General features: G+C 38.4%; 1 protein-coding gene and 1 long non-coding RNA gene across 2 annotated transcripts; both read right to left on the reverse strand.

Moving 5' to 3' along the window:
• Positions 1 to 24,375: 24,375 nt before the first annotated feature.
• On the reverse strand, positions 24,376 to 25,510 carry LOC147492064 (putative monogalactosyldiacylglycerol synthase 3, chloroplastic). The gene is given in 5 exon segments (XM_086567388.1): positions 24,376 to 24,597; positions 24,686 to 24,827; positions 24,918 to 24,930; positions 24,933 to 25,078; positions 25,343 to 25,510. Coding segments are annotated over 5 exon segments (645 nt in total). The 5' UTR covers positions 25,465 to 25,510.
• A 15,044-nt stretch (positions 25,511 to 40,554) lies between these two features.
• On the reverse strand, positions 40,555 to 41,982 carry LOC147492065 (uncharacterized). The gene is made up of 2 exons (XR_015199238.1): positions 41,867 to 41,982; positions 40,555 to 40,747 (listed from the first exon to the last, which is right to left on the reverse strand). It is a non-coding gene; the product is annotated as an uncharacterized LOC147492065 (long non-coding RNA).
• Positions 41,983 to 72,089: the final 30,107 nt, after the last annotated feature.

Consider the following 72,089-nt stretch of genomic DNA (forward strand, 5'->3'; position numbering starts at 1 on the left):
CAACCCCTCATGCTAGCAAGATGAACTCAGAGATGAGTACATTTTACTAGGGATCGATACTTGACACCATTTTGGGTTTGTGTATGAGCTCGAGACGGATTAGAGATGTAGTGATAAGGGCTTTAAAAGTTTGTAACTTATATTACATGATTATGATTGACCCTCTTCCTGTATCTCTCACTATCTAGTTTACTAAGAAATTAACAGAGATGAGTACATCTTACTAGGGATTAATACTTGACACCATTTTGGGTTTGTGTATGAGCTCGAGACGGATTAGAGATGTAGTGATAAGGGCTCTAAAAGTTTGTAACTTATAGTGCATGATTATGATTGACCCTCTTCCTGTATCTCTCATTATCTAGTTTACTAAGAAATTAATATTTGTAGTTCTACGTCAACTTGCATTCCAAGTTTTAATTGAGAATATCTTTAGCAACATATCAAATAACCAAAAATCCTACTCACTAATTCCCTTGACGCTGTAAATTCCAGTTGTGAACTTTAGCCTAGTCTTAAGGTTTGGACGATCCCTTACTCATCTATGCTATCGACCAGGTAACTTGATTAGTCGGATGTTTTACGGACTTTGGACTCAAAAATAACAAACCTATAAAACGTCGGATTATCAAATGGCGTCGCTGCCCACCTAAGGACGCTGGACACTTAATATAACAATTGGAATACATCACTGGGGAACCCCCACTCTCCTACACTCTCCTCTTTTTGATTTTTCATTTATTTTACGATTCTACCATTTTCCTTACTACTGGTACTGATTTTTGTTTTTATGCTTAAAGGAACCTGTGATCCAGATAGGAATCATCACTCTTAGGACTTGTTAAGCATGATGTATTAAATTGAAGTATTGCAAGTTTCTCCAAGTCTCGGGAGAGACTTTCACGTGTTGCGAGCGAGACTGCCCTGGAGTATCAGCCCCCCATTTTTCAAGCCCAAATAACTTCTCTTCTCTGTGTTGGTTTGGACTCTCTAGACCTGTTTAGCTAACTTCCAGTACGTTCACGAGTTCAACTCATTTCAGGAGTTAATTCGGTCGCTTAATTCTAATAGGTGGAGTTGCGAGACGCTCCAGGTTTCGCATTCTTCCACTCCTCGTCAAACTTTGTCGAAGAGTTTGTTTGGTTAATTGCTATAACCTATTTTACATCGCGTATTTGTATGCTGGCATGCTCAATAAGAACTCTTTACATGTATAGAATTTTTCTTGAGTATGTGTGGTTCTTCATTGCATATTGACGTTAATACGATTAATATGATTCAAATATATTTGGATGTCTACGTGATTTCAACCCGCCTGCTTAGATTATTTATGTATGTGTATGTTACATCCATTCACATACGCGGCATCACTATGCATGAGTTCGTTCTCGATATTCCTCTACCTCGCATCTAGTTGCACGTGTACGTTGTATTTTATGTATGCGTAGCTATATATTATTGCCTGCGTAGGACGTGTTTCTATTCACATATGAGTAATATAGGGTTACATGTGTAGCCTTCCTGTGTATAACTAGCATGTGCTTATTGCATGATTAGAATATTAATTGCATGATTAGTCATCTATTTTGGCATTTCTTGTCTTTATTTGCATGTTTTGTAATCTAATCACATGTTTAGGCTACATATACGGTTGCGAGAATATATTACTTGTGTTTTTCCCCCCTTCTCCATAATACATTAATTACGTAAACTTAAAAAAAAATAATATTATAATCATATTAATAATAATCGCATAATATACCATAATCAATCATCATCCTATTCTATCAGTGTCTAGGAAACTTGAAAGATTGAGGTTCTCTAATTAAGGAACGTGCTAGCATGGATAACTTCTCTCAATTCTCTCTTGTGACCTGGCTGCTGGAATATTCACACGTTATCCTAGCTTACTGATAACCCATAAAAACTCAACTAGATTACTCTAACTTCATTCTTACGGTATCAATTATTTCATTTCCTACTCTCACATATATATTCATGCAATATATAGAGTACGGAATCGTTCCACTCTTAAACTAGCAAGACTAAATACGAATTCAACTAATCAAACACAAGGAACAATGGTGAGAGTAATGAGATGTGAAATTTCTATTCTAAATAACAACTATTCTAACAAACAATAATCCTCACATGGCTTCCTTAACCTCCTCTAATGGAGGTTTTAGCCTAATATCATTATACTATCATTCCCAACACAAGAACAATAATAACAAGTCATAATTTAATAACTAATTTAAATTTTATAAATCTAATTTTAACAATAGTCTAAGAATCAAAATGAAGACAACCTAATTTATGAATTTAAAACAACTAAAACAAAATAAGAATTTAATCAATAACTAAATTGAAATGAAAACTAATACTTTATTATAAAACTAATAGTGATTCTAAATAATAATCTACTTTGTTCTAACACTAATTAATTGAAGGTAAAAACTAGATCTAAAACAAGCTATTAGAACTAATTAATGGAGTCTAACCTAATTTTCTAATCTAGATCTCGGTTATCTTAAGAGTTAAGTTTTCTCCATACAAATGGAGGAGACCAGATCCACTTTTTCGTGCATGGGCTGAGGAGCCATGTTTTGGGCCGGAAAATCGAGCCCAAAACCCAATTTCTTCAATCCACAGAGGCCTTTTTAGCTAGATTTGACTTCCACAGACTTTTCGTCCACTTTTACTCCTCTAATTGGGTCAAGATTTGGACCATTGGAACTTTCCGAGCCGATCGTTTTGACATAAGGTACGCCCAATTCCGAGGCCTGAGTCCAAAGATACGGTCTTCGGAAGTTATGTTGACTTTTGTGTGCTATTTCTGCCCGCATTGACTTTGACTTTTCAGCTTTTGACCGGGCTTTACAAAGGCTTTTTCTCCTTGAATCTTGGCCTTTTATCATAGAACTTCTTAGCAACCAACCCTTGCTCCTTTATCTCACAAAAGGGATGCATTTCTGCACATATTCGACTCCAATGCCTGAAATACACAAAAGCACGATAACAGTACTAACTCTTACTTATTAATCACATAATTGGTCTAAAGCAATATTATTAAAGGGGTTAAAACTACAGTTTTGGGCTCTTATCAAAGCACCCCCAAACAGCATTTTGCTTGTCCTCAAGCAAATATGAGAAATTAGAATAAGTGACCAAAAATGGAGTTCTAACTAATCTCGTTTCGTCGAGTGCGATTGCATTAACCATATGCAACAAGGCCTTAAACCACAAGGAATTCCCTAGTGGACGAGTTATAGCCTCGTGAGAGTTTTCCAGTGAAGGTACTCACAAACTTCATCTATACTATAACGACTAAGAAATAAAACTATTGTTTCCTTATTTATGTCTCAATGATCTATACATCTCACTAGTATTTAAACAAGAATGATCATTCTAAAACTTAAACTAATACATGCGTAATAATCAAATCATCTTAAGACAAACAACTATACAATGAACTATGATATGAAATGCAATGGCAGGTCAGTTTCTGAAACTTTTGGGTAGCATGCCTAAGTAGGTTCTCACAAGGAATGTGTCAAGACACAAAACACTCTGATTTTTCCACTCAAGTTTCCTAACTCCAGTGTGTAGTGGGCACACGTTTCCTCACAATCTCAATGACAATCCAAGGAAGCCGAGGTCGATCAAACACATCTACCACTTACTATCACAACAACCTATTCCTAATTAAGCTAGAGGTCTTTATTAGGTGATACGGGGTGTAGGTGTTGGTTAAAGAAGGAAAGAAATGGATATTCAAAAAGACAAGTGTGAGAAAATAGGGTCTTCATATTATGTAACTAGAGAAAATCTTGTTCTTTTGCTTCTACACTTTGTTTCCATCCTTAGCCTTTTTATTTTGGCTTTTTGACTCATTTTATTCTATTTTTGGAGTTTTTATTTATTTTTTATTTTATTTTATTTTCTTTGGATGTAAACTTTTTTTTTTTTTTTTTTTTTTAAGCAACTAACTAATTTTTGTTTACACAGGTTTTTCTCTTTTCTTTTCTTCACTCATCCTATTCTTAGACTTATCTAGATAGGTAGGCTGATTTTATTTTTTATTTTGTTTTATTGAGTAAATGATTTGTGGTTTGTGAAAAGGCTAATGAAAGGCTCAATCGGGCGACTAGCAAATAATAAATTTCATATAGGTGTGAATTTTTGGCTATATCGATCCAAATAGGGCCTAAATTCTCGCTTAGGATATGGTATGGTGTTCAAGCAAGTGGATGTGTGATTTCTCTACTCGAAATTTACTTCTCCCTTGTGTCATCACTCAGATATTTCACTTTTATGAAGCTTTTAGGCTAGATGCTCACAAGATATGTATTAAGTACTCTAACCTAGGTCTCAAAAAAATACTGCCAAGTACAATCAAAGATGTTGATGCAAGATGTTCATGAAAAGATGCAATAACTATTACTTATATATTAATCTATGTTTCAAAAATTAAATCCTAATTCAAGTATTACGTGAGATTTCTAGACTAATATCATCATGGAGAAGGGAACAATACTATTATCACTAAGTGCCTAGTATAAACAATATTTATGATTTTTAATTTTTAATTTACATCATAAAAGTGCCTAATATTTGCAAATATTTCTATCCCACCCCCTAAACAATCGAATGCTTTGTCCTCAAAGTGTAAAGAGATAAGGAAAGAATTTACCATAGAAACGTGGCAAAAAATTGGCGGTGCACATGTGAAATATTATGCGGATGATATGATAACATGAAGCACAATTAAACTATTACGTACTAACTAACACAAACTCTACTGGAGTAAACATGACATGCAAAGGGTGGCAAAAAGATTTGAAATGAAATACCAAAATACGCCACCCCCAAACAAAATTGGAAAACTCTTTTTAAGTTTGAAAATTTTGTTTGGCCTATACTCCAAAAAGTTGGTATTGTACAAAAACTTGGGTCTTTTAAAGTCAGATTCCCTAGACTTAATGTGATATATATGTATTAACATGTAGTTTCCCATATATCAATAATCTAAATAATTGTGGATCTTTCCATAAATAGTTAACACGAAATGCACCATTAAACAGAATTAAGTACCAAGATTTCCTATGGCATGGCTTAGTAGAATGGGAGTGAATTCTGATGGATCTAGAACCTAATCAAGCATAAAGTTTCTTTTTTTTTCTTTGAACGAAAAGATGTCCAAGTGAATGTTCGTGAGAAAATTGATGGTTGTGGAAGATATGTAGGGTATGGATAAGTTTGAGATTGAAGGAATGGAAAAAATGAGTGCGTGGTTTTAGCATAAAACTTATTGGCGGCATGGGTTGGTATTATCACACATCTGAAAATGAAGGTATCAGGTGGCTCTTTAGGTAGTTCTTGAGAGGGTGGATCATCACATGCTCGTAGAAACTCGTCGAATTCCTCATCTAAGTTGTTCGCATTCATATAATTATGGTATTCATCTCCATCTTTGAGGAATTCATTTATCTCGTCTATTGTGAGGTTTACTCCATCTCTTGTAGGGTCGGAAGGCAGGGTGGAAAATTCTTTCGCTAGTTCAGTTATGTTCAAGGAGTCAAAATTGTGATATTTGTCTTCTTCCATAAGAGGGGTATCTACTAGTGTAGGGACGAGATCGTCGGAAGCACTAATGTGATATACAAAGCTCTCAATAGACTTAACTTCACCATCTATAGGAAAACCTAGTTGTCTCTGCTTTTGTCTAAATATGTTAACTTCCACAGAAAGATTTCCAAAAGAAAGAGTCATTGAGCCATCCCGACAATTGATTTGGGCATTGGCGGTTGCCAAGAAAAGGGAGCCCTAAGATGATGGGAATGGAATCATGAGCAACTTCTATGTCAAGAATAACAAAGTCGGCTGGATAGTAAAAATCCTGCACTTTAACGAGAATGTTTTCAACTACACCCTTGGGATACGTAATAGAACGATCAGCTAACTGCAAGGTCATTTTGGTTGGTTGAAGTTTTGTTAGACCCAGTTGTTTATATAAATAAGAAGGGAGTAGGTTAACACTCGCTCCTAGGTCTAATAAAGCAGTTGTTATGAAGGTATCACCTAAGGTGCATTGTACAGTAGGACGACCAGGGTCCTTGTACTTAACAATTCTGTTATGTTCAGATAAAGAGGGATATTATTCAGTTAAGAAGGCTTCATTGGGTATGTTAGTTTTCCTCTTCTTGGTGCACAACTCTTTTAGAAACTTAGCGTGTCAAGGTAGACTTTTTATAGCATCTAGAAAAGGTAGGTTTATAGTCAGATTTTTAAACACTTCCCTAATCTCATCAAAATTTTCGTCCTTTTTAGACACAATTAGTCTCTCGGGATACGGTGGTTTATCTCTATATTTAGTAATATTATTAGTCTTTGCTTTATCTCTAGCCGTTTTCCATCTAGGTGTCCATATTGGAACCTCTAGGAACCTCTACAAGTGTAGGGTCTTCAATTTCTATTATTGGGTCTTGTAAGGTTTTCCCTTTTGGTTGTGGTTTAACTGGTACTTCTACAGTTGTAGGGTCTTTAGTTTCTATTACAGTATTTGGTATGGTTTCATTTTCAGCTTCTATTTGCGGGTGGTCTTCAGGCATAGTTACTTTGTTATCAACTACTTTCCCTGAACGAAAGGTAGTGATTGCATGTAGGTCCCCTTGGTTTATATTACCATTATAGTGAATACTGTTTATTTTAAAGGCGGTGTTTGTTGACTTAGGATTAGGCACTGCTTGACCTGGAAACACGCTTGTTTGGTTATTATTTTGGTTAGGAGACATGTCAATAACCTTTTGGCACAAAGACTGCATCATTTGCATCATTTGTTTCATCATATTAGAGTTTTGATCATGCTCGATCTTTCATCAAGTTTGAGTTTTGTTGCATAATTTGATTTTGTTTTTCCAACAAGGTCACTACTAATTTGTATGTAGATGGTTGAACTGGAATTAAGGCTTATTGAGCTTTCATGTCTTGATGTTGATAGTTCTGGGTCATGGGAACTAAACCTCTATTCTGGTCACCTAAGTTTCCTTGTCCTTGAGGTTGAGTTAACTGGTGGAAGGTTGATGGTTGTGGTGGTGGTTGTGCATAGACAAGAGGACAATAGAAGTCGGAATGCTCAAGACTAAAACAGACATTACAACGAGTAGATTTAATGTTCATGATAGGAGTGGGTTGTTGTTTAATAGAGATGGCATCTACCTTTTTAGTGAGGGCATCGATAAGAGTTTTAAGCTCGAAATTAGGTTTAACCTCAAAAGAAGAAGGAGTGGAGCGGGAAGATTCGTTACCTCCCCAATTGTTGTTCCTCTTAGATTGATCATCGAAGAATTTATAAGCCTCCGAGGCTCCTTTACTAAGAAAACTACCCCCAGTCATGATATCTAGAACCTCCTTATGACGATGTAAAAGCCCCTTGAAAAAGGCACGAACAAGCGTGTCCTTTGCAAGATTATGATGCGGGCATTCAATGAGAAGATCAGTGAAACGATTCCAGGCCTTTGAAAAGGATTCATGAGGATTCTGGTGGAAGAAATGAATCTTTTGAAGCATTTCATCTGTCTTCAGTGGTGGGTAAAACTATTTCATGAACAATTGAACAAGATTAGCCCATGAGTCCACAGAGTTTGGCATTTAGGCAGTTAACCAAGACGCCGCCATGTCGGCTAGGGTGAATGGAAACACCCTAAGTTTAACTTGATCCGGACTTACGCTAGGATGATGGAATGTAGTGAGAACTTGGTCTATCCTACGCATATGCTGGTAAGGCTTCTCGTGGTCTAAACCATGAAAAACTGGTAATAAGTTAAATATATTAGGGGGAATTCGAGAATCCCCCACTAGGTCTACAAGAACGATGCACGACTTAGAACCATCGTTTAGAGCTTTATAAAAATCAGAGAGAGGAGTCTCTTGTTCTTTAGCCATTGATGCAGGTGTAGTGTGTGAAATTCTAGATAGGCATGTGGTATTTATGTCTACGAAAAACAAGCTTGATTATACTAGAATTAAAACTCCTCTGATAGAAGAGGCAAGGAGTGGAAGAAGGAGTACCTGAATGCCTCCTTGCTATGCGTTTGAATAACGTCTTGTATACACGATCTCAGTATTTGTATGATGTTAGAAACATTGAATAACTTGAAGAAATGAAAATTTGGACTGACCTGTGAAAATCGGGCTGCTCCAGGAAGAGGTGCTGGGTCGCTTCACTTTTAGCCTGGGTAGTATGGTGGGTGCCCCGACCTTGCTCGAGGAACAGGCACTTAGGTGTGGGTCGCGCTCGAAATTAGCCTTGGGTGGGTGAGGGTCGCGCTCAGGTCAAACTCGAGTTCCAGGTGCTTGAGCGCGGGGGGCGCTCGAACTTTGCCTTGGTTGGGCGCGGGGCATGCTCAACCTTGGATGATGTCCAGTAATTTAGGTGCGGGTCGCGCTAAAAAATAGGCTATCTAGGGAGCGGGGTGTGCTCAAAAAATTTGAAATTGTACAGTAGTTTGCTAAGACGTTTATCAAGTAGCCAGTAAAATTTCAGATCAATCGGAGCTATGAAAGTCCTTCTACTACCCTTCAAAGTTTATGAAACAGTTTTCGGACACAATACAAACAACTGAAAGGTTAACCAATCAAAATAGAGAAAAAATCTCCAAAATTTTACTGGAGACGTCTGACAGATCATGGCTATTTTTGTAAAAAATATAAAGCAATTGGAGTTCTACAAACTCTCCTTACCGGTTGTTGTTCCAGAAACTAAGTGTTTGCAAAACTGTAGAAACACATTGGAAACACTCCACTAGTTTGGTGGTCAAAACAAATAAAAAACTCGTCCAATTTTTACTGAAAACTCCTGACTTAGGATAGATACTTCTATAAAAAGTTTAGAATTTTTGGAACTTCCTAAGTAACCTTACTCATTTGTTTTTCAAGAACTTATGGTTTGAAAACTGAAATCCAGCACTGTAAAGATCGTATTAGTTCACTAAGTAAAACAACTAGGAAAAATTTGACAAAATTACAGTAAATCAATAACACCTTAAAGATTACGTCTGTAAATTTTCAGAATTTTTTGAAATTTACAAATACCTTTACTGCAGTGTTTTCCTCTGTGAATCCGTAGCCCCTATGCCTAAAACAATGAACAGTTCCAAAAATTCAAGAAATAAGAATGAAAAATTAAAAGGGTGGGTGGGTAGAGAATGGGGGATTGCCCCTTGAATTTAAGCAATTGAATTCTTGTCTTGAACGAGATTAAGATGGCAGCGACGCTATTTGATAACCCATAAAAACTCAACTAGATTACTTTAACTTCATTCTTACGGTATCAATTATTTTATTTCCTACTCTCACATATATATTCATGCAATATATAAAGTACGGAATCGTTCCACTCTTAAACTAGCAAGACTAAATACGAATTCAACTAATCAAACATAAGGAACAATGGTGAGAGTAATGAGAGGTGAAATTTCTATTCTAAATAACAACTATTCTAACAAACAATAATCCTCACACGGCTTTCTTAACCTCCTCTAATGGAGGTTTTAGCCTAATATCATTATACTATCATTCCCAACACAAGAAAAATAATAACAAGTCATAATTTAATAACTAATTTAAACTTTATAAATCTAATTTTAACAATAGTCTAAGAATCAAAATGAAGACAACCTAATTTATGAATTTAAAACAACTAAAACAAAATAAGAATTTAATCAATAACTAAATTGAAATGAAAACTAATACTTTATTATAAAACTAATAGTGATTCTAAATAATAATCTACTTTGTTCTAACACTAATTAATTGAAGGTAAAAACTAGATCTAAAATAAGCTATTAGAACTAATTAATGGAGTCTAACCTAATTTTCTAATCTAGATCTCAGTTATATTAAGAGTTAAGTTTTCTCCATACAAATGGAGGAGACCAGATCCACTTTTTCGTGCATGGGCAGAGGAGCCATGTTTTGGGCTGGAAAATCGAGCCCAAAACCCAATTTCTTCAGTCCACAGAGGCTTTTTTAGCTAGATTTGACTTCTATAGACTTTTCATTCACTTTTGCTCCTCTAATTGGGTCAAGATTTGGACAATTGGAAAGTTCTTTCCGATCCAGTCGTTTTGACATAAGGTACGCCCAATTTCGAGGTCTGAGTCCAAAGATACGGTCTTCGGAAGTTCTGCTGACTTTTGTGTGCCATTTCTGCCCGCGTTGATTTTGACTTTTCAGATTTTGACCGCGCTTTACAAAGGCTTTTTCTCCTTGAATCTTGGCATTTTATCATAGAACTTCTTAGCAACCAACCCTTGCTCCTTTATCTCGCAAAAGGGACGCATTTCTGCACATATTTGACTCCAATGCCTGAAATACACAAAAACACGATAACAGTACTAACTCTTACTTATTAATCACATAATTGGTCTAAAGCAATATTGTTAAATGGGCTAAAACTACAGTTTTGGGATCTTATCACTTACCTGCTCACGTTAGCAACAACTCAGGAAGACGTGGTTCACCTCCCTCCTTCCGTAATTACTAGTCCTCATGTCATAATCCGTTCCTTATGAGCCTAGAATTAAAATTTGTGTTTGCATGAGACTACGGTCTGGTACTAATAAGGAATTAGAACATACATATCGTCGTTCCAAATACGATAAACAACTGCATAAGTTATCCCCTAGACATAGTTCTTCCTCCGTAAACCAACCTCGTCAAGTATCTCAGTTGCCATTACCTCCAATAGTTATGGCCTAGGAAAATCCCACAGTAGAGAAACCCTTTTCGGACTTCTATACTGCCTTACAGGAAGGACTTGCTTCTTGCATTAAACTCGATGAGATTGCAGGTGATTTTCGCATTCCGCCAAATATTTTCAGATTGTTACCTGTTTAGCATGGTCTAGACCATGAAAAACCGTACAATCACCTTCATCGGATTCAGCAAGTGGCCACCACTTTCCACCATCCAACCACTACAAACGAACAAGTCTTTCTTAGGTTGTTTCGCTTCACCTTACCTGATAAAGATTCACTTTGGCTCACGGGTGAAGCGCCGTAATCCCTTGACACATGGGCCAAGCTCGTACAAGCATTCATGATAAAGTTCTATACTCAAAAGAAAACTACATAGATGCTTCAAAAGATTCAATTTTTTGCCAACATCCCAATGAATCCTTTACGGAAGCATGGAACAGATTTACTGATCTGCTTCTCGAATGTCCCCATCATCAACTCGACACCGCTGTCTTAGTCCGGTCATTCTTTAATGGTCTCTCTGACCATCAAAAGGAAACATTAGATATCATGAACGGTGGCTGTTTCATGGACAAAGGCACTATTGAAGCATACACTTTTCTCGAGAAATAGGCTTCACAAAATACCCAATGGGGTAACATTGATTCTTCTAGATCTTCTAAAGACACTCATACCAAAGTTACGTCTATGTTCGAGGTTAAACTCGATCCAAAATTAAAAACTCTAATCGAGTCCCTAACAAAAAAGGTCGATGCTCTTTCTATTCAAGTGAATGATAAAAAACCCAAACAAGTCATGGCTATCAATGCATCCTGATAAGAGCCCAAAACTGTAGTTTTAACCCCTTAACAATAATACTTTTAGACTAATTATGTGAGTAATAAATAAGAGTTAATGCTGATTACATGCTTTTATGTATTTCAGGCAGTGAAGTCAATTATGTGCAGAAATGTGCCACTTTTGCGAGATAAAGGAGCAAGGGTTGGTTGCTAAGAAGTTTTGTGATTAAAGGCCAAGATTCAAGGAGAAAAAGCCTTTGTAAAGCCCAGTCAAAAGCTGAAGAGTCAAAGTCAACGCGGGCAGAAACAACACACAAAAGTCAGTAGAACTTCCGAAAACCGTATCTTTAGACTGAGGCCTCGGAATTGGGCCTACCTTATGTCAAAATGTCCGGCTCGGGAAGAGTTTTCGAATGGTCCAAGACTTGACCCAATCAGAGGAGCAGAAGTGGACAAAAAGTCTGTTGAAGTCAAAGCCAGGTGGAAAGGGCTCTGTGGACTAAAGAAGTTGGGCTTTTGGTTCGATTTTCCGGCCCAAAACATAACCCCTCATCCCATGCACAAAAATGTGGATCTGGTATCCTCCATTTACACACACAAGACTTAACTCTTAAAAAAATAAGGAGTTTAGGTAGCAAGTAACCATTAGAGCTTAGTTCTAGATCTAGATTTTAGATTCAATTAAATTAATTAACTTTTTATTATCTTGTTTTAATTTAGATTTGAATCAATTGTTATTTATTTATTAGATCAATAAAGTAGTTTGTTCTTGATAATTTAGTTTCAATTTCATTAATCATTTTACTTTAATTCTTAGATTTAGTTATTTGTCATTATTAGTTTCCATCAATTCTTGCATGAGTAGTTTCCATTTAAATTCAATTAAGTAAAGTTAGAATCTTTATACCATGTATTGTTTAATTCCAAGTGGAAATGATAGCATAATGATTTTAGGCTAAACCTCCATTAGAGGGGGTTAAAGAAGCCTTGATGAAGCTTGATCTTTGTTAGCTTAGAAATCATCGTGATAATCTATTCAATTCTAGAAAGCAATTAGTTCACCATGAGAATGGGTTTGGTTACTTCACATGCTAGTTATTAATTGGTAGAGATTTCCATGTATAATTAGGGATTAGAATTACCATTTTGATATGTGAAAGCATTGAAATTTGGATCACGACGAATCTTTTTTAGTTGATTAAGTCGAGTTAAGATGGAATCAATCCCCCCTAATTCCTTATCATATAGTCAATTTAGAAATTTTGTAGTTTGAATTAGCGTATCTTGTTAGTATAATTTGCATCGTAGTATAAATTCCCTTCATAAAACTCTCATTAACTTTGGCTAGGACTGATGATATAAATAGAAAACGCTAATACTAAAGAACTAGGAGTGGAACAAATCTTTTACTCCACTCTATTTCGATAGATTCGAGAGTAGAAATCTTTGATAAATTAGTCTTCGTAAACTTTTAGTTTTACTTACGTTTGAATTGTATCATTTATTCGTAGGTAAGAAGTATCAATATTTAAATTTATCAAATGGCGCCGTTGCCGGTGTAGTTTTGGGCTCTTACCAATAATACTTTTAGACCAATTATGCGAGTAATAAATAAGAGTTAATGCTGATTAGATGCTTTTATGTATTTCAGGCAATGAAGTCAATTATGTGCAGAAATGTGCCACTTTGGCGAGATAAAGGAGCAAGAGTTGGTTGCTAAGAAGTTTTGTGATTAAAAGCCAAGATTCAAGGAGAAAAAGCCTTTGTAAAGCCCGGTCAAAAGCTAAAGAGTCAAAGTCAACGCGGGCAGAAACAACACACAAAAGTCAGCAGAACTTCCGAAGACCGTATCTTTGGACTCATGCCTCAAAATTAGGCCCACCTTATGTCAAAACGACCGGTTCGGGAAGAGCTTTCCAATGGTTCAAGCCTTGACCCAATCAAAGGAGAAAAAGTAGATAAAAAGTCTGTTGAAGTCAAAGCCAGCTGGAAAAGGCTATGTGGACTGAAGAAGTTGGGCTTTGGGCTCGATTTTCCAGCCCAAAACATGGCCCCTTAGCCCATGCACAAAAATGTGGATATGGTCTCCTCCATTTACACACACAAGACTTAACTCTTAAAAAAATAAGGAGTTTAGGTAGCAAGTAGCCATTAGAGCTTAGTTCTAGATCTAGATTTTAGATTCAATTAAATTAATTAGCTTTTTATTATCTTGTTTTAATTTAGATTTGAATCAATTGTTATTTATTTATTAGATCAATAAAGTAGTTTGTTCTTGATAATTTAGTTTCAATTTCATTAATCATTTTAGTTTAATTCTTAGATTTAGTTATTTGTCATTATTAGTTTCCATCAATTCTTGCATTAGTAGTTTCCATTTAAATTCAATTAAGTAAAGTTAGAATCTTTATACCATGTCTTGTTTAATTCCATGTGGAAATGATAGCATAATGATTTTAGGCTAAACCTCCATTAGAGGGGGTTGAAGAAGCCTTGATGAAGCTTTATCTTTGTTAGCTTAGAAATCGTCGTGATAATCTATTCAATTCTAGAAAGTAATTAGTTCACCATGAGAATGAGTTTGGTTGTTTCACATGCTAGTTATTAATTGGTAGAGATTGCCATGTATAATTAGGGATTAGAATTACCATTTTGATATGCGAAAGCATTGAAATTTGGATCACGACGAATCTTTGTTAGTTGATTAAGTCGAGTTAAGGTGGAATCTATCCCCCTTAATTCCTTATCATATAGTCAATTTAGAAATTCTGTAGTTTGAATTAGCGTATCTTGTTAGTATAATTTGCATCGTAGTATAAATTCCCTTCATAAAACTCTCATTAACTTTGGCTAGGATAGATAATATATAGAAAACTTTGAATACTAAAGAACTAGGACTGGAACGAATCTTTTACTCCACTCTATTTCGATAGATTCGAGAGTATAATAATATTTGATAAATTAGTCTTCGTAAACTTTTAGTTCTACTTACGTTTGAGTTTCATCATTCTATTCGTCAGTAGAATTATCAATTTTTACGTTTATCAAATGGTGCCGCTGCCATCTTAGTTCTCTTTAGTATTATTTTCTTTAGAATTGTTAGTCTTCCAAAGTCCCAAAACCCACCCACCCTTGTTTGATTCTAACTGTGGTTGTCCGTTTCAGCATAGAAATTTTCCTCACAGAATTACACGGAGCGTGACCCGTGCCCTAGGCAGCCTAAATTGGAGCGCCACCCGCGCCCAAACGTTTGGAACTCCAGTTTTTCCCTGAGTGCGACCCGCGCCCTACCAAGGCTAAGCTCGAGCGCCCCCCGCACCCAAACGCCTAGAACTCCAGCTTGACCTGAGTACGACCCGCGCCCTCTGCTGAAACTGCCCGATTTCCACAGGTTTGTTTCAAACTTCCATTTCTTCAAAGTTTTCAGTGTTCTAACTTGTTATATACACTCAGCATGTATACAAGACGCTATTCATAAGCGAAGCAAGGAGGCATTCAGGTACTTCTTTCTTCAAACACCTCGCATCTCCTGTTAGAGCTTCATACTAGCATATCAGGATTGTTTGGAGTGTTGTCGTGTTTAGTTAAGATTGGTCTTAGCCTTGCATGAGATTAAGGTCAGGCCAAAGAAAAATGCCTAACGTAATCAACCGGCAACGTCAACAAACATGCCTTTCTAGTATACCACTCACTACACCTCTAGCTAATATACCACACATACCATATGAAATAATGGCTGAAGAAAGAGAGTCTCCTCTCTCTGACTTTTATAAAGCCTTGAACGATAGCCCTAAATCTTGCATCGTTCTATCAGACCCAGTGGGGGATTTCCTAATCCCCCCAAATATATTTAATTTGTTACCCATTTTTCATGGGTTAGACCATGAAAAGCCTTATCAGCACATGCGTAGGATTGACCAAGTCCTTACTACATTCCACCAAATTAAACTGAGGGTATTTCCTTTCACTTTAGCCGATAATGCGGTGTCTTGGTTAACTGCCCAAGCGCCTAATTCTGTGGACTCGTGGGCTAAACTTGTTCAACTATTTATGGAACATTTTAACCCACCACTGAAGACTGATGAAATGCTTTCCAAGATTCATTTCTTTTGACAGAATCCTCATGAATCATTTTCAGAGGCTTGGAATCGTTTCACCGATCTTCTTATAGAGTGTCCACACCATAACCTCGCGAAAGACACGTTAGTTCGTGCTTTTTTCAAAGGACTTCTACACCACCATAAAGAAGTCCTTGACATAATGAATGGGGGTAGTTTCCTAAGTAAAAGGGAGTCCCAGAGGCTTATAAATTTTTAGAAGATCAAACTAAAGCTGTAACAATAATAGGGGGTAATGATGATATCTCCCGTTCCGTTAGTTCTTCTACAACAGTTAAAGCTGCTGGTATGTTTGAGATGAAACCCGATCCTGAACTTAAAAATTTAATCAAATCTCTCACTATAAAGGTAGAGGCTATTTCTGTTCAACAAAAGCATATTCTCGTCATAAATGTCAACACCAATCCATGTAATTTCTGTTTGAGTCCAAATCATCCCGATTCCTATTATCCTCTCGCTTATGAACAACAAACATTACAACAAGATAACGTTTGCTCAATTAATAGTTATCCTATTCCTAACGCCCCTTGGAGACAACACCCTAACTTCAGTTGGAGAAATAATAAACAAGTAACACCTCTTGGGTTTAATAATCAAAATGTTAGGCAAGCAAACAATTATAATCAAGCTCCACCACGACAAGGACAAGGTTAAGGAAATTATAATAATTATAACAATAATAATTATAATTCTAATAGAGGTATCGTTCCGGTTAATAATAATAACTATCACAACCCACCCATTAATAATCAACGTAACATAGTTCCTGTCACACAACCAGTAACAAATCCTACTCCACAATAGGATCATTTCGATACCTTTATGCAATCTCAATAACAGATTTTACAAGCCATCCAACTTTCTTTATAGCAGTTAGCTCAAGAGAACGTACAACCCAAAGGTGTGTTTCCAGGTCAAGCAATAACTAATCCTTAAACAACAAACACAGCCTTTGAGGTGAACGATAATACTAGTACGGAAAATGCAAACGTAGGTGAGCTAAATGCCATCACCACTCTCCATTCTGGGAGAGTGGTTGATAACAACGTAACTATGCCTATAGTTACCCCACAAGTAGTCCCTACACCGGAGATTGAACTAGATACCGAAATAGAAACTGATGAGCCTACCCCTGTAGAGGTACCAGTTAAACCACAACCTAAGAAATAGAAAGCAAAGGTTAAACACCCAGTTGATCCATACGCTAAATATAGAGAGAAACCACCGTTTCCCCAGAAATTAGCTATGTTAAATAGGGATACAAACTTCAATGAGATTAGGGAAGTTTTCAAAAATCTAACGATAAACCTACCCTTTCTCGAAGCAATTAAAAAATTACCTCACCACGCTAAGTTTCTGAAAGAGTTGTGCACTACTAGGCGTATGACTAATATTCCTAAAGACGCTTTTCTAACTGAACAATTTCCAACTTTCTCAGAACATAATGGAATCGTTAAGTACAAAGACCCTGGTCGTCCTACTGTACAATGTACCTTAGAAGATTCCCACATGACGACCACTTTACTAGACCTGGGGGCGAGTGTTAACTTATTCCCATATTATCTATACAAACAAATAGGTCTACAAGAGATGCAACCTACTAAAATGACGTTGCAATTAGCGGATCGATCTATTTAGTACCCTAAGGGTGTGGTTGAAAATGTGCTTGTTAAGGTCCATGATTTATACTATCCTGCTGATTTTGTTTATCCTCAATACAAAAGTCGCTAACGACTCTGTTCCGATCATCTTAGGGTGTCCCTTCTTGGCGACTGGCAACGCCCTTATAAATTGCTGCGATGGTTTGATGTCCTTATCTTTTGGCCATCTCTCTGTTGAGGTAAATATTTTTAAAATGATGAAACAGTTACCAGATTTGTCTATAGATGGGGAGGTGAGCATGATCGAGAGCTTAGCTCAAGATTACTTTAATAACACATTTCCAGAAAACCATATGCATAAATTCCTTTCTTTTGAAAGTTCAGATTTTGTCAATGACTCCTACTTAGAGGAAGTCAACACCATCTTCGAGTCTACACAAATCGTAGACCCTTCTGTTGGTCCATCAACAGAGTTTGAACACCTAAAATTAGGGAACATCGTTCTACAATTGGTTGGTCCCTAGCCGACATTAAGGGAATTGACCTTAATGTATGCACTCATCGTATCCATTTAGAGGATAACACAAAGACTTCTCGAGAACCTCAGCATCGCTTGAACCCTGCCATGAAAGAGGTGGTCAGGGAAGAGGTCTTACGGTTACTCGATCGGGTATCATATACCCAATCTCTGATAGTGAATGGGTAAGTCCCATTCATGTAGTTCCTAAGAAATCAGGGATTACCATAGTACGTAATGCCAATGGTGAATATGTTGCCACGCATGGTCCTATGAAATGGAGGATCTGTATTATTACAGACGTTTAAATGCCATGACATGAAATGATCATTTTTCTTTACCCTTTATAGATCAGATGCTTGAACGTCTAGCTGGTCATGCTTTTTATTATTTTTTGGATGGCTACTCTGGCTATTTCCAAATTATTATTGATATTGAGGATCAAGAAAAGACTACCTTCACATGTCCTTTTGGAACATACGCCTATAAACAAATGCCTTTTGGCCTTTGTAATGCTCTTGGTCAGTGTAGTCAAGGCGCAAGGAAGCACGCACCTAAGGCGCAAGGCGCGGAGAGGCGTTTTTTTGTGCCTCGCCTCAGCCCAGGCGTGGATACTAACATGAGGCGTGCGCTTTTCACGCTTTTAGTTGAGGAGCGAGGCGCACAAGGCGTGCGCTTTGTTAACTTTGACAATTTTTTTCTTTTTTTTTTACAATTTTTGCTATTTGTGATACATTTACAATCAATCCAATTGTTGTATTGTACAAGAAATTTTATAAATTTAGTAAGTTTTATTTTGGAGTACACTCTAAACTTAATTTTGACTAGTTTTTGTTAAGTTGTATGGATTGAGAGAAAACACAGAAATGAATTAAATGATGTTTTACGAGATTCCAAAATTTGAATCATGTGTTCTATTTCATAAAGAACTCATTTGGCTCAATTCGATTGGTTCATTATTTTAGTTTATTGAAGTTGAGCTAGATTGTTTTGAGAGATACGAGTTTTATTTTGCTCTTTACTTATTGCTTAAGATTTTTCTTTTAAATGACTACAATGGTTTCATGTTTACAATCACATAATATTAATTTTAAAGTTTGGCTAAGTAATTCAGTGATAATTCATGTCACATTTAATATTTATTTTATAAGTTATTTGATATATCTATTTTTTTTTATTACTATGCGCCTCACTTCAATCGGTAGCGCGTCCACGCTTCCTTTGCACCTAAGGCCTGAGAGAGGGTATTGCGCCTTTAGGTGTGTTTTTAGCTTGACTGACTACTCTCGCCCCGATACCTTCCAGCGGTGTATGCGTCATATATTTAGTGACATGGTAGAACATTTCATAGATGATTTTTCTATCTATGGAGACTCTTTCACTGATTGCCTGTCTAACCTGTCTAAAGTTTTGACACGATGTGAAGAGAAGAGTCTGGTTTTAAATTGGGAAAAATGTCATTTCATGGTGAAAAAAGGCATAATACTAGGTCACATTGTATCTAGTGATGACATCAAAGTAGATAAGATAGCGACTCTACCTATACCACAGACTGTCCGTGATATTAAAGCCTTTTTAGGCCATGCAAGTTTTTATAGGCGCTTTATCAAAGATTTTTCAAAAATAGCTAGGCCGTTAACTAATCTGCTTTTAAATGATGCCCTTTTTTATTTTAATTTTAACTGTAAACAGGCTTTTGAAACTTTAAAAGCCGCCTTAACTTCTGCACCTATTATACAACCTCCCGATTGGTCTAAACCTTTCGAACTCATGTGTGATGCTAGTGATTATGCAGTTGGTGCTGTCTGGGGACAGAAACTAGATAATAAGTCCACTGTTATTTATTATGCTAGTAAAACTCTAAACGATGCTCAAAGGAATTATACAACTACTGAAAAAGAATTCTTAGCCGTCGTTTATGCTTTAGATAAGTTTCGCCCTTATTTCGTTGGTTCTAAAACTCTAGTTTATACGGACCATGCAACCTTTAGGTACCTTCTCGCAAAGAAGAATGCTAAGTAGAGATTAATCCGATGGATTCTTCTCCTGCAAGAGTTAACATTAGAAATAAAGGACAAAAAAGGGGTCGAAAATATAGTTGTCGACCACTTATCTAGACTTACAAACGACGATGATAGTGATTCTGAGTCCATACCAGACTCTTTTCCTGATGAGCATCTGTATGCTATTTTTTCTGCACCATGGTATGCTGACATTGTGAATTATTTAACGTCTAATGTTATTCCTTATGATTGGTCAAGAAATGAACGTAAGAAGTTCTTGGCGAAAGTTGCTTTATACTCTTTGGGATGAGCCCTACCTTTTCAAGTATTGTGCAGATCAGATTATTCATCGTTGTATTCCCCAATGTGAATATAATGAGGTTCTCTCATTCTTCCATGACAAAGAGTGTGGTGGCCATTTTAGTGGTATGAAAACAGCTGCTAAAACTTTTCAATGTGGGTTTTATTGGCCTACTCTCTTTAAAGATGCCCAAGTACATTGCAAGACGTGTGTTCGTTGCTAACAACTTGGGCAAATCACGAAGCGTAATATATGCCATTAAATCCAATCATGGTGGTAGAAATATTTGATGTATGGGGCATTGATTTCATGGGTCCCTTTCCAGTTTCTCATGGTTTCATTTATATTCTAGTTGCCGTGGACTACGTGTCTAAATGGATAGAGGCCATGGCTTCGCCGTAGCAATGACCATAAGACAGTTGTGTTTTTTGTTAAAGAGTATATTTTCTATCGATTTGGCATTCCCAAAGCCATCATTAGTTATGGTGGAACACATTTTTGTAACAGAGTTGTTGCATCTCTCGTGAAAAAGTATGGAGTTACACATAAGGTAGTAACTCCGTATCATCCACAAACTAGCGGACAAGTAGAAGTTTCTAATAGGGAAATCAAAAAGATATTAGAAACACCTGTAAATCCTGGTAGGAAAGACTAGTCAAAGCGTCTATCTGATGCCTTATGGGCATATATGACTGCTTTCAAAACTCCTATATGTATGTCTCCCTTTAGACTTGTATTTGGGAAACCTTGTCATTTGCCCATTGAATTGGAGCACCGCGCTATGTGGGCTATAAAAAGCCTTAACTTCAATTTTGATGAGGTGAGTGTCAAGCGCAAGTTGCAATTGAATGAGCTTGAAGAAATCTGTAGAAATTCTTATGATCTCGCGAAGGATTATAAAGCTAACATGAAACGTGTTCATGATAAGGAAATCATATGCAAAGAGTTTGTGGTAGGTTAAAAGGTCTTACTTTACAACTCCCGTCTACATATTTTTCAAGGGAAATTAAAAACCCGTTGGTCTGGTCCTTTTCTGGTTACTGAAGTCACCCCTCACAGGGCAATCACCTTGGTAAATCCCAAGGACAACAGTACCTTTCAAGTCAATGGTCAACGGTTGAAACATTTCCACGAGCTTTTGTCCCCTGATGTAGAGGAAGTCCTTTTATAGGACCCTATCTATGAGGACTGACCTTTTCGTTGGTGTACTTCCTTTCATTTCCATATATTGGTAAGTGTACCATTTAGGTAACCCGTCCCTCCCTATGGAATGTGTGGCTGTAAGTACCGGATCCTACGATTAACATAATTCACGTTTTCCACTCTTGTATGTTTTCTTGGTTTTTGAGTCATGTTCCTCTATGGTGTGAATTATGTATTTATTGCTTTCTTGTTTTTCTTATATTAAATCTTATTCATAAAAAATTAAAAAATTGTTAAAATCACAAACATAGTAATTTAGGAAGTCTCGGGAACTTGACTTTAAAAGACCCACTTTAAAAACAAATTTTCTAAATGCTATTATCTAAAATTTGTTTAGGGGTGGGGTGTTCATTTTCCATCATGGATTGTTCAACTTTCCATTTGTGTTGTTTAGGCCGTTTAATCATACTTCGATTCGGGTTGACATTATCTATGAAATTAGATTTCATTCGTTCGCATAACTTACGTCATGAACGCACTTCGAGATGTTTTCCATCTTCTTATATATCACCCACAGTTGGAATAAAGTGTTTTATGGATCATTGGATTGGAAATTCTCTCCTGATCATTTCCATAGCTCATTCGCAAAAATCAGACCGGTAACGAAGCGGCAAATTTAGTTTGAAGTTGTGCGAAAAATTGAAAAATCAAATTGGGCTTGGGCCCAATCTCGTGCGCACGTGCCACGTACGTGCGTCCCTTTCCTTCAAACCAACAGTTCGTGATTTCCATTTCCCCCCCCACCGCCATTAACAAGCTTTAAACCCTAACCAAATAAAAAAAGGAAAAAGAAAAACCTAAATACACCCACGCCCAAAGTTCAAATCAATTTTAAATCTTCTCCAAACCTTTCCCACACCAATTTCAAACAATTTAAACCACCGAAAACCACCAAAAATTCAAGAAATTTGAACTGCTGCGCCACCACCATTATTTTGTTAGTGAGGGAGTCTCAAACTCCATCCCCACATTCCATTTAAACCCCCAAATCATTCCAAAATCTTAATGGCTCAAAGACGAAGGATTTTGCCGGAACAAGCGTTTACGGCCGACCGTTTCGCACCGTTTTACAGTGACGAGATGATTAGGAGGGATTGGAGTAGGTTGTGGTACTCGACAGAGGATTTTTATCACTCAGATTTGGTGGAGGAATTCTATAGGAAGAGAGAGGTGGATGGGCATAGAATTTTTGTTAAGGTGGCTGGGAAGAGAAGAGAAATATCTAGGAGGTTGCTAGCTGAGATTTTAGGCATTCCGCCTAGACGCCATCTTGATGCCACATTGCAGGAATCCCAATTTACTGGGATTGAGCCTCTGATGAATGTGACGGTTGTGGAAGGGAACTACAATGTGAGCTAACATTGTGTTCGCCAGTCGTCGCTGCGAACCAACCAGCTGGCTGTAGCTCAATGGATTGGTAGGAATGTCATGGGAAAAGAGAAGGTAAGTGACATCAGTTTAAACTGTCTTCACGTTCTTTGGATACTCCAGGAGCAGAAGTATGAATTTTGTATTCTAGAGTTTTTGATTGATATGATTAGGGGAGTTGGGAAGAGTATTGCACCTCTCCCCATTTTGATAACGAAGATCATGATGCAATTGAGAAGAACTCCAAAAACTGAGCATGTTATGGTTAAAATGCATACGAATGTCGTAGCATATACAGACTATGTTCAGAAGGTTTGGATGTTGCCTGAAGACAGGGTGCAAGAAGAGACTGACTCGGAGGATGAGGAGGACACGACATGTCTTGATGCCGATGCCTTGGAGAGGTGTAGGTCGGATGCAAACACTACTACATAAAAGCTCATTAACCACTGTTATATACAGTGGTAAAAACCCTTTAACCACTATTTCTAAACCGTGGTATCAGCTGGGGTGGCAAATACTTCTAGCAAAACCGTGGTATTAAGTGCCCCTTATTTACCACGGTTTAAGAACAAACAATGGTATTATATTTCAAAAACCGTGGTTAATAATCTATATGATGTGCTATTTCTTATGGAAACCGTGGCTTATATTAGTCTTCTTATACCACTGTTCTTGCAAAACCGTGGTATATAGTATATTTTTTTTTTTAAATAAATGAAATTAAACCTCATTTAATTCAATAATCAAAACACCACCTGATTAACAAACAACCTGCAAAATAGATTTTGAGCCCATTTTCCATCTTGTTCAATTTTGAACATTCTACATTCAACTTAAAAGTAAAACATAGGGCAACTAACGAGAAAGAAAATAATTAATTGACATCTACCAAGCATGAAATACCATTGTAAACTAATATTTCAAATTATTTCAAGTACAATAAGAAAATAACCTTCCAAATCTACGTGTTCCAGCTTGTACAAATTAAAATAGTAATCTAATTGATTATGCTAATAATCTGGTCATTCAATTTGTGCAAGAATTGTCATCCCTTGTTGAGCATTCACCTGCAACAATAAACAAATGCTAAGATTCTGTGTATATACATGTATTCCTAGAGCTAGTTTCAAGTTGATTTCAGTTGTTCTTGTGGAAATAAAATGTGTAAGTTAAGGGGAAAGAAAGCAGAGTCCAAACCTAAATAGAAGGGGGGTTCAATACGTACTGCCTTGCTGATAACATCATAAGTTTTCAATTTTCATAATAATGTGAAAGAGAGGATCTAAAATATTCGCTAGTGAATTAAGACTAGAAATACAAATTAAATAGTGGGTTTCTTGAAAGTATATACGAGTCACAGAGAAGTAAAAAACCAATAATATTAATAATTTAAAGAATTAATTAAGAAAAATCAGAATGAACCTTTTTGCCTTCTCCAAGCTTTTCGAGGAAATTAGTGAGTGGCTTTACATATTCAGTAAGACTAGTAATGCTATTTGTATCACACGAATGAACTCCTAAACCAGTTAAGTCTATAGCATCAACTTTGAATCCTCCTTCCTCTAAATGTGTTATGGTTTTGTACCAACACCAAGCACCAAAGCCTCCTCCATGTACAAGGACAAAATGGTTGGTCTCTAGTTCTTTAATATTCATTTCCTGTTTAAAAAAAAAAAAAAAAAAAAAAAAAATAAGAGTGAGAAATTAATTGTCATAAATGCTTCACCACTGCAGCATGTACAAGGTGATCAGAATAGACGATAAGCTTTTATTACGGCCACATATAACCACGACTTGGCCAATTGGACGCCCTATTGATTCATCAAATAGTGCATCTCCTAGAGCCTTGGCAGTTTTCTTAACAGGACCCATCCTTTCACCACCTCCCATTAGCAGAACTGCAGGAAGTTTTGGATCCATCTCTAGCTCGTCTCTTAACTGATCCTGTTCGATAAAATTGGGTTGGAATGCATTGCTGTTGTTAGTTATAAGAAACCAGGTTATATACTAATACATTATTGTCAAAACCAACCTTCGAGATTATTGCGCAACAAAAAGAAGGCCTGATGGGCAAGCCAAATACTCGAATATGAGAAGACTCTAGGCCATCTAATAAAGCCCTCTTGGCTACCTCCTCTGAGGGGCAATAGCATCTCGTCACACCAATGTTGAACCTGGATAGAAATGTTTCTTTAATGACCGACTCCACCAGCAAAAAATAAAGGGGACAGCAAAAAATGAAACTTGAAATTAATATAACCAACCATGTACGGTGCGGGTATTAAGGTATGTAATGACTGTAACAAAGACTGGTTTCTTCGAAGGGCCCCGCCACTTGAGCACCCACAAAGGAATATGTTGCATGAGAGGATGAACACTAATGATAATGTCCGGCTTGTACTCCATCGGACCGGCCTCCAACTCTCTTGGTTGCACAATAACAAAATGTTAAAAATGAGAAAAGAGCATACTTGAAAACACAATTAAGATTCAAATAGATTGACGTTAAACTTCTGCAGTCTTTCTAACAACTAAAGCAAGGTCAATAATCAAAGTGTGAGGCGGAACCTTTCTGATTCGGATGGTTGAGTGAGTGGCACCGAAATCGAAACTTAACTGTCTTTCATGTCAATCCATTTAAAGACAATATGAAGTTGTAGAATTTTGCATCAATGAGAAGAGGACATACTTAGCATAAAAGGCAGCTAGTGCAGCAAGATAGGCACAATGAATCCAACGAGGTGAAGTGCTATGAAATGCAACCTTCCAAAGCTGAACATGTTTCACCATGAACTTGTATTGGCTCTCCATGTCATTCAATGGCCAGCCAGTGTACTCTTTCCATACATCTTTCACAAATATCATCTGCATGCAAGCAAAACAAAACAAGAATTATAAAAACTGATCTGGAGCTTGAAAGAACAAAAAACAAAACGCGGGAATTAAAAAATTAGAAAAGAATGATCTTTTTCGGGATTAAAAAGAGCAAAATCAAAAAATTCAAACCCAAACGAACAACAGATCAACCCTAATGCACTGAATGATTTTAATTTCAGAGAACAAAACCTTGAGAAAAAAAATACTAAGAACAAAAACCCCAATAAAATGAATGGGATTTGATATTGAACATAAAATTACTAATTACCTCGAACCTCGAAAGTCTCGATCCAAGATGATTAAGGATGGCTGCAACCCATAGCGATGCAAGTAGATTAAGGAAGAGAGGGAGATGTATCTCAGACAAATTTAGAGAACTTTGTTGGTCCCTATCAATTCAAGGCCAGGAAATTCTTAGCAAAGGTTGCCCAATCTCAAATTCCTAAAGTTTTTTTTTTTTTTTCGATAATAATTTCTTAAGAGAAAAGTGGCTACTATTGCATGATGACTACTTTATCCACGGTAAGGCTATTTTTTGCAAAACATTTGCCACCTTTTCATAGAAACAGTAGGGTATATGAATATCAAAAATCGAAATTAGTCGATATTGGTAGTACCGTGGTATAAGACAATTATATCCCACCGTTTTACAAGACCAGTGGTATTTGGCTTGTACCAAAATTAGAAAAACCATATGTACCGTGGTAAGTGACTACTAGCCACCCTTATTAGAGAAACAGTGGTATATGCCATTTGACTAACCGTGGCTAATGTGTATTTCTGTAGTAGTGAAAACGCATGACTGTAATTCATTGTGGCATGCGTTCTCTCAATACTATTTGTGAAGACCTCCGGACTTGGCAAGCTACCATCTATCGTAACTTCGAGACTCGTGCCCAGCGCGAGAATGATCATTGGGAAGAGATGAAGGCCGAGATAGAAGCTCATCGGAAGTTTCGAGCAAATATGCTTGACCACTACCTACCACACGGGGGTTCTTCTTCTAAGGAGGCGTCTGTGAGGCACGAGCATCGTCGCCAAAGGACGGATGGCTCTGGCCCATCGGGAGCTCAGGAGTCATCTCCTTCACATGTGCCATCTACTACCAGCAGCGCGTTCTTTAGGGATATTATGCGTTGATGTTTGTTTTATTTATTTAGTTCGGATGTTGATTTTTGTATTCCGTAGTTAAATTTGAATTTGGTAGTTAATTGTATTTGAATTTCAATTTTTAATATAATGTGGTTCTTTTCAAATTGTGCATTGTTTTTATTATTAATCCCACCTTCCCGAATTATTTGGGGTTGGTATTATTTACTATAGCATGATTTGTTATATGATCCTCCATTTTAGAAGTTGTTTTGGAGTGATGGTTGAGAATATTGCCGATATGGGCATACCTATGATTAGATGTTGTGATAGGATGAAATCTAAAAGAGTTTAGAAGTGTTACTATTCTAAATTAAATCTAAAAGATATTAGGGTTGTTTAAGAATCAAGAATATGGGTTGGTTCCGTTTTCAATTTTGGAAATTTTTTGTTTCCGGCAATTGCCTTAAAGCTTTTTGGCAACTTCCCGATTCGTTTTGGAAACTTCAACCTATATAAACTTCCTTCATTCTACACTCACAACCCACACTACACCTCACATTCATCTCTCACCTTTCACTCCAAACTTTTCCTTCTTTTCCCTTCTCTTCTCGCATTTCAAGACCTCCTCGGGCCTTTGCCCGTGATGAGCACCACCTACGCCTTAGGCACTATCAATCAAAATTTCTTTAGAATGGCCCCAGCCCTACCAAGCCCAAACCTCGAAGCTGACTGCGCCCAAAACACCGGGAATTTTTTTTTCATCTGGAGCGACTGCGCCCATCTAAGGCAAAAAGTGAGCGCGCCCTGCGCCCAAGTGCCTGGAACTCGAAATTCACTGAGGCGCACCCCGCTCCCTGACCCTTGTGGGCACGAAAAATTCCAATTTTTTGTGGGTTGTTCTAGGATCGTTGCAGCTGTTATCAGCCTACCCATTCTTTGAATAATTCTGAGAATAGAGATGAAGAATAGAAAAGAGAAAGACCTTTGAAATAAAAAATTAGTTAGTTGCTTCAGAAAACCACAATTCTTTTACCCTGTTAAAAAAAAAAAAAAAAAAAAAAAAAAATATATATATATATATATATATATATATATATATATATATATATATATATATATGTCTGAGAATAGAGATGAAGAATAGAAAAGAGAAAGACCTTTGAAATAAAATATTAGTTAGTTGCTTCAGAAAAGAAAAAGAAAAGAAGTTTCCATCCAAAGAAAAATAAAAGAAAATAAAGAGTTAGAACTCCAAAAATAGAATCAAAGGAGTCAAAAGCCAAAGAAAAAGAAAAATATGGCTAAGGATGAAAACAAAGTGTAGAAGCAAAAGTAAAGAACAAGGTTTTCTCTAGTTACATAGTATGAATACTCTATTATCTCAGACTTGTCCTTTTTGAATATCCATTTCCTTCCTTCTTAACCCGTCTCCTAATCCCCGCAACACCTAATAAAGACTTCTAGCTCAATTAGGAAAATGTTAGTGTGATAGTAAGTGGCAGATGTGTTTGATCGACTCTGGCTTCCTTGTGTGTCATTGAGATTGTAAGGTAAAGTGTGCCCACTGCACACTAGAGTAATGAAACTTGAGCGGAAAAATCAGAGTGATTTTTGTCTTGACATTTATGTGAGGACCTACTTAAGGATGCTATTCCGAGTTTTCAGAAACGGACCTACTAGTGCATTTCATAGTATTACTCATTGTATATATGTTTATTCGTTGATGATTGATTATTGTTTATATATTAGCTTAGGTTTCGACTTGATTATTTTGTATTCATTGCTAGTGAGATGTATAGATAATTGAGACATAGATAAGAAAACAATAGTTTATTTCTTAGTCGTTATAGTATAGATGAAGTTTGTGAGTACCTTCACTAGAAAACTCTCACGAGACTATAACTCGTCAACTAGGGAATTCCTAGTGGTTTAAGGCCTTGTTGCATATGGTCAATGCAATCGCACTCGGCGAAACGAGATTAGTTAGAACTCCATTCTTGGTCACTTATGCTAATTTCTCATATTTGCTTGAGGACAAACAAAATGCTGTTTGGGGGTGGTTTGATAAGAGCCCAAAACTGTAGTTTTAACCCCCTTACCAATAATACTTTTAGACCAATTATGCTAGTAATAAATAAGAGTTAATGCTGGTTACGTGCTTTTATGTATTTCAGGCAGTGAAGTCAATTATGTACATAAATGTGCCACTTTGGCAAGATAAAGGAGCAAGGGTTGGTTGCTAAGAAGTTCTGTGATTAAAGGCCAAGATTTAAGGAGAAAAAGCCTTTGTAAAGCCCGGTCAAAAGCTGAAGAATCAAAGTCAACGTGGGTAGAAACAACACATAAAAGTCAGCAGAACTTTCGAAGACCGTATCTTTGGACTCATGCCTCAGAATTGGGCCTACCTTATGTCAAAACGACCGGCTCGGGAAGCGATTTCCAATGGTCCAAGCCTTGACATAATCAGAGGAGCAAAAGTGGACGAAAAGTTTGTTAAAGTCAAAGCCAGCTGAAAAGGGCTCTGTGGACTTTAGAAGTTGGGCTTTGGGCTCGATTTTCCGGCCCAAAACATGGCCCCTCAGCCCATGTACAAAAATGTGGATATGGTCTCCTCCATTTACGCACACAAGACTTAACTCTTAAAAAAATAAGGAGTTTAGGTAGCAAGTAGCCATTAGAGCTTTGTTCTAGATCTAGATTTTAGATTCAATTAAATTAATTAGCTTTTTATTATCTTGTTTTAATTTAGATTTGAATCAATTGTTATTTATTTATTAGATCAATAAAGTAGTTTGTTCTTGTTAATTTAGTTTCAATTTCATTAATCATTTTATTTTAATTCTTAGATTTAGTTATTTGTCATTATTAGTTTCCATCAATTCTTGCATGAGAAGTTTCCATTTAAATTCAATTAAGTAAAGTTAGAATCTTTATACCATGTATTGAAGAAGGCTTGATGAAGTTTGATCTTTGTTAGCTTAGAAATCGTCGTGATAATCTATTCAATTCTAGAAAGTAATTAGTTCACCATGAGAATGGATTTGGTTGCTTCACATGCTAGTTATTAATTGGTAGAGATTTCCATGTATAATTAGGGATTAGAATTACCATTTTGATATGCGAAAGTATTGAAATTTGGATCACGATGAATCTTTGTTAGTTGATTAAGTCGAGTTAAGGTAGAATCGATCCCCCCTAATTCCTTATCATATAGTCAATTTAGAAATTCCGTAGTTTGAATTAACGTATCTTGTTAGTATAATTTGCATCGTAGTATAAATTCCCTTCGTAAAGCTCTCATTAACTTTGGCTAGGACTGATAATATAAATAAAAAACGCTAATACTAAAGAACTAGGATTGGAACGAATCTTTTACTTCACTCTATTTCAATAGATTCGAGAGTAGAAATCTTTGATAAATTAGTCTTCGTAAACTTTTAGTTTTACTTACGTTTAAATTGCATCATTTATTCGTAGGTATGAAGTATAAATATTTAAGTTTATCACTTCCCCATGTCTTCTTTGCTTAAGTCCTGAGCACTCCGATTCATATTGCCCTTTGGTATACGAGTGCCCTCCCCAACCATCTGAAGAGGCTTGTGCTTTCAACATCCCTAATAGACCTTGACGACAACATTCGAATTTCGCTTGGTGTACCCTTGCCCAATAACTAGCTCTTCCGGGTTTCAACAACCCTCCTGTATGGTCATCCACGAACTACAATTCCTACCATCAAGGGAATCGTCCAGTTCCCACAAGGGCAAAGTTAGTTTCCCAACACCGTCAATATAGGGTACCAAAACAACTACAGCCTTGTTCCCACAACTCCAGGTTATGGCTACCAAAATCAACCTGTAAACAATAACCGTGAACTTGTTCCTGCTGCCCCACTAGGGCAATCCACTGCCGATAAAATGGTTGAAACTGTACTGACTTACATGAATCAACAGTCTCAAATCCTAACATCTATCCAACAGTCTCTTCAGCACTTAGCATAGGATAAAAGTAAAAAAGGCGTGTTTCCTGGCCAAGCAGTTCCCAACCCTAAGCCTACAAACACTGCTTTTGAACTCATTAATGCACCAGGATCTAGGGTGAGGTGAATGCCATCACCACCCTTCGTTCTGGCTGAACTGTCGACAATCATATACTTATGCTAGATATTCAACTGACGAAAGCCGCGGCTGACATCATTCTAACTCCTACCTCACAACCTATACCGGCCGAAGTTGTTATTTCCAAATCTGCACCCACGTTACTATGGAAAGACGTCGCTGATCCATATGCGCGATTTCGCCCAAAAGCTCCTTTCTCTGCCCGTTTGGTAAAGAACAAACTTTACGAACATTTTGGCGAAATCCGAGAAACTTTCAAAAATTTGACCATAAACCTACCTTTTCTCGCTGCACTTAAGCATATGCCCAAACATGCCAAGTTTTTAAAGGACATGTGCACCACCAAACGACGAACGAATGTTCCTCAACAAGCGTTCCTTACTGAGCAGTTTCCCTCCATTACTGCTACTAATGGTATGGTTAAATACAAAGACCCGTGTCGATTAACCGTGGTCATGCACGCGTTGGGTGACAAGTATCTTCTCTTTTGACCTAGGCTGAGTGTTAAATTACTTCCCTACTACTTATTCAAGCAGTTAGGTCTCCATGAATTAAAACCTACCAGCATGACCCTGCAACTCGCGGATCGCTCCATCAAGTACCCAAAGGGCATAGTAGAAAACATTCTACTCAAGGTCCAATATTTTTACTACCGAAGTTGATTTTGTCATTCTAGATACCGAAGTTGCTTGTGACTCCATTCCTATTATTTTAGGATGTCCATTTCTTGCAACTGCTAACACTCTCATCAATTGTCGGGATGGTTCAATGACAATGTCTTTCGGGAACCTTTCTGTAGAAGTCAATGTATTCAACTTAATGAAACAACTTCCCGATCCTGACATTGAGAGTGAGATTAGCATGGTTGATAGTCTGGCGCAGAAATATTTCACAAACTCTTTTCCCACAGACGAGGTGCACCAATTTCTTGCTTTTGATAATCCCGAGTTTGCTGTTAATTCGTACATTAAGGATGTCCACGTACTATTAGAGTCAGTACCACTATTTGACCCTACTGCTGCGTGACCAACTGATTTAGAGGAACCTGACTCGCTCTTTTCTATTGAAGAGGCAGTTCCTCACGTATCCTTGATCCCCACTCCTCCAACTCCTAATTTAAAGTCTCTACCCTCTTATTTGAAGTATGTGCATCTCGATCCTGATGGTAGTCACCCTATAATAATTTCTTCCCACTTAACTACTGATGAAGAAGTGCGTTTGATTCATGTCATTTGTGAACACCGCTCCGCTATCAGTTGGTCCTTAGATGATATCAAAGGAATAGACCCTAGTGTGTGCACTCATTGCATACATTTAGATGACGACACAAAGACATCACGGGAATCACAATGTCATCTTAACTCCGCCATGAAGGACGTGGTTGAGTAACTTCCTTTTGTGTGTGAGATGGTATATGGATGATGTAGATAGATGATGGTCGTTAAACAAAATAGAGGCGTATCAAAACCTAATTATCCCTCAATAAGAAAAGGATGAGTAAGGTACCGTTCTACTTTTAAGTGTATGCTTATATGAAGGACAGGACTAGAAAGGGGGTTTGAGAGATTAAAAACTATGATTATAGATATTGTAGATTCTAATACTAAACTAAACTAAACTAACTAAACTAACTAAACTATTGAGAATTTATAAGAGGGAATGTAATAGATTAGAATCCATCGATACTTTTGATCTGTGACCTTATGCTTCATGGTTTTTCTCACAAGTAGACTACAAACAAGTAGACTACAATTAGGCAATCGAGCGAGCGCCGATGCCCTCTTTGACAAAACATCGTTAACGAATAACTCTACTTAAGGTTGTTCCTATGTTTATGCTATTAATATCTTCTTTCCTTTTATGTGAGCTTGGGCAGCTATTCAATGAATCACCATCTAAGGCAAACACAAGGAATACTTCTCTTACTCTAAAACACTACACAACTAGAAGAAAAGTAGAGAATAATAGTATAATATTCAATTACAATAAATAAAACCCTATTCTAGCATTATATTCAATTACAATAAATAAAAGCATGTCACTAGCAAATATTCAATTGCAATAAATAAAACCCTAAATTAGCATGATATTCGATTGCAATAAATAAAAATCTTAATCTATACTTCCATCCCCTGGTCTGGGCAATTGATAAGAGCCCAAAACTGCAGTTTTAACCCCTAAACAATCGTACTTTTAGACCAATTATGTGAATAATAAGTAAGAGTTAATACTGATTACGTGTTTTTATGCATTTCAGGCTTCAAAGTCCATTATGCGCATAAATGTGCCACTTTAGCGAGATAAAGGAGCAAAGGTCGGTTGCTAAGGAGTTCTGTGATTAAAGGCCAATTTTCAAGAAGACAAAGCCTCTATAAAGCCCGGTCAAAAGATGAAAAGTCAAAGTCCACGTGGGCAGAAACAGTGCACAAAGTCAACAGAACTTCCGAAGACCATATCTTGGGACTCAGACCTCGGAATTGGGCCTACCTTACGTCAAAACGACCGGCTCGGAAAGAGCTTTCCAATGGTTCAAGCCTTGACCCAATCAGAGGAGAAAAAGTGGACGAAATGTCTGTTGAAGCTAACTGCAGCTGAATAGGCCTTTTTGGACTGAAAGAATTGGGTTTTGGGCCTGATTCTCTGGCCCAAAACATGGCTCCAAGCCCATGCATGATTTTTGGATCTGAATGTATAAAAACCAAAGCTTCACTCTTTGTTAATGGTAGATAGTTAGACCTAGATTAGAATTAGATTAGTTAGCCTCCATTAATGAGTTTTAGAACTTAGTTTTAGAATTTCATTTTCTTGTTTTAGATTAATTTCTTTAATCATTGAATATCATTCATTAGATAAATAAAATAGTGATTATTCTTGTCATTTCGGTTTTTGTTATTTCAATCTATTAGATCTAGTTTTAATTCTTGTTGATTATCATTTCTTAGTTGTTAATTAGAATTTAATTATTGTTTAATTTAGATTAGTAAATTTAGAATCTTGATATTATGTTTAGTTTAGATTCATATGGAAATGATTGCGGAATGATTCTCGGCTAAACCTCCATTAGAGGGGGTTGAGAAGCCTTGATGAAAGCTTGATTCCGATTATCGCAGAGTCGTCGTAATTTATATTCCACTCTAGAAACGATTAATGGCCATGAGAATGGGTTTAATCGTTCACATGCTAGTTATGAATTGGTAGAAATGTCATGTGTAATTAGGGATTAGGAAGAACCAATTGTTGTTACGTAGCAGTTCAATTCGGATTACGACGATTCGTCGTTAGTGAGTTAAGTTGAGTTAAGGTGGAATCAATCCCCCCTAATTCCTTATTATAGAATCAACGTAGTATTTCCATAGTTGAATCAATTATAGTTTGTATCTTGTGGGTAGTTGCATCGTAGTATAATTCCCCCTCGTAAAACTCTCATTAGACTTAAGACCGACAAATTAGACTATAAAACATTCCATGCTAGAGAACTAGGAGTGGAACGAATTTGTTACTCCACTTTATTTCGATAGACCTGAGAGTAGAAACTTTGATAAACATAGGCTCATAAGAAAGTTTTAGTTTACTTACATTTTGAGAGTTCATCGTTCATTTTGTAGGTAAACTATTATTTTTACGGTTTATCAGCAATGGAACTAATAACTAACATGATTGAATCATAAATAACTAACCAAAAGAATCATCAAACCCTAAGCACCGGCTTCATCTCCTCCCTTGAAGGAGAAGATTAGCCTTCTATAAAGAAAGAAGAACACGAAGAACGAGAAGAAGAAGAGTCGAAGAACATAAGACTAGAAAGACTAATTTATTAAGACTCGACTAGTTAAAACTGAATATTTTATTATTAATCTCTCTTTGCCTTAAGTTCTGGAGACAAGAGTATAAATGAATTGGCCAATTACATGAGGCACTTAGGTTCTCTATTTATAGGGGTTACAATGAGTTCTAGAAGCATTCCAAACCGCCATTTGTTTCCTAATACAAATAAACTTCTTTCAGAGTTCAACTTCGTCTCCAAAACTGAGAAGGAAGTGGCTATAGTGTCTTTTCATACGTCTGGACGCACGATCCTTGCGCCTGGATGCACGATCCTTGCGTCCCAGACGCGAAAGTCTATTTTCCCTCTTTTGCTCTATCCTTCTATCTTCTTTTGCGGGCTTTGGTCCAAGTAACGAATCTTTTGGCCTTGGGATTCCAAATAGGCTTTAAAATAGATCTAAGTCGCATCTTTAATAGCTTCAATTCCTTAGCCTTCTCCATGATTGTCTACGGGCTTCCCATGTGATCCTTAATGCTCCGAATTGCTTCGTTTTACCCTTTTTCTCTAATATTTTACAAAACTCTCTTTTTCACCTGTAGAATCATAAAACATAACTTACAAACATTATTAGTCCACTAAGATGGCTAAACAAAAGGCATAATCGAGGGTTAAATTGCATTTTTTGAGCACTTATCAGTGGTGAGGGACGAAATTTTACACTTACTTGATGCGGGTATCATATACCCTATCTCTGATAGTGTTTGGGTTAGTCCTATCCACGTTGTTCCAAAAAAGTCCGGCATTACAATTGTGCAAAATGAAAATAATGAATGCATCTCCACTCACATTCTGGTGAAATGGAGAATTTGCATTGACATTCACAAACTTAATGCTGTAACATGGAAAGATCACTTCCCTCTTCTATTCGTTGACCAGATGCTGGAATGTTTAGCCAGTCATGCTTACTACTATTTTCTTGACAACTATTCCAGCTATTTCCAAATTTTCATTGGTCTAGATGATCAAGAAAAGACAACTTTCACATGTCCTTTTGGCACCTTTGCGTACAAACGAATGCTTTTCGGTCTTTGCAATTCCCCTGGTACTTTCCAATGCTGCATGCTTCTCATTTTCAGTGATATGGTGGAACGTTATATGAAAGTCTTCATGGATGACTTTTCCATTTATGGAAACTCCTTTGACGACTGCCTATCCAACCTTACTAAGGTGTTAACGCATTGTAAAGAGAAAAATCTGGAACTTAGTTAGGAGAAGTGTCATTTCATGGTTACCAAAGGAATTGTTCTAGGTCATGTTGTTTTGAAAGACGGGATAGAGGTTGATAAAGCTAAAATTGTTAAAATTGCTTCTCTACCTAACCCCCGAACAGTTCGTGATATCCGTGCCTTTTTAGGCCACGTCAGGTTTTACAGGAGATTTATTTAGGATTTTTCAAAAGTTGCTCGACCCTTAACCAATCTCCTGCTTAAGGATGTGGTCTTCAACTTCAATTTCAATTGCAAACAAGCTTTTGAAACTCTAAAAACCGCCCTGACTACCGCTCCTATCATTCAACCTCCTGATTGGTCTTAACCATTCAAACTGATGTGTGACGCTAGTGACTTTGTTATTGGCACCGTACTAGGCTAACGACGTGATGACAAACTTGTTGTCATTTACTACGCTAGTAAAACTATTAAAGATGCTCAATGTAATTACACGACAACTGAGAAAAAGTTCCTAGCTCTTGTCTATGCTTTGGATAAGTTTCACCCTTACCTGGTTGGATTTTCAACCATTGTATATACTGACCATGCCGCACTTCGGTACCTACTCGTGAAAAAGGATACGGAACAGAGATTGACCTGCTGGATCCTTCTCTTGTAAGAATTCACCCTAGAAATAAAAGATAAGAAAGAAACTGAAAATGTGGTGGCCGACCATTTATCAAGGCTGGTTGGTGACATTGATAGTGATTCTGACGCCATCTATGATTCCTTCCCAGATGAGCATTTGTACTCCATTTTCTCCTCTCCATGGTATGCAGATATTGTTAACTACCTAGTTATTGAGGAAGTTCCTTCCTCTTGGTCACGCCCTGATCATAAAAAGTTCTTATCCACTGTAAAATATTATTTCTGGGATGACCCCTACCTCTTTAAGTATTGTTCCGACCAACTCATTCATCGCTATATTCCCTACTGGAAACACACCGACGTGTTACCTTTTTGCCATAAACAATCTTGCGGTGGTGATTTCAGTGGGAAGAAAATTGTGGCCAAGGTTTTACAATGTGGTTTTTACTGGCCTACCCTTTTTTGCAATGCACACAAACATTGCAAAGCTTGCATTCGTTGTTAGCACCTGGGTCGCATTATCCAACACAATATGATGCCCCTAAATCCCATTTTAATTGTGGAAATTTTTTATGTTTGGGGCATTGATTTTATGGGACCCTTCCCTATTTCTCAAGGTTTTCTCTACATTGTAGTCGCTGTGGACTATGTGTCCAAATGGATTGAAGCACTCGCATGTCGCTCAAATGACCATAAGACTGTCGTAAAATTTGTAAAAGAAAACATTTTTTCTCATTTTGGTGTCCCCAAAGCTATCATCAGTGATGGGGGTACACATTTTTATAATAAAAATTTTGGGTTTTTAATGAAGAAATATGGAGTTACTCACAAAGTTGCTACTCTGTATCACCCACAGACGAGTGGTCAAGTGGAAGTCTGTTGTTTTTTAGTACTGTTCGTTTTTTTCTATTAGAGAAGAGGGTGTGCACGCGCTCTTCTACAACCACTCCCAAGGGGCGCACGCGACCACAGTATTATAAGTTTAAGTTGGAAAAGTAGAGGGCGCGCTCGCGCTCTACAATGCCTTGCTTAAGGTGCGCACGTGCCCCACCGAATTCACAGAGTCTTCAATCGGTTTCGGTCCAGAACAAAAAGAAAAGTTTTTTTTTTCTAAAATTTAACCATTCTTTGTGAGAGAAATCTTTTTCTAAGTGATAGAGATTGTGAGAGAACTAAACCAAGAAGAAAAGAGACTGAACATTCTTTGTGAGTGTTGAGTGCTCCTCTTTGTAATCTTATATCTAGTACATCTAATCTATCAAAGGCTCGCCGTGTGGACGTAGGAAAATTGCTGAACCACGTAAAACTTGGTTTTGTGTGAGTATGGTTTTATCTTCTCTATTTACTTTATATGCTTGTTAGTTGATATTGAGAAGTGTTGGGATAGTACTTGGAGGGTGTTGAAGTCTTGTCTAGAGAGAAGGATCAATCCTTGTGTAGGGTTGATCTATTTGTAGTGAATAACATTGTTTCTGCTGTTAGTTATTCACAACAATTGGTATCTGAGCCAGGTTTACGACCTAGGATTTTGAGTTTTGGTGAAGAACCATAGTGCTAGGAATTTGTGTAGACAAGGAGTTTGATAAAATTCCCGAGTGAGTTTTCTTGTGGGTTACTTTGTGTGACTTGTAGAAATGGCTCCCAAGATGTCAATAACAAAGTTTGAACAAGAGAAGTTTGATAAAGAAGCACAAGAAAAGACGGCAAGGGTGATGTCGAATGAGATGACTTCCACAAGCAAGTGGAAGGGTAGTTCTAAGAAGCCTTTAAAACATGTACGGTGCTACAATTGCAAGGAAAAGGGGCATTATCTATGTGATTGCCCTAGCACGAAAAAGAGTAACAAGATGAGTGGTAAGTTTGAGAATGAGGATGTTGGTTAAGCAAGTCTTGCTTCCGGCTTCAATGGGGATGATGTAAGTCTTTCAGTGTTTACACAAGATGACCACATGACTGAAAAGTGGATTCTTGATACCGGGTGTTCCTACCACATGTGTCCAAATAGGAAGTGGTTTGCTACCTATGAGAACTTGAGTGGAGGTTCTGTTTTGATAGGTAATGACGTCGCTTGTAAGATGGTAAGAATTTGAACTATTTGGGTCAAGATGCATGATATTGTAGTGAGGACTTTAATCGATGTGAGGCATGTTCCTAAGCTAAAAAAGAACTTTATTTCTCTTGGGACCTTGGATTCCAAAGGCTACAAGTTTGTGGGAAATGGTGGAGTCCTAAAGATCCTTAGTGGCTCTTTAGTCATTATGAAGGGCCAAAGACATGTAAATTTGTATACTTTGTTGGGTAGTACAGTGATAGGCGATGTAGCAGTGGGTATATGTGGTGATGATTATGAGTGCACAAAATTGTGGCACATTCACCTTGGGCATATGAGCCAAAAGGGATTATCTGAGTTGTGCAAGCGAGGGCTACTAAAAGACTTGGAGAAACCAAGTATGGAATTCTGTGAGCATTGTGTCTATGGAAAGCAGTGCAGAGTCAAGTTCGGTACAAGCAAGTACAAGATGAGAGGCATCCTGGATTATGTGCATTCGGATGTGTGGGGACCCTCTAGAGTGGCATCTAAGGGAGGTAACTGGTATTATGTCTCTTTCATCAATGATTATACACGCTATATGTGGGTATATATCTTGAAATCTAAGGATGAAGTTTTCGAGACATTTAAAAGGTGGAAAGCAATATTTGAGAAACACATAGAAAGAAAGGTGAAGACTTTGAGGTATGATAATGGTACTGAGTATACCTATGGTCCTTTCAAGGAGTTTTGTGCGCAACAGGGTATTGCAAGATACTGGACAGTGAGGGGCACGCCGCAGCAGAATGGGTTAGCAGAAAGAATGAATCGCACATTGCTTGAGAAAGCTCGGTGTTTGCTTTCCAATGTCAATCTTAGCAAAGAGTTCTGGGCAGATGCAGTGGCCATGGCGTGTTACTTGTATAATAAATCACCAGTTCCAGCGATAGACTGCAAGACACCTTATGAGGTGTGGACAGGGAAACCAGCTGATTATGATACTTTGCGCGTGTTTGGATCTAGTGCTTACTACCACATGAAGGATAGTAAGCTTGATTCTAAAACTAAGAAAGCTATATTCTTGGGCTATGCAAAGGGAGGAAAGGTATACGGATTGTGGTGTCTTGAGAACCACAAGTTCCTGGCCAGCAGTGAGGTTACCTTTGATGAGAGTTCAGTGGTACATTTTAGCAGACTGGAGAAGGCTAGAAATAGTGGTGATTCTATAGAATCCCAAGTGATTGAGATGGAAGCGTCAGAGGATACTATAAAGAGTGAGGTTCTGATTGAAAGAACTATTCAACAAGAAGTAGAGCTACAACAACCTGAGCAACAAACTTTTGCTAGATCAAAGCCAAAGAGAAGTGTGAAACAAGTTACGAAGTATGGACATGATAAGCCAGTGAAATATTTTGGTCGACCGGACTCAGTTGCCTATGCAGTGAATATCGAGGGTGATGAACCAAACGACTTCTAAGAAGTTGTTAGAGATGGTCATTGCAAAGATTGGTAGGTGGATATGCATGAAATGGTTGAGGTTCTTGACAAGTTTTGTACTTGGGAATTTGTTTCATTGCCTAAGGGCAAGACGACTTTGGGTTGTAGAACACTATACCAAAACAGGACATTCCTAACGGTTAGAAACCGTTACTAAAAATATTTGTAACGGTTTTTTTGCATCACAGTTTTGGCGTTTCTAATTCGTTATTAATATTTGTAACGGTTTTAAACCGTTACAAAATTATTTATTGTAACGGTTTTTATTGTAACTAAAAATATTTGCTAACAGTTTTATTTGCTTAATTGTGTTACTCTTTTCTAACAATAGTAACGCTTTTATAGAGTTAGTAACGCTTTTTGACCGTTACTCTTTTCTAACAACAGTAACAGTTTTATAGAATTAGTAACGCTTTTTTGTGTTACTCTTTTCCAACAACAGTAACGGTTTTAGAAAGTTATTAACGTTTTTTTTTGTGTAATTGATTTATAAAATTAGTAACGTTTTGGTAACGGTTTTGTTGTTTAGTAAGTGTTACTTGTTACAAAACTTAGTTACGGTTTTTCACCGTTACAAAACTATTTCATATGTAAAAAAAATAATTTCCCCCAAAACCACCCTTTTTGGGAGACTACTAACCTGCATAAAATGTCCCCACTTATTGGGTATTCTACAATCGTCCATAACATAAACAAGAAATCTCACAAGTACATCCAATCACATAATCTTTTATTAAAATAACATCACCAAAACGTCTTTTCATAAATAGGACTTGCCACGAATGAAATATACATTGTTTTCCAAATCAATGGGACTTGTCCCTAAACTCAAGCTCTCACATCATTTGTACAGAACTCCCACCTTCAATAGTTGCAAGCATCAGGGGATGAGTTTGGGATGGTATCATCAGAAAAGTCATTTTCATCATATACACCAATAGAAATAAATAAAAATGAGTCAGGCAGTAGAAAACAAATATGTATAGATATATACTTATATCTTATTCTTAAGTAGTAGCTCCTTATACTCAAACTACAGAATTCAGAAAAGAGAGTATGGTAGTAGACTAGTAGCAATAGAAGCATAGTATTGAAAGTTTATGTAACGCACCAAAACCCTATAACCTTGTCAGACATCTTGACGAAAGACATAAAATTTCGGCAGAATCTCCTCTATATTTTCAACATTTCATAGACATAAATCCTGTCATAACTTGAAAATCAAATAATATACTTTAATTTCATAACATATATTAAAACCTCAGACTTCGGTCGTAAACCCAACTACTCAAATATATATTGATTCGTAGAACCAGCTACTTAACCATCTCGACCAATGCCGGTTAAGTCAAATAACTAATCCTCGAATCAAAAGGACACTATAAATTATATACCAAAATTAAAATGAAAACAACATATACATCACTTCCACTTATATCAGTGTTTTTTTTTTCATTAGCTATTTACCAAACATAATAGACGTATACCACACCAGCGTCGCATGAGACGTGTTGATCAAATGTCATCATGATGTTAAACACATAAAAGTCGTTATACAACAAATTCAACAAGTCTCTGGTTATATAAGTTGTTTTTGTTCATCAGTCATCACTTATGCTACTAATCTAAAATCAAAGACTCTTTGAAACAAGGAGCATTATGAATATATAGCAGTATAACTGTATGGATATTAGTGTTGTGTGGAATGAGTGCATTTCACTGTGGAAGATAATTACAGTCAACATAAGCAAAACTTCTTATGGAAGAAAGCAAGCATAAAATAATGATAATACCAAAGAAAGAAACAAGTAAATAATCAGCGTTCTACACTACAGGACTACAAGTTGCAAATATAACACAATATTTTGTAGGCTTATCACTGTTGAAGATGGATAAAATGGTATGGTCCCCTACAGATGTTGTGTGTGACTTTCCAGTTTAACAAGATACCCTTTACTAAGTAAATGGAGGTTTAACTTACTTGTTCAGGACTGCATCAAAATCTTGAACAAATATTGCGATAGCATTGAAGCCCATCCCAAAGACATATAACCAGAAATTCTGCACATTCACGTTTCTTGAGGGTCGCTTTTTCATTATAGCATGTAGATCACAAATTAACTAATAAAACAAAAATATCGAAGATTCTCGTGACTAATCCTTTTTACACATTAAAAACCAGAGTAAGCATTTAAACATATAAAATTGGGTATGGATGACCAACCACACAAAGGAATGGTTTCTCTTTTGAGCATCATATATATAATTGAAATTTTTGAAGATCTACAATGAAGTTCATCTATTGTCCTACCCACAAACGCAAAATGTCTAAACTAGTCTAACCTCAGTGTAGACTCCTGCAAAGCCACTCAGAAGCGCCATGACCTGCAAAAGTGCATCGTGTTATGGTCACACGTAGGATCTTAGATAAATTTTGCTTTCTCCTCTTTCAACTCCTTGATTAGACCACAAAAATATTGAAAACTCACGATGGCCATCATCCAACCTTGATATGGAGTTTGAAGAACATGATCAGAACTGTAGAAAATAGATAAATCTAAAGAATGAGAATATAAAAACAAATTTAGGATCAACTTTTTCGGAGTGAGGAATTCACTCACACCAACACTATAAAATTAAAATATATCCACAACAGGTAGCAGCTACACATGAGGCCCTGGTCCATTAAGTAGACCCTAAAGAACTTCAATGGGCCTGACACTCACTCCCACCTGATATTGGGTTGAGATCCTCAGTGGTCACCCAAAGAAATCATCTCTTACCAATCTCTCTAGGGCCTGTAAGTAAAACTCCATAGCATGTGCCATGCATGTGACCACCAAGCCCAGGAATGTGCCACTGACAATCCAAAGGATCATCATCATTGGCACTTCGGTGTTCAAAAGCCCACAAGCATGATGTACAATTTCGGCCACACAAACACATTACATAAAGTACTAAAAGCAATTCCAAGAACCCGTTTTTCTTTTTCTAAAAAAGAGTTTTCGCGAGCTGAAATCAAATAGCACAGCTTGTTTCATTAAATTAACAATTGAGCATCCTTGGAAGTTAATCAAATTACCTAGTCATCATAGAAAAAAGTAAGCACATGTTCTAAAACGAGGAATCTAACACGTTCTGACTTCAAAGTCTCAAATTCTCGATTTCCAAATAAACACAAAATGCTTTCTCATTCAAATTATTCTTTTGTTATGTCTTTCTTTCTTGTGTGTGTCTGTGTGTGAGCAAAAGAGTGCAGATATAAGTGCTGTATTAGCATGGTGGAAAATTAGCTTGTTAACATCACACTAGCCAAGTTAAACATCATAGAAAACTAAAGCTAAGGTCATTGCAGTAAGGTTTCTTTATTATTCTCAAGATTACACTAATCCTCGGTACTTAAGAAGTATAAAGAAACAATTGTCGAGGGACATTATTGATCAAACACCATCATAGGAGATTGTGCCACAAACAATACGCACTTGAGTCTATACTTTATGGTCGGTATCAGGAACTCAAGGAGAACTCAACCTTTTAGGATAGAAATTCTTAGCATTGAGACCACTATATATTAAGCCCACTAGTCTGCTTCAATATTCTTATACAACGTTTATTCGTGACCGCATTTCTTGTCATTGTCATTGTTGTTGTTGTTGGGTAAGTTGCACTGATAACATGGAAAACATTTTACCATACCAGAAAAGAGTTTTTTACTTTTCAGACAACGGAATCTATCTTTAAGTTGACAACACCATTACCAAAATATACATGCATCATCATTTCAAGACACTATGGATTGCACTTACGATGAATCAAGTTGCGCAGTAACAAAGCATCAGGAATGCACTAACAGTAAAAACTGTTACAAATTAAAAAATGTGTGCGTTACTAATATCTTGTTTTGGTGTTGTGAGAGATACCACACTTCGAATATATATACACCATACCTTCACACTACTCACATGTCAAAACCTATCTTCCAGAACAAAACTCGTGAATATTCCAATATCCGCATACAATAGTCACATATGAAACGAAAGAAAACCACACAAGGACTCCTTTCATTAACTACTAGGTCTCCTGTTGTTGCTCTCCATCTACGTTCCAACACGGAACGCTTAAGCTAGTTCCCCAAACAAAATAACTAAAGTAACATATACACGATTATACAAAATAACTGACAAAATAACAGGACTAACTGATTCAAGAGGAAACATGAACCAAAAAGTGTTGCCTTTGCCCCGTTTTGCAGCCGGAATCTATAATTAACAACATTTTTATTTTACTATCTGACAATTTGTTTTTTACTTGGTAAGTTTTATCTATTCTATATAAGAAAAGGAGGGTTACAAAAAGATTTTATGTATCTGACAATTGAACAAACGTGAAGAACAAAACAATACAATCAATGATCTATTTGAAATACACTTGCTTCACAATATCACTTGGACCGCAACCTTAGCTTACCTCACATTTTATGTGGTGCGACAATGATTGCAAAAGTTCTATACCAAAAGAAATAATAATAAATGTGTCTATGTAAATAGAAGTTTACATATATTTCTTAACCGGCCTAGAACCTGACCACTTGCTAATTTCTTCTTATGATTATCAATCATCTTAATGAAGAATGACCAACCCCACTTACTAGTTACTTCTCGATCAGTCACAAAGACAATAATATGAGCAACAAGTAAAATATGCCTAAAGCATATATGTACAATGTCAAAAGGGATACAAAATTTCTACATTGTCTAGCAAAGCTTATAAGTGTCACATACCTCCTCCGGATACTAGACACCGGACTCACATGACTTTCCTCAAAAGCTACAACTATAATGCCAGCTGTTGAAGTTCCCACTGATTTGAAAATACATGAATTGAGAGTGATTGTGAAGTGAATAACTCACAATTAACACCTTTCAATTCAACTTGATAGACGAATCAGAAGCTGGCTCAATAAGCAAATAAAGTATAAATGATGGGAAAATATATTGTCAACAAAACTGCAATGTGGTAGCTTAATGAAAGTAGCCTAAAAACCCAAAATCAGCCTCTATATACACAAACCGACCAATACCCAAAACTGTACCTAAGGAACATATTAGATTCTAAATTAGACGCCAGCTCGATACATTGTCAAACTAGACAAACTCACAGTCAATCATTTCGTTCTAGCTAGTCCAAATAAGCTCTACGTTTTCATGACACCCGTTTATCACAATTTTCCCTTTTTGAAGGTAGAAATCCGATTTCCTACCAAGCAAAAATAGGCTAAAAACCTAAAATCAGCATGTATATTTATAACGACCAATACCCAAAATTGTACCTAAAGGAGCCTCCCGCCTTGAACGCATATGAACAAGCTTTCTAATAGGTTAACAACTTGGTAAATATCATATCGAAAACGTATCTATACCAAGCCAATGCCATTGTAACACACTCAGAATTCTAAAGTGAACATAGGCAGTTAGAGGATTAACTTCGTCACTGATGTTTTCAATGCAAAGACTAAGTGCTCTTAAGCAGTTGAAACAAGTATTAAATTTAAAATCGACTTCATAAAATTACAATAACATGATTGAAACGAGGGATCAGGTTCGACCTATTTTGGTATTGGAAGGATTAAACGTGAACTAATTACAAACACTACGACATTATTAGCACATAATGCAAGTCATAAACAAAAGAGAACAAGAATGAAACAAGACCCACCCACCCCCAAAAAACACAGTTCTTAGCAACACAATCCATCATTCACCGTAGTCAAGCATAACATCAAATGAAGTAATTGAAAGAAATATAAGCGCCATTCCAAACATGCAAACTTAAAGTGGCATATACTCAAACAGTTGATGGAATTTATACTGAGTTAAAAGACTTGAGACCAAACACAATTCAGGAATGGGGATCACACAAATTCAATACCGAATTTCATAATCTTAAGACAGAAATATAATTAAAAAATAAAAAACGAGCATAACTAGAAGCAGAAAATCTACCCATTTTCATAAAAGACCACCAAAGTACTGGAATTAATAGAAAAAAACATAGATATAAACAGAAAAAACGTACCTTTGCTGCGAACCACAGTTATAATACTGAACAAAGAAAAGAATATACCAAAACTTCGTACCTTAACAAATGACATGCTTAAGACCTACACCAGAAGTTCGTCCTCCAAGGGAATGATTTGGTGCATAATTTTCAAACAAAATAGGAGCGTCTAAGCTACATGGCTGATCCTTTATCTTGAATCACCTGCAAGAGAGAAACCAATAAGAACTTCCGCATTCCTGACTGATGAATATCAACTATCAACCTCAAAAGAACATAAAATAAAGAACATGTACTCTCACAACATAGACAAAGAAGCTAGTTTAGGAATAAAAGTGACCAAGTGCTGCCTTCTTTTAAAAAAACTTTAGTAGATTACCAACAACATTTAAGATTATTGACTTGAGACCTAATGCATGTTTAAAGATAACACATGTTTAAAGCTTAGAAAGTGAAAATTGTGTGAGTTAGTAAATCAACCAAAGGGTGTACTGATTAGTTCCATAATGCAACCTAAAGTTCTTTTGGGTTCCAACCTTAGCAACCTATCGTTTAGTTCAGTTGCAATGTCCAACTATAGTTCCATAATACAACCTAAAGTCATTTTCGGTTATAAACAAAGTATCGTCTAGTTCAGTTGCAATGTCCAAGTACAAGCAGACTTCAATTTCGCAAACAAAAGCTAGTACATAATATTTAAGCAAACAAAAGCTCGTACAAAAGAATTAAAAAAAAAAAAATAGTTCATGCGTAAGTTTTGCAACAGATTCAAAATATCTAACTAAAGGTAAAGGATCATGGCATGTAACCTTTAAAGGAGGCACCACTAACGTACATAGGTTACAGAAGAAAACCTACTTATTCAACACCAAGGGCCCTACAAATGACATCTACACAAAGACTACAAACCTGCCATTGATCCCTTCAACCATCTTCTCTAACCTACACGATGAATTAAGAAAAAAAAACCCAATAGACACATAATTTAAGCAACCAAAATTCAGGTTGAGGTTAAACCATACCCTTCCAGATACAAGGGGGGACAACAAACACAAAAATATTTCCAGAGGGCATCACCAATCACAATCTACACTCATTAAAAGATCAGAGACCTATATACAATTCAACAAGAAATATCTCCTTAAGGAAAATTAAAAGTAAAGCCAACAACGAAATTACAAAATTTCCTTTGTTTCATACCTTTTTCCGTCCAACCAAGATACCAAAACAAGATCTGCGCAGGTTGAATAATAGAAAAAATTAAAACTTTTGAGCAGAGTTCTAATTTTTATCAAACAATTTAAAATATTAAGATTTAATTAGAAACCCAATGTTCACAAATCCCTTACCAAAATTAGCTGACCAAATCCGAAATGTTGAGAGCGTACCATTGAGAAACCCTAACTCGTTCTCAAGCCGAAATCTGAAATCCAACCAAACCCTAAGTAGATAAACACAAAAGGTAAAGAAAAGAATTGAAGAGGAAGCCCCGAACTATTTTTAAAAAAAAAAAAAAAAAGGCTTAGGCTTCCAAACCCAAAGAAGAAGAAGAAGACGTGAAGAAGGAGAAGAAGAAGTGAAATAGCAGAAGATGAAGAAGAAACAAAACTAACCTTCATTATAGATGAGGAACTGTTGGTTTTAGCTATCCACTTCTAAAAGTGAGAAAGATATGAGTGCGGGTTTCCAACCTTTAATGTGGTTTGGACTTTCTTTTTTATTTTTCATAAATTATTTTTATTTTATTTCTAACGAAATCCATCTGTTAGTCTACCGTGACTAAATAATCCCCATAATTATCTAAAAATAAAGTAACGGAAAGCAAGCCATACTTACGCTTTCTAACTGTTAAGAACTGTGTTACGGTAAAAAACTGTTACTAAGTGAAAAATGGATGCGTTACAAAATCACCCTTTTGGTGTAGTGGAAGATTCACTATGGAGTTGAGTTCTAACATTGGTTGGAGGTACTCCACAAACGGTGGAGGCTCATGCATTGTTGATTGATTCCTTTCATAAGCATGGCCTTTCGTGGGCGTGATTGCTCTTAGTGAGCATGACTCTCTATGAAGATAGCCTTTTGTGGGCATGACTCTTTGTGGGTGCTCTTCGTGGGCAAGGCCCTTTGTGGGCATGGCCCTTCAGGGCGATTGACGGCGAGTTCGAGATGTGGTTTGAATACGTACTGTAAGTACCCTCTGTTCTGTGCTCATGTCACTACAGCACACGTGTCCACACTAGGTCGTATCTCCACCACCTCATACCACTTGATCAACACGTCATAATGACCCAAACTTAGGTCGTCCCGAATCTCAGTTACAGCCATATATGGAAGCAAATCATCTAGCGCAATCTTGGAGTTCAGTTAATGCACCAATCAAGGAGATATTTACTTTGTAACATCAGGAGTAATGGCGAATCATCAAGATAGCACACAATGTGGATCTACCCTTGACAACGGCCTGGAGCAAATAAGGAAGGTCAGCTAAAATATCTATAAGTAGAGAGAGATGAACTACGTAAGGCTTGATTCAAGTTTACCTCGAGAAACTTGATAAGTAGGCAACTCTTATCTCAAGAAAGAGTGCAACCACTTCCTATCAATCCCAACCTCAGGTAGTAGGTCCAGAAATAACAAACCTCTACATTGGGGCCGTCTGCCAATTCGTTTCCTTGAGAAAACACACAAACTACTTTCTTAAGCGCACGAAGTTGGTCATAAAAAACCACTATTGAAGCACAGCTACAAGCTTTAGCTGACCAAATGAAGACTCTCCAAGATTCGTTCATCGCCCTCCAATAAGAAAACCAAACAATGCGCAAGCAAACAACTTCCAACACCAACAAATACACTCCAGAAGTAGGGGAGCACAACGTAGTCACATGCCTCACTACTACCACCAATCAACGACTAGAAGACTTCGCCCAGAGGTTGGAGAAGTCAAACGACAAAGCCAGCGTGATCCAGACCGCTCAAAAGATGCTCCAGTCATACAAGGCATCACCATTCACCATTGAAATCAGGGACAAGCAGCCTCCCTTAGAATTCATATCTATAAAGTTCCCACTATACGACGGTAGCTTGTGTCTAGGACAGCACGTAGCTCGTTTCAACCAGATCCTCACACTCTACAGTGCTCCAGACTATGATTACCTGAAGTGCAAACTCTTTCCAGCCAGCTTGAAGGAAGGAGCACTAGACTGGTTCTACACGCTCACCCCAGATTCAATCAACAACTTCGACAAACTAGCTGAGTCGTTCGCAGCGGAGTTCGTCCACAACAGGAAGAAACAAGCCGACCTGGACTCCTTGTTTCAACTTAAGCAAACACATGGCAAGAGGATCCATGCTTTCCTAAGACATTTCAAGAAGGAGCTCTTATCAATGGAGCCATACCTCAAAGACAGCTTTGCAACTTCTACATTCACCAATGCCCTCTTGGACGACTCGACTTAGTAGGGTCTCTAATGTGCAACAAGCTAGAACGCTTAGATGACCTGTACTACAGAATCGACAAGTACATCAAGTACGAAGAATGGATTGCCCAGCACAAGGGCAAAGAAGTCCTCTTAGTAAGCGACAAGCGAGGACCCAAAGAAAACAATCACTACTCAGGAAACAACAACAACAAGGGCTCCAGCTCCCACAAGCCCTCATACACCAAGAGAGAATTCTCTAACTTCTCCATGATGCCAAGCCATATCCTAAAGAAGATATATACATAACCATACTTCAAGCCCAACATCAACAAAGTCATAGCAATCTAAGGACGTCCATACTGCCACTTCCACAAACTCCAACACCATGACACAGATGAGTGTTGGAGCCTCAAGCACTACCTCCAAGACTTAGTCGAAGAGGGAAAATTGAAAGAGTTCCTACCGAAAAGCGACCTCAGGCATAAGCTGAATGGTAATCGCTACAGACTCAGGAGCCAAAGCCATGAATGACCTGCACACAGAAGGAGCAGAAGCAGAATAGCCTAACAATCTAAATCTCTAGGTCGATCGAGGCACAACAGGAGACAACACTCCTCTGACCATGATGAGGAAAAAGTAATCAACATGATTACAGACACCTCCAACAATGAGACTTCAGGTCAGGAATAGCGCAGGTGGGTAGGAGCACTACAAGAAATCTACCACCTCTCCCACAAAGCTGAGGTGATCACTCCTACCAGCTCCCAAACAACATTGGCAATCTCATTCACGGAGGAAGATCTAGACAAGGTGTGCCTACCTCACAATGATGCCTTGGTAGTGTATGTCAAAATCAATGGCTGGACAGCCAAAAGGGTCCTCATCGATCTAGGCAGCTCCTGCGACATCCTCTTCTGTCAAACATACAAAGATATGCACCTGCTAGACTCAGTGATGATAAAATCAAATGCACCACTCTATGGATTCAATGGAGAGCGACTGATGCCATTGGAGATGTCATCTTACCAGTCTCCATTGGAGAAAAAGAGGACATGGTCAAGACCTTCAACACGTTTCAACGTAGTTGATGTCAAGTCATCCTACACTGACATCTTAAGACGTAGATGGATTCACAGGATCCAAGCAGTTCCATCCACCTTACACCAAGTCCTGCGGTTCCCCATACCTTGAGGCATCATGGAGCTCAGGAGCAACTAACTAGAAGCTCATAGAAGCAATTAAGTCAGCGCAACAACCATGGCCAAAACTCAGGTCGTCCAAGACAAAGACGTCCCAAAGCTCCAAGATCCTCAGGCATCCAACTCATAAGCACCATCAATAGACAAGCTCAAGGAGAAACAAGCACAAATCGAACTAAGAGAAAAAATCAATTTGGGCACAAATGATGACCCAAAGTTTATTTATGTAGGGGCAGATTTAGACCCCAAGCTCAAAGAGCAACTTATCAAATTTTTATCTCTTAATAAAGATGTTTTTGCTTGGTCGTATATCGATATGCCAGGAATCGACCCTCAGGTCACTTGCCACAAATTAAATGTAGATCCAACTATAAAGCCTATCAAACAACGACCTAAGAAACTGGCACTCAAATTTCAGAAAGCCATCAATGAAGAGATAGAAAACCTCAAAAATATTGGATTCATCAGAGAAGCCTAGTACCTGACCTGGCTAGCTAACATCATAGTCGTTCCTAAGAAGAACGTCCAGGTACAAATCTGCATTGACTTCATCAATGTTAATAAGCACTGCCCAAAGGACAGCTTCCCCCTATCAAGGATTGACATCCTGGTAGATCAAACTTGCGGATATGAACTTTTATTATTTATGGACGCATACAGCGGGTACAATCAGATACCACTCGCAGAAGAAGATCAGGAAAAGACGTCCTTCATAACCGAAAAAGGAACGTTCTGCTACAACGTCTTACCATTCGGCTTGAAGAATGCCGGTGAGACCTACTAAAGACTGGTCACAAAGATGTTTAAAGACTTACTAGGGGACACAATGAAAGTCTACATAGACGACATGGTAGTCAAAAGCGAAAAGGTTGGTGATCACATTTCTCACCTGCAGGAAGCTTTTGAAAGGTTGCGCCAAAACAAGATGAAGCTTAACCCAGCTAAATGCGTATTTGGAGTAGCCTCAGGAAAATTCTTAGGATACCTCATTTCACAAAGACGTATTGAAGCAAACCCAGAACAAATATGAGCTCTCTTAGAAATGCCAGAGCCAACTACCAAGCAACAAATCTACAAGCTATCTGACATGGTTTCAACCCTCAATAAATTTATCTCACGTGCTTCTGACAAATGCAGACCGTTCCTACAAATACTCAAGAAAGGCATAACATTCACTTGGATAGACGAATGTTATAAATCCTTCAACGACCTGAAGACTTACCTATCAACTCTGCCCATCCTGTCCAAACCAAATGAAGGAGAAATACTGGGGCTTTATCTTGCAACTATTGACTTTGCTATCAGCTCGGTCCTCTTTCTGAAAGTGAGGGAATCGAAAAACCAGTCTACTTCACCAGCAAAACATTGGCAGATGCAGAGAAGTATTACTCTGCAATGGAGAAAACAATGTTGTCTCTGTTGTACTCTGCTCGAAAGTTTCGACCTTATTTTTAGGCTCACAACATCAAGGTCATAACAGATGTACCCATCAAGAAGGTCTTGAGTTCTAACAACAAAACGGCCTGCATGGCCAAATGGGCTGAAGAACTCAGAGAGCATCAGATCGAATTTGTTCCCAGAACATTTCACAAAGGTCAGGTCATTGTTGCCTTCCTTGCCGACTTCCCCGTCGAAGATATCAACTGGGAACTTGAGCCCATCACTTCACTCAATCAACCAACCACCCTAGACACATGGTACCTCTACGTAGATAGAGTATGTAACAACAGCGGTAGTGGACTGGGAGCTGTGTTAACCTCACTAGAGGGAACACAACTACAAAAGTCAATCAAGATTGATTTCACAACATCCAATAATGAAGCGGAATATGAAGCATTAATCACATGCCTCCGCATGGCACAACAACTACAAGTCGGAAAGCTCAAGGCTTACAGTGACTCACAGCTAATCATCAAACAAATCACCAAAGAGTATGTGACAAATAGAGCAAACTTAGCCAAGTACGCTCAGGTCGTCAATGACATCATCAGCTCGTCCAAAACATTCTTCTTGGAACATATTCACTGGGAGGATAACAAACATGCAGACAGGCTTTTTAGCCTCAAAAACCCAAGAGGCATGTCCCAGCACAGTCTACATCGACATCCTAGAGAGGCCCGCTTACTAGTAAGAAAGTGTCAACAGCCTCACAGACTTTCAACCCTCATCTGATGAAGAAATCACTCAATCTTGGATAGGCCCATTCCTGAAATATATTTCACATGGTGACCTCCCAATAGAGGCAAAGAGTGCTCGGGCAATATAATTTTGAGCTTCCAGATATACAGTGATTAACGGACGATTGTTTTGTAAATCAGCAAGAGAACCCCACCTAAGATGCATAACTCCACGTGAAAGCCAACTCATCTTTAACGAGATTCACAAAGGCAAGTGTGGTAACCATGCAGGAGCAAGATCTCTGGCTTACAAAGTAATCACCCAAGGGTATTATTGGTCAGGCATGCACATCAAGGAAAAAACATATGTCCTCAAATGCCACCAATGTCAAACATTTTGCCACAACCATCTTGGCCCAGCCCGAGAGTTGATCAAAATAGCCAGCCCATGGCCTTTTCATATGTGGGGGCTAGACATCATGTGACCATTCATCCCACAAAAGAAAATAGGACTCAAATACGTCCTAGCAGCTACTGATTATTTCACCAAATGGGTGGAAGCCATCCCAATGGTCCAAGTCAAGGAAGTCCACGTCATCAACTTTATATAGATCAATATCATCACAAAAATTTGGTCTACCCAACACCCTTGTCATGGACAACAGGACATAATTTGCTGGCACACAAGTCAAGGCATTTCTACAAAAATGGCGCATCACTCAAGCATTTTCTACACCTAGATATACACAAAACAATGGCCAAGCAGAGGCTACAAACAAATCTATCAAAGAAAATTTCCAAAAGAAGTAGGAGAGCAAGAAAAGCCAATAGACAGAGCAACTCGAGAACATTCTATGGGCATATAGAACAACAGCCAGAGCCAGTACCAATGAGTCTCCTTTCATACTTTTCTTCGGAACTGAAGCAGTCATACCATCAGAGCTCACAATCATAACCACATGATCCGACATCGTTGAATCAGGAGAAAATGACAACATCTTAGCCAAAGAAGTCGATCTCCTAGAAGAGCAAAGAGAAACAACTGCAATAACCCTAGCTCAGTACCACCAAATAGTCCAACGATCTTACAACAAGAAGGTCATCCCAAGATCATTCCAAGTTGGCGACCTAGTCCTCAAAAATACGTTAGTGCCAGCCAAGCTTGACCCAATATGGGAAGGCCCATACATAATTCACAAGGTCATTGGAAATAGAACATACTGGATCAAAACACAACTCGGTGATGTGCTTCCACAACCTTGGAACATAGCTCTACTTAAGCATTTTTTCTAGTAATTTGTCTCCAGATGTATCAATCAAATGAATAAAATTTCACTAGCATTTCACTTATGAATGATATCTCTGCATTACATGAATACCACACATCTTACATGCGCTAACCGATCTGGGGTATCATAATATCCGACCTGACACCAACGCCAGAATTGAGCATAACTTAACTATAGTTGCCATGCATTGATTAATTATTATTCAAATTTAATTATTAGTTAGCTGAGCAGCTGGAGCAGCACTCTGGTCGGTGGGTAGATCAGGTCATCTACTAGCATCTGCAACAACACTTTCCACATCTACTGTTGCATCCCCACTTTCGACCGACCTCTTGAGGATTTTGTAGTTAAGTTCTAGCTCCATGTAATCATCCACTAGAACATAGACATCACCGCTCTCTACCAGGTCGATTCGATCATTGTATTCATTCTGAGCTCGCTCAGCAACGACATACGTATTTTTGCACTCAGTAACCCAATGCCCAACTTCCACCCTGGAAGCGTCAAGAGACGGCTGCAACAAGGCGACCCTACCAGCCAAGTCCCCGACCTGAGCCCTCACCCCCCAACTTTAGCACGTTCTACCTCTTGCACCGCTAACAATTTGTCATAGGCCTCCTTGGCAGCATCCTTCTCCTTCTTGTATAGGTCAGAGATAGTTGCCATCTCTTTCAGCTTCATATACACGGCCAGGACCTGACAAACAACAAAATAAGTCACAAAGCAATAAATCAAATCACAAAACAAAAACTTAGATCGGGGGACACTTACAAAGCAGATGGAGTGATCCATATCTTTTAGGTTCGCCTCTAAGTCCTTCCTCGTCTCCAGCTGGTGCCTATCTCCATCCAAGGCAATGCTCTCCAGCAACCCTCCAGCAATTAGTGAAGACTTGAAGCTGCAGTCCTTGTTCTTCACTAGCTTTCTTAACCCACTCACTGGGTCATAGTAGCTGACCACCCTATCCAGGACATCAGACTCAGCAACCTTGTCACCTGGGGTCGCACTCCCCGACCTACACTTCTGGGCAGTTGGCTCAGTCTCATTAGCCTTCTTCTTGCCTCGGGCATCAGCCACTCCTACATTAATAGCCAACTCCTTCAAGTTCATCTTTTTCAAAAGAGCCCAACCTGAAGAGGTATGGCCTTCCCCCGCACCAGGTCGTTCCTCAGACTCAGTTCGGGATCTCTTCACCTCCTCAGGCTCAACCACCTCAGACCGCCTCTTCAGCTGAGGCCTCTAAAAAAGAGCAAGAGCATCACCACTCCCCCAAACACTTCCACCTACACCACGACCAGCTCGGTCACCATCACCCCCCTCAGAACGTCTTAAAGCAGAATGACTATCAGCAGCTCCTCCAGCTGTTCTCACTCCAGAAATAGGTGCCTTCCTTTAGCTCTCCCTCTCCATCCTAGTGTCCGAGCTACCATCAGAGATATCAAGAACAAGCTTACGAACCCTCTTCTTCTGCTCAGCTTTCTTCTTGTTAAACTTCGCACCACCTCGTCTCTTGAAGTAGTGCGCAACCTCCCCCAACAAAGACGCCTTCTCTTCCGAAGTCAGCCTAGCAAACTCTTCAATCGCCCCTGTGGACGTATGATTTCTAACTATGACCTCTGCAAAACAAATAAACATCAGAACATCATCATATCAAACTTATAACCAAAACAAATGACCTACAACCTACAACCTACAACTTACAACATAAAAACAACCCACATCAAATAAACGACCTACCATCAGTCCTGACACTATGATTCTCCACCTCATACCCAGGAGGATAATAATTTCCCACAATCAACAGAGGCTTACGCCACCACTCCTCTTTACTAACACCAACAATCACCGGTGACTTACACCTCATCACTTGAAAACCAAAATTCAAAGCAGAAGATATTTTTATAGTGAAATGCTCCAGCACGTTAGACAAACAGATGTTATAACCTCTGAGTCTTAACAAATCCAGCATGCGGAGCACCCTCCAACTATTACCCACAAATTGCAAGGGTGGCTTACCACAAAAGTTCAGAACGTCCAAAGTCAGACGTGATAGCAACAACCTCAACCCCGCCTTCAGTTGGCCATATATAATTACAACCCCACCGTCTCGAGGCACATAATCACAGCCAAACACATTCTTCTCACCGCTCAAGTCGTATATCATCAGGTCAGGGCTATCAATCCCAAACTTCCTTCTCAAATCCCCAAAGTTATCCTATACGACCTGGACACTGCCACGTTAGTCATCGTCTCCAATGAAAAGGACAATGACGCTTCACCTCTACTACGTGTCCTAGCACCATCATCACCATCACTTATAGTTCCCTCTCTCCACTGATCAATCTCCACTTCCCCACTCAAACTATCACTAGTAATCGACATTACAATAACAAAAAAAGCAAAGAGATCAAATTTTAAAGTTCAAAAGACGCACTTGAAAATGAAAACTCAAAATTTTTTTGCTTTCTCTCTTTTTTCTCTGCTTTCTTGACTCTTGTTGGTAGAATGAGAAATGAGAAGCCACCGCCAAACCCTAAACCCTTTAGCTGCACAAACCTCAAAAAAGACAAAACGTTTGGGTTTCCAACACAGCACAATCATAATTAGCCCACAAACTGCCACAATTTTGGGGCACATGGGTCAGATCCAACAGTTCTCGCACATTTTTCAAACCACACAAAGCTAGTTGTGCGACACGTGTTGAACGCTTTATTCTATTTTTTTTTCTTTTCACAATACAGCTGTCCAAAGAATAAATAAAATAAATGGGGCTGTGTAAGTACCCTCCGTTCTGTGCTCATGTCACTACAGCACACATGTCCACACTAGGTCGTATCTCCACCAACTCGTACCACTTGACCAGCACGTCATAACGACCCAAACTCAGGTCATCCCGAATCTCAGTTATGGCCATATATGGAAGCAAATCATCTAGCACAATCCTGGAGTTCATTCAACGCACCAATCAATGAGACATTTATTTTGTAACATTAGGAGTAATGACAAATCATCAAGATAGCACATAATGTGGATCTACCCTTGACAACGGCCGAGCAAATAAGGAAGGTCAGCTCAAATATCTATAAATAGAGAGAGATGAACTACATAAGACTTGATTTAAGTTTATCCTGAGAAACTTAATACATAGGCAACTCTTATCCCAAGAAAGAGTGCAGCCACTTCCTATCAATCCCAACCTTAGGTCGTAGGTCAAGAAATACCAAACCTGTACAAATACTAGTGATTCTTGGTGGATAGTGAATAATGTTTATCTTGGTTTTATGTGTTAAAACCTCACCGAGGTGGAGAATGTTGTTTTTTAGTACTGTTCATTAATTGTTGTTAGAGAAGAGGGCGCCGACGCTCTTCTACAACCAGTCCCAAGAGACGCACGCTCCCACAGTACTAGAAGTTGAAGTTGGAGAAGTAGAGGACGCGCTTGTGCTCTATTATGCCTTGCCCAAGGCGGGCACGAGCCCCACCGAATTCACGGAGTCTTCTATCGGTTTCAGTCCAGTACAAAAAGAAAAGTTTTTTTTTTCTAAAAACTTATAACCTTTCTTTGTTAGAGAAATCTTTTTCTAAGTGAGAGAGATTGTGAGAGAACTAAACCAAGAAGAAAAAAGAGTGAATATTCTTTGTGAGTATGAGTGATACATTCTAAGTGAGTGTTGAGTGCTCCTCTTTGTAATCTTGTATCTAGTATATCTAATCTATCAAAGGCTCGCCGTGTGGACGTAGGCAAATTGCCAAACCACATGAAACTTGGTCTTGTGTGAGTATGCTTTTATCTTCTCTATTTACTTTATATGCTTGTTAGTTGATATTGAGAAGTGTTGGGATAGTACTTGAAGGGTGTTGAAGTATTGTCTAGAGAGAAGGATCAATCCTTGTGTAGGGTTGATCTATTTGTAGTAAATAACATTGTTTTCGCTGGTAGTTATTCACAACAAAATCTCCAACTGAGAGATAAATTCCATTCTAGAGAAAACTGTCAATCCCTCAAGGAAAGATTGGTATCTCCGCTTAACGGATGCCTTGTGGGCATATCAAACGACCTTTAAGACTCCTATAGGGATGTCTCCTTACCGCACCATTTTTGGAAAACCATGTCATCTATCGGTTGAACTTGAACATCATGCTCTATGGGCCATCAAAAGCCTCAATTATAATATCAATGCGGCAGGCGAGAAGCAAAAATTGCAATTAAATAAGCTTGAGGAGATTCGGAGTGATGCATTTGATCTCTCGAAATCCTACAAAGCTAATATGAAAAGAATGCACGACAAGCACATTTTGCGTAAAGTTTTCAAAATTGGCTAAAAATTTTACATTACAACTCCAGATTACACATTTTTCCTGGTAAATTGAAAACACAATGGTCTAGTCCTTTTATTGTGTCAGCTGTGACCCATTATGGGGCAATCTCTTTGCTTAATCCACAAGATAATATCGAATTTCAAGTAAATGGCCAATGCCTCAAACATTACCACGAGTTACACTCCCCAACTATTGAACATACTCTTCTTTAGGATCTGGTCTACATAGACTCGATGTTTTGTTTGGCGTACTCAATCTTGTTTTTCTGTAGAGCATACGTCATTTTGGTAGCTGGGACATCTTCTATTTCATGATCTCAAAATTACTTTGAAGTGTGTGGTTACAAGCGATGGAGCTGTAGTCCACAAAAACTCTATTTCAGAATCGAGTATAAATATCTTCTGAAATGTGAGCAAACGTTCCTAATGGTAAACAATGGGTTTCGAAAATTTCTCCCTCTTCTTTCTCCACTCTTTTCTACTCTCTTCCTGCCCACGTTCAAATTGTTATTTGGACAAAGTTTCACCCCTCTCGAATTAGACAAGGTCGCAGTACTTTTGCTCGTTGACGACGTGCGCGCAGAATGGGGTGGTGTATGCATTGTCAAACCCCTAACTGCCCTGGTCTTCAGCCGCTTAGTGAAGGTGCCTATTATAATATATACACTTGTTTGACACCAGCAGCTCAAGATCAACTTCGCCAGGTCGTTCCTCCCACAGGTTGGGATTCATCTTGAAGATATGACGTTAAAAGACTCACCTTGTGTATATACATATATTGATGTCTTTTAAAATTCCCCTTGCATTAACGATGTGCACAAAGAAATCCATGTTCAACCTTAGATGGTGCCTACTTGGGACATGAGAAATTGATTCCACCATGCCAACCCCTAGATGTTAGTTACTTTGAGTTCCCTTTGGGGTGGTTTGAGTCTAACTATATGTAATAAGGGTAATATTATTAAACCGTAGTGTGCACGGTCAAGGATGGTACAGTTCTGCACCCTAGGCCCCCAATACATAAAGGTGAAGCCACAGTCTGGCTGGATTGGGTTTGCTCCAGAGCCGACATGACAGTTGTCTGAGAGTTTAGATGGAGAGTCTTCTGGCCATCTAGTATTGTTCATATTGATCTCCATATATATATATATATATATATAACCATTGTTTATAAATAAAACATCCCTCCTTCTTTTCAGAAATTCTTTTGGCCTTTGAGCATGCCACTTTAAATTGGATGACATTTTTCATGCCGATCATTTTGGCAACTCATTTATCCAATTTGGAGTCCAAACGACTCATGTGTGAGCATTTACATTTTTCAGGTTTGATTTGGGCTTGGGCCACAAATTGGGCCCGACCAAATCTCGCAATTCTCGACCCATTTATAACTCGAGGCACCTCACCACGTGTCACTATTCCCTCATTTCTTCTCCCACAGAAACTGGATCTCGCTCCCCTCCATTCGAGTCTCGCACGAGATAGCCCCCAATTCAATTCCAATCTCGCACTAGACCACCATAACCCCAGTTCAAATTATGTTCTGTCACCAACTTCAAATTCTTCCTCTAATCTCAAAACAGTTGCCGTCCTCTTCCTCAGATCACCAAATGGCCGGAAATAGGCGAATTTCAGTTGAAAGGAATTTTGGATCACTCTTTGAAAATGGAATGTTTTCCCCATTTTTTGATATTGAAATTCAATCTCGAGGTTGGGAGTATTTGTTGTATGCCAATGGCGGTCTCTATTCGTTGAAGTTCTACAACAATGGCGATTTTAATGGCTACTATTTTTGGGTCACCATCAATGACGTGCCCCACCAAGTCACACCCACCTTGATCTCTGGTGTAGGGGGGATTTCCCGACACTGAACATATGACACCTGTATGGGAAATAACCTAGGACTATAGATGTCCAGAATGAGACGAGGACCATCGGATCAGTTTTGTGAATAAGTGATCTCGTGCTTAACACGAGTATTTAGTGGACATGTGTCAGGCATATGACTGACTGCCTTCAAACATAACAGTTACCCTAATTGTTAGGAATTGATATAGACAATTCCTAAACAGAAGGAAACTGAAGATGACGATCTTTGATGACAAGGAAGGAATCATGACGACATATCTTAGGAGTTACCTTTTAGATATAATCTTCCCATACACGATGAGACATTATGATCAACAAGGAAACTTACCTCTCATAAGATATGGTATAGATTCAGACTTCCATAAGAAGAGGAATCCTAATAGAAAGGCAGAGTCCAAAGATGGAAGGGAACTCACAAGCGGTAAGGATAGCCCTAACCCTAGGACTCTCATAGCCCTTCCTATATAAAACATTGGGATTCGCTCTTAGGAACTACGCGAAATAGGGTTTGATTCTCTTTAAAAACAAAGGAGATACGTAGGCAACCATCAGACAATTCAACCCTGAACTTACCATCATCTCATTCCTTCTCTATTTAGAAGAGACTTCAAGATCACAAAGCACAGAGGAAGATCAGGGGATACTCGAATTTCCCCTACATATTTTGGCGCCATCTGTGAGGACAAAAGTAGGTAAATATTTGTTTTAAACGATTGATTTAGTCTAAAAACTCTTACTATTATGATGACATGAGCAAAGAAAACAAAGGGTGGCGCTACCACGCACAACATCGCCATTAGAGAAGAAGAAAACACAAGATACCTGAAGGGGGTGAGAATGTCAGTCACCAAGATGCGAATGATCCCCCCCAAGGACCTATGACCAGCCCCGATGGACCAATTGTTCCTTGAGTAGGTCCCAGAAATAACACCTAGGAGAAACGTCAAAATGGTGAGAGTGTTGTCCTCACCAACCTAGAGTCTGTTCAGGCGAGTCAGGCAGTGCAGGCTCTAGAATAGCAAAGAAGCAACCTTGAGCGAGAATTACAGCTGCTAAGGCACTTATATTAGTCTGTCATAGGGAAGGAACCACTCATCGATCTCGATGATGATGACCTTCCAAAAGGTGGTCATGTTAGGAACCTAAGGCATGGGGATCTAGTATGACGCGAACCATCTAAGTCAGAATACAACAACTCAGATGAGGACTCAGGTACAACCAGAACCGGAGTCCACTGACCAAGATCGTGATGTCGACCCTCGACACCGTAAAAGAGCTTAGAACTGGAAACTTTCTACCAAAGAAAGTGCATGGGAAACTGAGAAGAATGACCTGATCCGTCAGATGCATCGGATGACATGCAAGGGAAGAAAAATGCAAGACTCCCTTGTTCAATCCGCCATAATAGGGGCAGTCAGATCTCCTTTTGCATCACTGGTGATGAGGAAGCCATATCCCTGTGGTTACAGACAACTGAAGTTCAGTGTCTTTAGTGGCAAGTCAGATCCGGTGGATCACGTATTCAAGTATCGTGCCACTATGGGACAATATGAGAGATATGATCATGTCATGTGTTAGGAGTTCAAAGCCTCCCTGTTTGGATCTACACTCTAGTGGTACCACAGATTACCTAAGCGTCATATCAGGTCCTCAGAAGAACTATTTAGGACCTTCATAGACACCACTTATGCAACAAGCATCAGCCAAAACAGATCGATGCATTGTTCAACATCAAGAAAAAGGATGGAGAGGCATTAAGATCCTACATGCAACGGTTCATGGAAATCTCAATCCAAATAGAGTCTTGTGATTAACAGACTTCTATAATAGCTTTCAAACAAGGGTTGGATGAAAACAACGTCTTATTCGGATCTCTCTCCAGGAAACCGCCCCGTGATTTAGAGGAACTCCTTGACAAGGTTGAAACTCATGCGGGATGGGAAAAGGATGTCCTGAATAGACGTCAGGAAGCGAAGAAGACTAGTTGGATAGTTCCTGGGGTTCCTCGAGAAGGGAATGGAAATTCTTCCCTTCGAAAATGTAAGAGAGACCGTAATCATGGTCGCCAATGGGCAGACTCCCCATCAAAAGGACGAATTCCCAGAGGGCAATACCAAAATATAGCCAGTAGTGTAGATGGAAAACCACAGAAGAAGCCACATGTGGAGGGAGTTGAAGAAGCTCTTCCCTCAATGGACAGAAACTTCGCCCCTCTGAACAAAATGCTAGATGAGGTTCTGGACTCGATAAAAAATCAGAGTTACCTCAAATGGCCAGCTCTGCTAAAGCCAGGCTCCCTGGGTACCAGAGTCCAAAGGACCTACTACAAGTTCTATAAGAGTAAGGGTCACAACACCAGAGCCTGCATGACCTTGAAAAATGAACTACAAGATCTGATTGAAAAATAGTATTTGAAACAGTTTGTGGCATTTAACAGTGAACAACGATAGCCCGAGGAGATCAACGACGTCGGTTCAAGATCCCCTGTGTAATTGGACCGCTCAATGGCCGACTCCAAATAAATATGATTTCTGGAAAAACAAGCAAACGAAGTGGACAGATCACTGAAAAGGGTGCGCAATATCAAATGCACATCGCCAAGCAGATGATGATCATGAACAACAAACTGACTACAGGAGCTTAGGTTAACGCGGTGCCTTACAAAGATTTACTCATCCTCTTCGATCACTGAGGATGACTGTTGTAGCATCCAGAGCCCCCATGAGGATGTGTTTGTTCTAACACTTCCTTTTGGAGATTATGATTTAAATTGCATATTGGGTGATCTAGGCAGCCCAGTAGATATGCTATACTACGATGCATTCAAGAATATGTAGATTTCTGATTCTAAAATGGTCACCACCAACTCCAACCTATATGGATTCAGTGGGACAAAGCTCTGACAGTTGGGGAGATCCAACTACCCATAGCTACTAGTTCGGTAACTCTTATCATAAACTTTGTTGTGGTAAAAACTAACACACCCTTATCATATGATCTTGGGCAGGACCTAGCTGCACAGACTCCGAGCTGTTCCTAGCACCTATCACCAATGTTTGAAGTTCCCGTATAATGGGACAATTGAGGCAATCAAAAGGGATCAGGTGGCTGCCAAAGCATGCTACGTGCTGGTGACGAAGCAGTCCCCACTCTTTTTTGAACTAATGGAGGTGGGGTGACTCGCCAAATAGCAATTCTAATTGGATCCACCTCTCCCAGACCTGGTCCCACGAGAGAGGTAGGATCCCCCCTCACTGGAGCCGTTAAAAGAAGTGGAAATTGTAGGAGGTTGCTCGCCAAAAACCACTTTCATCGGCACCTTGTTGAGTTCTGAAGAGCGCCAGGCTCTGATACAGTTCCTCCGAGAGCACAAAGATGTGTTTGCATGGTTATTCAAAGAAATGCCAGGAATTAACCCCCATATGGCATGCCACCAGCTCAATGTTTACAGTGATGCAGTAGTAGCCAAGCAGAAATCGAGAAGGATATGTGCTGACAGATCTAAAGCAGTAAAAACTGAAGTTGAAAAACTAATGGCAGCTAATTTTGTCAGGGAAATCAATTTCCCCACCTGGATTTCTAATATTGTCCCAGTAAGAAAGAAGAATAGGTTATGGAGAATATGTATTGACTTCACAGATCTAAACTGTGCATGTCCCAAAGACAGCTACCCTTTGCCACGAATTGACAAGTTGGTGGATGCGACGGCTAGACATGACCTGTTATCTTTCACAGATGGATCATCTGGATACAACCAGATCCCATTGCATGAGGAAGACCACAAACATGCAAGTTTCACAACCGAGGATGGCCTGTACTATTATCAGGTCATGCCGTTCGGACTAAAATATGCAGGGGCCACGTACCAGTGTTTGGTGAACAAAATGTTTGAAGGATTGATAGGTGACATTGTGGAGGTGTACGTAGACGATCTCGTGATCAAGAGTCTGAAATAGGGAGATCATCTTTCCCACTTACAATGTGCACTTGACGTTCTTCGAGAATATCGCTTGAAGCTCAACCCTGCTGAAATGTGCTTTCGCTGTGTCATCAGGAAAGTTTTTAGGGTACCTAGTTACTAAGAGAGGGATTGAGGCGAACCCATATCAGATCCGAGTGCTCATAGAAATGCCCTCACCTAAAAACATGAAAGAGGTTCAAAAAGTTATAGGCAGGTTAGCAGCTCTGAACAGGTTCATCTCCAACAGTTCAGATAAGTGCAAACCCCTCTTTCAGTTATTGCGAAATAACACCTCCTTTGCATGGACGGAAAAATGCCAAAAGGCGTTCGATCAACTCAAAATATACCTGGGGGCACCGCCAATCCTTTCAAAGCTTGTTGAGGGAGAAGTACTGGGTCTTTATCTATGTTCATCTGACTACAACATCAGTTATGTATCGATACGTGTGGATGAAAAGAAGGTTGAAAAACCTGTCTATTTCTTGAGCCAGATGCTCATATCAGCAGAAACAAGGTACCCAAAACTCAAAAAAGTCACTTTAGCATTTGTTTTTGCCGCAGAGAAATTACGACCGTACTTCCAGTCCCATACCATCAGAGTGACTACAGACTACCAATTGCGATCAAATCTGGAACGACTAAACAGGTTAGGAAGGCTAGCTAAATGGTATGTGCCACTGTCAGAATATGATATTATTTATGTCCCCAGAATCTCAGAGAAGGGTCAGGCACTAGTAGAATTCTTGGGAGATTTCCCAATGACCTACATGGGGTATGACTCAACCACCCCCAGTTCCGATGATGGCATCCTGCTTGAATATCCAAACACCCATCCAGACCCATGGGAGTCGAGCTCCAGATGGCGGCTGTTTGTGGATGGATCTTCAAATGACAGAGGCACAGGAGTTGGAGTTGTGTTAGTTACTCTTGACAATATACGGCTGGAGAAATCCATCCGATTAGGTTATAATGCCTTTGACAATGAGGTAGAGTATGAGGCGACACTTGCTAGCCTCATAATGGCCCTTGACCTAGGCCTAACATACCTCACAGTTTTTAGTGACTCACAGCTCGTTGTGTTCCAAGTTGATGGAGGGTATTAGGCCAGGGACGAACAAATGGTCAAATACCTGGAACTAGTGAGGGGTCTTCAAGGAAAATTTGAGAACATTCAGTTCTATCCGCTGCCTCGATCTAAAAATCGACACGCAGATGCTTTGGCATATGTTGCCTCGATGTTGGGCAACAGTGAGTCACGTTCCATTCCTATAGAGTTCCAAGAGAAATCTAGCATTCAGATCCCAGTTATAACAGTTTGTATTGTTCCAGCCATTATTCCAAGTTGGATGGATCCATATAAGTCCTACCTCAAAGACGGGACACTTCCTAAAGATAAGAATGTAGCAAGGCGTCTTCTTGCAAAGATACAAAGATTCACCCTCATTAGAGACTATCTGTACAAGAAGTCCTTTCTGGGACCTCATCTCAGATGTCTCTCCCCACACCTCGCTGAACAGGTTATGCAAAAAATTCATGAAGGAATTTGTGGCAACCATGCTGGGGGCAAAACACTAGCTCTCAAAATCCTAAGGCAAGGGTAATTTTAGCCTTATATGCAAAAGGATGCACAGGTTTTTGCCCGCAAATGTGAAAAATGTCAAAGATATGCTCCGCTAATGCATGCTCCAGCAACAGAATTGCACCTATTGGCCAGCCCATGGCCATTTGCATAGTGGGGAACTAACATCGTAGGACCTCTACCACCTACTCCCAGCAATGTTCGATTCTTATTAGTTACGACGGATTACTTCACCAAGTGGATAGAAGCAGTTCTCATTGTTTTCATTCTAGAACAGGACATCAGAAAGTTCATTTGGAACAACATTGTCTGTAGGTTTGGAATATCCAAAGTTATTATCACAGATAATAGGCAATAGTTCGCTGGAGGATTAGTCGCTGAACTCTATGAGGAGTTTCACATTACCTATATGTTCTTAACTTCAAGGTATCCACAAGGCAATGGCTAGGCTGAAGCCTCTAACAGGGTAATCTTGGATAACATGAAACATAAATTAGTCGACGCGAAAGGTTTATGGGTCGAGGAACTACATAAGGTCCTATGGGCATACCGAACTACACCCAGACGGTCAACTGGTGAGTCCCCATTTTCACTGACCTACGAAACTGAAGCAGCCATACCTCCAGAACTGGTAGCTCCCTCTCAGAAGTCAGATGTTGTGCACACTCTAGACAATGAGGAGTTGTTATGTAGAGAAATGGATCTCCTAGATGAAAAGCGAGAAGGTGCCGCACTTCGCTTAGCTACTAACCAGCAGATTCTGAAGAGATCATACGACAAGAGAGTCCAGATTTGGTCTTTCAAATCTAGAGATTTGGTTTTGCACGAGACCCTAAATCCCAACGACAAGCTTGGGTTCAACTGGGAAGGACCATACATCATCGACAAGGTTGGTTGAACTGGTTTTTATTATCTATGCACTGTTGAAGGGGACGTTCTTGTCAAACCATGGAATGCGCAGCACCATAGCAAGTACTATCAGTAAATTGTTATTCTATGTTTTTTTATGCATTGTTTACTCCTCTCCAAGTCATTAATAAAGTTCTCCACATTGCCATCGAATTTATGCCTTGCATTAGTTCTTTATTTATGATCCACAATGGACTATGCCTTTAGGGAATTATCTTCTCACTATCTGTTCAAGAATATTGTATGCTAATTTGCTTTAGAATCAGTGATACTGAGTATGGGAAAGTTGAAATGTATGCCAGATCCTTTCCCATTCCCACGCAGTTGGAACTGTACGCCAGTTCTTTCAAACTGCGATTATCCTCGATGGGTTAAACCTTTAGGGAAACATACCACACTAACTATTCAGTAAACTGTATGCCAGTTTGACTTGGGGCAAGATAGTGTTCTTGAGAGACTGAACTATATGCCAACTTCTGGTGCTCTCGAAACATCAACATAGGAGTTGCTAGGAAAGATCTGGGTTGGATCCATATCCTAGCATATAAATCATGGGCCTAGAACTGTATCGGCATGATGGCACTGAGGAAGACTCCCCCATTGCTGTTCTGGCAATACCCTATTTATTTTTTTAAATAAATAGAACCTATCGTTATTAAACACTATGTTGTGCTCATGGCACCAAGTTACTTTCGCAAAGACATATAACTCTATTGATATTGAACTTTTAATTACAGTTAACTTGAATGGCTTCCATGATATCCTGATCAGATTCTGGTTATGCCTCATTTTAATCTGTTTAGCCTACTAGGGTCACCTATTGTTGTTCCAAATGAACTTTGGGGGCATAAGGGGTAGAGTATACATAAGTAACATATGTCATATAACATAAAATGCTTCTAATGTATACATAAACTAGAAGAGCTACAGAGCTCAGTAAGTAAATAGCATGCATGCATAAAATAGAAGAGCTGCAGAACTCAGTAAGTAAATTTTATGTGAGCTACATAACTCAATATTACAGACCCATAGAATAATTATTTATGTGAATCATCAACTGAAAGGGTTATAAAGTAGGGGTAGAATCAAACTTTGGTTCACCATCAATGCTTGTTGTTGCACCATCGTCAGGAACTCTTATTTCATTCTCAAGAACAGACTGTGTGGTTGGATTAGCTGGAACGGTTAAAAGCTGAATAGAACACTCACCTAAAAACTGGAACTGGCAAAAAAGGAAGTTGAACGGGAGGCATGTCATCATTGGTGTCTTCTTCAGAAGATGAGGAGGCATCATGCATAAATTCAGTTTGAATAGCAGAGATACTGGTGTCCAAGTCAGGAAACAAGACAAAAGGGTTGGTTACCTACCCTTGATCATCCAACTTAGAAATGTACCCAGTAGCCTCAATTGCCTCCTCAAACTTTACTTGTTTGGCTACATTGAAGGACTCTTCAGAAACATCCAGTACTCTCAGAGCAAAACGAATAGAATTTTCAGCTGATCTCTTCTTCACCTCCTGCACTACCTTGGAATAGAACTCGAAGATCTCAACCAGGAGGTCATTAGCCTTCTTATTAGAATGAAGGCATTTCTCTTTCAGAGCTCTCTCATAACCTGACATGACCTCATTTGCATGGGTAATGGCTTGACGAAGGGTTCTCATCTCGGTGTTCCTACGATGAAGTTCCCCTTGGACCTGGTCATGCTTTGCTTGTAGGGTGGTGAAATGGGAGCACAGTTCCAAGAACTTCACCTTCTAAGTAGCAGCATCAGCAGCTCCTTTCTGGGCTTTTTCGAGAGAGCCCTGATAAGCACCCAAAAGTGTATTATGAAACCCCGTTGAAACATATAAATTTGGTTAACTATGTGTTTAATAATCATGAAATAAATATGTTTTCATACTTTTGTAGGTATTCGCAGTAAACATGGAAATATGGTTTAAACCTGCGATAAAGCACGAGGAACGACATATATATGAATTCTTCCAAATCCACACAGAAGCATCAAACTTCGAAGCTCCTACCTCTTGAACCAGGACTCCGAATGTGACAAGTGAGCTGCTCAGACAATCAAGGCGATGAACTCTACGCATAGGCGGGAAGTTGTAAAATTGCCCAAAAACCGGACCGCCACTGGACTACACATAGGACCCACTATGCGGGCCCACAAGATTGGATGAGTCATCAATCATGGAGCATGTCAAGACAAAAATGATAAATTATTGGTGCAAAGTTGACACCTTGCATGTAATTAATTAGATTAGGTGTTAATAGTGAAAAAAAGGCAAGGTGTCACTTTGTTTTAATGTGGTGGATAAAAATGAAGTAAATGTGGTTTGATGTTTCACATGGGAGGAAATGAGATGTCTTTCATATGGAGAAGAAAACAAAACAAGGGGGGACACTCTATTTACTCCCTTGACTTCTTTTCCTTACCTTGTATTATTTTAGTTCCTTAGCCATTTTTATTATTTAGTTTTGTTTTGGTAAGAAAAGCTTGTAATAGTTTTAATGGAGGAAACTTTGGTTTTCTTCTAGTTGAAAATAAATAAAAAACAAGTGAGTTAGATAATTAGTCTTCTTTTTCCTTTTTCTCTCTCTCTTTTTGTACTTTCTAACTTGTAATCCTTCATCCCAAAGATTATGAGCTAACTTCCCCTTGGGGAGTTAATCAAACTTATGTGAGGGAAAAATCTTGGTTGTTGGTTTGGTGGGTTGTTTAGGAAGAACAACTAGACCTACACCCTATCCCAAAATGATAGTTGGTGTAGTGTCTAGTTAGGGATCAAAGTGATGAGCTTAGAGATAAGTCATTGCTTTGGTTCCACTTGCTAGCATGTATGAGCTTAGAGATGAGACATACATGTTAGGGATCAAGTTTTCTTCTATTAGACTTGTTTATGAGTTCTAGGAAGAATAAAATAAACTTATTAAAATTAACAACAAAAGTTAACTTCACATGAGGAGGATTAACTCTCCATATTTTCTTTTAGTAAATCGTATTATATTTTAGTTGCATTCACTTGAAACTTAATTTTTTTATGTTTGTGTAGAAAAGAAACCTAGTATTAGTATTTAAACTTACTCACTAGTTTCCTAAGAGTAAAAACCAAGTTGTAGTTGTCCTAGACTTTAGGTTAGATCGAATCTTTACTCCAACTATATGAACACGAAATTTTATGAGTAAGGAAACTTTGAAATTGCACTTTTGTCAAAATTAGAAGAGAGAATCTTTAAAGTAGTAAAAGTGATATCAAAATGGCACCGCTGCTGTTCTAAAGGCATAGGACGAGTGCTACGGTTTGGACTTTACTCCAAGGGGAAACACCCCTCTCATCCTCCCTTGTTTTTCCTATTTTTCCGTTTTTTTTTCTTATTTCTTCATCGTCGAAAACCAAACGAACTGGCCTGTCTAAAAATTTATTTTTCTGTACTTCCAGGTACCGAAAGTTAGGACTGGGAAAGTACACTTTTGGCAATTCTAAGGGTGCTGTGAAAAGTTGAACTTATTGTGACATCATTGACACGCGGCGTATGTATTGGACACGATCCAGGTTTGTTTCCAGCGTCCGCGGGTGTATTTGTTTTGTTGGTGCTCATAATTTACCTCCAGCATCCCCTGATCTATCTTGATCTATATCCAGGCCTCACTCTCTGGACCTGTAACTGAAAATTTGACTATTCTATTGGGATTAATCACGTCGATGATTTGAAACGTCTGTTTCATTTCTTTGGCAGACTAGCGGGAAGCTACAGGTTCCAAAGTTTTATTTTTTTTATTTTTATTTTGTTGCATGAATGTCATGTACGTAGTTATTATAAATTAGTTTATGGATGACTATTTACGTATTAGCCTAGAAATATGCATGTATCATGCTCAAACACCTGTAAATATTTATATACGTTTAACTGGGCATGAATTGCATATCAATGTATATATACATATAAATGGCACTATTTTGCATGGTTATATGTCTGTCTACGTATAAGTGTCTATTGTTGCATGTTTAGTATTTCTCTACGTATAAGTACAAGGTATTGTTTAATAAGTCGATTTTGTCAAGAAAGAGGAGAACATTCCAACGAGGATTAAAATCTGAGTTGGGTAAGTTGTTTCTAAACCTTACGGGGTGAAGATGCTCTCTATATGACACCCGCAATCTCAATGAGTATTGTCGAAATCGAATTATTATGCAATACAAGAGTCGTATTTTAGTTTCTGTATAATACCTTGCATGTTTAGTTTTGTCGTATTTATCTGCGTTCGTATACTATATTCGCATGCTAATGTATTTAGATACGTATGAGTGATTCAAATTTGCATGTTACTGTAGATATACGTTTACGTAATATCGATTTACAAATTAGTGTACATATACGTATTACTGATGTATATTTGCCTGTACATATGAAAGTATTTATCGATGACACAAGCTTGCCTATTCGTATAGCTATACGTATAAGTAGAGTATCTTCATATGCTACTGCACCTAGTATTGTATGAGTAGATCGTATTTGCATGTTTGTATTTTCACCCTTGCATAAATCTTTAAAAAAAAAAGTAAATAAATAAATTAAAATTAATACCGACTTTGCATAAATTTTAATTCCATAAATCTTAATCATATTCCAACGGTGTCTAGGAAACTTGAAAGATTGAGGTTACTTAATTAGAACCGTGCTCACACGGAAAGCCTCCCTTATACCTCTCTTGTGACCTGGTTGTTAGTTTATGCACACGTATTCCTAGCTTCACTGCTATGTTAGCAGCAGCTTAGGCCTACGTTGATTCAACTCTAATGCTTAAAGATAATAATAAAATTCGAGTACTACTAAATTCCTTCTGTAAATTAGATCTAATTTTATGCTTGCATGAGATTAATGTCTGGTTCCACTAAAGAAATTGAACATACCTATCGTCGAAAAAAATACGATAAGCAATTGCGTAAGTTCTCACCTAAAAATTGTTCTTCTTCTGTTAATTATCTTCATCACGATCCTTCATCGCCATTAACTTTTGTCGTTATGGCCGACGATCCTCCACCAGCTGAGAAGCCCTGGGACTTCTATACTGCATTACAGGAAGGACCTTCTTCTTGCTTCAAACTTGAGGACATTGTCGGTGATTTTCGTATCCCGCCAAACGTTTTTAGTTTGTTACCTATATATCATGGTTTGGATCACGAAAAACCTTACAATCATCTTCGTAGGCTGCAACAAGTGGCCACAACATTTCACCATCCAGCAGTCTCTAAGGAACAACTCTTGCTTCGGTTGTTTCCATTCACTTTAGTGGAGAAAGCGTCAATTTGGCTAGCAGGACAACAACCATAATCCATAGACACATGGAATAAATTAGTTCAAGCTTTCATGCTTCAATTTTCCACTCAGAAGAAAACAACTGAAATGCTTTAAAAAATTCAATTCTTTCATCAAAATCCCCATGAATCCTTTACGGAAGCATGGAGTTGTTTCACTAATCTTCT

Source organism: Coptis chinensis, chromosome 6 (assembly GCF_015680905.1).
Source record: "Coptis chinensis isolate HL-2020 chromosome 6, ASM1568090v1, whole genome shotgun sequence".
In the NCBI taxonomy this organism is placed as follows: Eukaryota; Viridiplantae; Streptophyta; class Magnoliopsida; order Ranunculales; family Ranunculaceae; genus Coptis; species Coptis chinensis.